The sequence below is a fragment of the Ceratotherium simum genome, chromosome 6 (genome assembly GCF_057802395.1).
Source record: "Ceratotherium simum simum isolate JZ-2026a chromosome 6, ASM5780239v1, whole genome shotgun sequence".
NCBI classification, from domain to species: Eukaryota; Metazoa; Chordata; class Mammalia; order Perissodactyla; family Rhinocerotidae; genus Ceratotherium; species Ceratotherium simum.
This window is the reverse complement of record NC_141905.1, coordinates 42926904-42998992: the sequence shown is the minus strand read 5'-3', so window position 1 is coordinate 42998992 and position 72089 is coordinate 42926904. Positions and strand designations below refer to the sequence as shown.

Here is a 72089-nt window from a genome sequence, read left to right as displayed (position 1 = left end):
GTAGATAAGTGGTTGTCAGGGGCCAGGGGATGGGGGAAATAGGGAGAGATTGGTAAAAGGGTACAAACTTTCAGCTGGAAGAAGAATAAGGTCTGAAGATCTAATATATAACATGGTGACTATAGTTGATAATGCATTGTATAATCAAAATTTGCTAGGAGTAGAATTCAAATGTTCATATATATATATATATATATATATATATATACACATACACACACATATAGTGCTGAATGTATTAATTAAATAGAGAGGGGAATTATTTTACAGTGCATACATAAATCAAATCATCACTATGTATACTTTAAATGTCTCACAATTTTGTCAATTATACCTTAATAAAACTGGAAAAAAGATTTCATGTAGATAGCAATAACATATGCAAAGATGCACAACATCACATGCATTAAAGAATTGCAAATTAAAACAGCAATGAGTACACTACACAGCTATGAGAACAGCTGAAAGCAAAAACACTGACAACATCAAATGCTGAGGAGGATGTGGAGCAACAGGAACTCTCATTTATTGCTGGTGGGAACGCAAAATGGTACAGTCACTTTGGAAGACAGTTTGGTAGTTTCTTACAAAACTAAACATACTCTTATCATATGATCCAGTAATTTCATTCCTTATAATTTATCCATATGAGCTGAAAACTTACATCCACACACACACACACAAAAGCTGTACAAGCATGTTTATAGCAGCTTTTTACACAATTGCCAAAATTTGGTAGCAACCAAGATGTCCTTGAATAGGTGAGTGGATAAACAAACTGTGGTATAGTCATACAATGGAATATTATTCAGTAAACAAATGAAAAAAGGTATCAAGCCATGAAAAGACACAGAGGTGCCTTCAAAGTATATTACTAAGTGAGAAGTCATTCTGAAAAAGCTACATACTGTAGGCTTACAGTTATATGCCATTCTGGAAATGGCATTGCTATGGAGACACTTGGTTGCCAGGAATTGGGGAGGGAGGAGAAAGGGATGAATATGTCCAGCACAGATGATTTTTAGGGCAGTAAAATGATTCGGTGTGCTGCATATGTCTTTATGGTACAAACCATTACACATTTGTCAAAACCTATGGAATACACAACAGTGTCTCACATTCTCTCAAGCATATATTGGAAAAATTCTGTGACAAGAAATCAAAGATACTGAATGCACAGTTTACTTAATACTCAGTTTTAGAACTTTTTTTTTCTTTCACAATGATACAGAAGAAGACCTAAGTTAAAACAAAAATTAGTATTATTTCTTTCTGTTAGTTTCTGACACTAGATATTTAAAGTAACTCATCCATACTGAAATATCTTTAAATATACTGTCAACTGTTTTTTCTCCTTATTTCAGTTTAATTTTCTTTTATGCTGATTGATTTAGGGAGGATAAACACTATAAGGAAATAAATGATACTATTTGGCTACTACTTGTAGTAGTTAAATAAATTACTACAAATAAAATACAATTCACCAAAATAATGTTAATACACGATGTTTTAAAAGATAAAATAATTTTTTAAGTACAGTATGTGTTAGTACTCATAACTAATGGATTAGTGACTTCCATTGGTACAGGCACTAAGCTTAAAGAGGCAAAGGGCGAACCCCAATTGCTAGTCAAAATTCACACCTAAGGATAGTGAAGACAAAGAGAGCGTGGAAATAGCATTTGAAGAAATTACATTTCAGTAATGAGAAGAAGGCTACCATGCCATCTTTAACTTAGAAGAGATGCAATTTTTCTTTTCTTTTAAAAAGAGACATGCTAGGTTGAGAGGATTTTTACAGGAAATCTCTAGCGTTTTCATATCCTACATGACCAAACTCAGGTAACAGCAAAGTAGAAGAGGAATGGTAAGGATAATAAAACAATTGTTTTTAAAGTCAGTGAATGAGGTCTTCCAGTTTTCAGTCCAGTGTGGCCCTTAAGCAATGTTTAAGTAGAGTTAGTCAGAGTGTGGTTTGACAAATTATTTCCTGCGGTGATATTTGTGGTAAGATAAGCCTTCTCTTAAAACTTGATGGCATAATGATAACCGCTCTAGTTTGGGTAAGTTAATTCTGAGTAATATTTTACATGTCTTTTCTTTCAATTTTTCCTTCCATTTTCCAAACTTAGGTTAAGTTGTATAACCAAGATGACTGAGATTCAGCTAAAAATAATGGAAGTATAACTAGAATATTTTTTAAGCAAAAGCATTTAGATACTGAAATGTACTTGAAGAAAGAAACTGTATTTAAGAATTTTGTTTTTTCAAATGCCTTAAAAAAGTTTTAAGAAAAATTTTGAAATTGGTTTCTAACGGTGGGAAAGTGAGTAACATTTATCCAGTGACAGGGAAAAATAGTTTTCTGAACATTTTCAAACTCATTTTCCAAACAATTTTAGTGTTTTTCTTTTTTTCATGGCTATAGTTATATTGTTTTGTTATCTCCAGGTAGAGGAAAGTCAAGGTATTCTAAAATCCAGAATTGCATCATCTTTGAAGATGAAAAATTCTTATGAAAGTAGAGTGTTTAAAGACATCTCTTAGTTATATGATCCTGAAGGTAGAAAACAATCAAAGTATTAAACATAATCTAATTTTTCAATAAAGCTGTTTTGGAAATGAACAGATTACCATATGCTCTATATTTTAGCAAATCATATATAAGAAACAACCTTCTTCCATAGAAAATCTACACCTTTGATGTGAACAATAAGAAAATTATATATATATAAGGTATATATATATTATATATACCTTATATATATCTTCATATCTCTTTTAACAAGTGTATTCATAAACTTGGAGGTACAGGATTGAAGTTTAAAGAGAGATGTTTCTCTGCTGCACCAGAAAATCTGTTGGTAAATTTTTCATATGTTGGTAAATCTTTAACATTAACTGATCAAAGTCAACTAGTGAATGATATCTTTTATCACGTTGGATAATTTCAGAAGGATTATTAACTCACTTAAATCTTAAATATTAGAACCTGAAAAAAGTAGTGTTTGAGGGAGACTCTAGTGGATGCCTACTTTAACTTCCGGTTAAACTTCTAGTTTAGTGTATCCCTATCAACAGGTCATCCGCCAGCTCAATTATCATAACAAGAAATTTACTACACTGTAAAAGCCCCATTTCATTTTTAGTTATTTCCAATTATAAATTTTCTTTTACACTGATTCAAAATCTGTGTCTTGCAGCTTTCACCTATTAGTCCTAATGTTACATTTCAGGATGAATTGAAGTCTTAACTCTCATTGTTAACTCAGTGCTCAAAATTTGACGACTGTTTCATCTTTAAGCTTCTCTAACCCTGAAGAATTATTATTTTTCCCCAAAGTTTTCTGTTTTGCCTGTCGTTTGTTCAAAATTTGGAAATAAATGTGAATTCATCATAAGAATCAGGTAAAAGATAACAATAGCAAAACAAAGATTTAAAAAGATACCTACAGTGGAGATTTGACAGAAGCACATGTAAATTCCAAAATTATAGATAAACATTAATTTCATAATCATGCTATTGGAAAGATACACTTAATATGATCTGCATTAAAAGTTTGGTATGTGTTTACAACATGATATAAATGTTAACAAAGCTAATTTCCTTTGAAGATAAGGAGAATAATGATAAACTAAGATGAACACCAAAATCAAAATTATGGTAATTGAAAGAAGTGGGATAATAATTTAAATTTGTCTAATTCTAAATTCCTAACAGTTATGGGTATAAGTGTAAGCCTTGAAGTCATGGTGAGAAGACCTGGAGTCTGTCCACAAGCAAGTCATTTTACTTCTCCAATTCCCACTTTCCTCTACTATAAATCTCAGAGTGCTGTAAAAATTAATTTATATAATGATGTGAAAATCTTAGTCACATAAAAGCTTATTGATGTTATCTTCTTATCTGAGTTCACAACTTTCCAAATGAACAATAAAAAATTATGCATAGGACTTAGATTAGCATGATTATGATGGCATTATTTATGTCATACAATCAACAATAACTTAATTCAGGAGAGTAATACGTTTTCTATATAGTTGATTTTGAATATATGTACGGAAGAGCAGAACCCTGCCTGGTCTTTTGCACTATCCTCTCACCTCCCAGAGCTGTATCAGACAATGTTCCACTGCCATTCATATGGTTTTCATGGCCAATTTTTTCAGAAGTGGGTGGCCAGGTCCTTATTCCTAGCCTGTCTTAGTCTGGAAGCTCTGCTGAAACCCGTCCACCATGGGTGACCCTGCTGGTATTTGAAATACCGGTGGCATAGCTTTCAGCATCACAGCCACACACAGCTGCCACAGTATGACAACCAACAGACAGACAGGTGGTGTAGCTCCCTGACCAAGAAATGAACAAGGGGCACACGGCCACCGTGGTGAGAGCACGGAATCTTAACCATTAGACCACCAGGACTAGCATTAATTAAATACAAAGCAGAATAATTTTGAATCAATAGATGTATACATATTCTATATCTGTTAGACACTTTAGAAATGAATACATTTAAAATTGATATTTTATTATTTTAAAATAGGAATTTTAAGTATTTTAAAATGAGAATAACAAATACTCTAAATTGACAGTTTAAATGTGCTAATATTTTATAAAGGTTTAAGAAATGAGTGAATTCTAATCCTTGGTATATTTCTCACATATTAGACTTTGTCTTTGTTTCTCTCTTTAATGACCTTTGAAAATGATTCAATGCTTCCTCTCTTAATTAACCATTACAAGAGTTTCTACTGCTGAGTAAGTTTTAGAGAGTTAGTTTCAAACAGCCTATGTGTGCAATGGACATTTGGGATAAATAGCAGTTACCTATTGATGTTCTCTCATTTCTCACTTGGGTTCTAAAAATGTTGAAGACTGAAGTGAGCCTACACTCCAAGAGTCCAAAACATCTTCAAAATCTTGAACCATTCAAGCTCTTCTAGCATTCTTGGAATTAGGCATTGACAGTTTCCTGTTTGAACCCCACGTCAACCACTAGTTAGCTATATTAGCTATGTCCTCAGGCATATCATTTAACCCGACTAATCTTCGGTTTGTCAAGTGTAGAAAGCTGATGATAACAGTTCCTGTTTCTTAGGGTGACTATGAGAAGTGATAATGTATTTAGGTGCCCAATAGAACATATGGAGCACATGAGACATTTGTTATTAACAGGTATCATTGTTACAGGAAGGTCTGATGGTTCAGTCTTGTGCTATCTGGATCTGATTCTGGAATAGGGCATAGGTTTACAATGGCAAGGATGAAGTGAGGATGTAGAAATGAATGGAGAAAATCTATCTTTCCAATCCTAGATTTGAATCATTTTCTACCTTTTTTCAATCTGTGCCATAAATTTGTATTTTTATGGATGCTTTTTGATCTTCTCCACATTTGTTTTTCCAGTTTCCTTGATTTTTTGGAGGTTTAATTCTCTAAAGAATTTTAAATAAGAATGGTAGCATATAGAATCTATTTTTTTTTTTTTAAATCCTAGTCTACACTGATATTTAAAAATTATAGTCTGGCAATCCTTGGGTAAACGCATATGCATGTCACATATTATTTATTGAATTAATAATTATTTCTTGTAAGTTCCACAAATTGTTTGGCCTTCAAGACCATCTCAATATAAAATGTTGATATTACTACATGAGCTATAGTAATAACTTCACTTTTTTCCTTGAATTCCTAATACAATATGACCCAGATGAAAGTGGTAACCAAATCTGATGCTTCTTTTTTCCCAATCTCATTACCACCATATTCCCCACAGGATCTCTTCTAGTACAATGACACTTAGATTCTGAAACCAATTTTGCAATAGCTTCACTTCTTGCTATTGTTCTGGCACAGAAACATATGATAGTAGCCTTTCAACACTCTTTCTTATTACCTCTTCCTTTCATGCACTAGGGCTCCTAAAGTTTCAGGCTTGCTACCTCCCTATTCCTGAATTCACAGGTATTTGGGATGGCCGACAGTTGACTCCTTTGACTGAGAAGTAAATTAGATATAGATTTAAAATCTTCAGAAAAAAAATAGTGCTATAGAAAGTGCATGAGAGATTTATATGCTTAGACTATTCTGCTTTAATTTTGAGAATTAGGAAAAGCCATTCTATCTCTTTGGACCTCCAGTTTTAATTTTTTAAAATTAGAAGTTAAAAAGGACTTCTTCAAGGGTTAATTCAATTCAGCACCTTTAACGACAACAGCAGCTAACAATTATCGAGAGTTTGCTATTTGCGGTGTGCCATACTGAGTGTTTGTCGTTCATGTTCCCATTGATGCCTCGTGAAGAAGCACTCTAAATCGCGTAATTTGCCCAAATTAGTATGTCGTGAAGCTTGGATTTGAAACTAGATCTGTTCAACTCCAAAGCAATTATCTAATGTGTTTATGACACTGTGCCATGCAGTGAAATTTGGAGGGTGAAATTCAGAGATGAAACAAAACCTATCTTTGGTCACTCCACACTCCCAGTTGAATGAAGTCCCTTCTGACTCTAAAATTTATTGTCTTGACAACTTTTGTCTCACAGTCAAGATGTGATATTTTAAAGTCGGAAGGAAAGTAGAAGTAATTTTTAAAAATTGTAAGAGAAAATAGGAGCTTTAGGAATTCTTTAGAAAATCAAATTCAGTTACAAAGAGAATACTTTATAGAAGCTTTCTAATAATGGGGCTAATCCATTGAATGGTTACCTTTTTTCATAATTATACCGCATAACATTTACTTGCCTCTGGTTTGCTCATAAAAATGCTGTAAACTACCACTCTGCTACCCATATTTTTCTTGCATATGCAAATTTATAAAGAAAAGTTAAGACATTACTTTGTTAATGAATCATATACTGCAGCAAAGCATTGAAAAACCAAATTTACTGAGCATTAAATACTTTGACTGTTCACAGATTTTTCGGAATATTTATTCAGAACAATTATCAAGACAAAAGTTGGTTATTTGCAAAAATTTGCTGTCTCTAAGGTCCATAGTGCATGAAGTTCACAAGCCTAAAGCTATTCAGATCTTATTAGTTCACTTAGTACTTAAACTGTGAGTTCGCAATGACCTCAGGTCCCAAAGAATTAAATACACTTCTAAAAACTCTAATGTATAGCTGTAAAAATCTCCTACCAAATTGATTTAAAATTCAACGTAATTCAAAATAATCTTTCCCCTTACTTAAATAGTTGTAGTTTCTAGAGTTTTGTACTCTGGTGAATAATCTGCCATACGAGCTTTAGTTATGACCAGAGAAGAAAAAAATTGTAAATATATCAACATTTCCAAAACAAAAATGTAAAAAAAAGTTATGTATAATTTATTTATATTTATTATAATTTATAATGTATAATTTATTATTATTACATTATTTCTAATAATAAAATAACAACCACAACAACTACAACAACAACAAAAGAAGTCACGTATAAGCACTGCAAATACACAACAAAACAGGAATACTTAAGTAAATATTGTACAACACGGCAGGATCTTATGTAGCCATTAAAAATGGTTTCAAATTATTTAAGGTAACACTGGCCAATAGAACTTTCTGCAGTGATGGAATGTTCTATATCTGTATTGTCCATTACAGTAGCCAATAGTCACACATACCTACTGAACCTTTGAAATATGTCTAGTGTGACTGATAGACTGAGTATTTAATTGTATATAATTTTAATTAATTTAAGTTTTAATTTAAGTATTTATATTTATTTTTCAAAATTTATGTAAAAATCATGTATCATGTTGGTACTTACAAAGGAAAAAATGGAGAAAACATTGACATTGACTTAGGAAAATTAAACTACATCTGTGCACCTGCAGTAAAATAGATTGGATATATTAGCACACATACACAGACATACACCACATACACACAAATGTTTGGGCTCTCTTCTCTTTCAATTGTACCACTTGTTTTTATTTGAAGTATTGGAAAGCAAATGGAAACCATTTTAGTTTTTATTATTTCAGGAATGGAAAATTATCATTTGAAAAACATTTAAATTACAGTAATTTTGAAAAGTGTATTGTTCCTGTTTATAACAAGATTATATTCATGCTGTTTTATTTCTTCTGTTTCAAATGATAACAAAATTAACTCAGATTAGTATTTATGTACACCTCATTTGACTCGTTAGCTATAATATGATAACATGTTAAATTAATCATGTCTCATAGTGATAACGACCATGTATAAAGTATTGTCTTCAGAAATGTTTAGATGATGTTACAGGACTTTCTAGCAGATTAGCTATGACAAGAAATGAAGACATTTGTGGAAAACCAAAATCCATTTCAGTTACCCTGATGATGAATTTGTTTATTTGATTATATTGTACTTCCAATTGTTTCTAATTCCCAATCCTTAGTGAAAGATTATTTCTTTAGAGAATAACCATCTCCTAGCACTGACAATAAACAAATACAATGAAATATGATAAAACAATTACAAAACAGAGTGGGATTTTTCCCTATATTACAATCTTTCTAGTGATGGAATAATGTCAGAGACTTGCTATGTTTGATGGTCTATGAATAATTGATAGCCTGGTCTGTGATTTGACAACGACATTTTTTTCCTTTGTATAAGACTCTCCCTTGATTGCAATGTTTTCCATCTCTGATGCTGCTTTGGGTATAACTTTTCAGTAATGCACATATTTGTAGGTTATGAATAAACTCATTGATAAACAGATGGGTTATAAAGAGTTGTTGCGAGTTATTTTTGACATTGTTTATAGAGAATTAAAGTTTTTGGCCCAAATCATTATTATGTTTTCCTAAAGCAAAAGATCTGTGACCAGGCTATTTCAAGGAGAAGTTGAATATAAAATAATCCACACAATTTCTATCTCCCGTTGTATGCAATCAGGGCCACAGAATGAAAAATTATATTCTTTGGAGAGAGCTAAGGATCCTCAGAATTTCCTAGCACTCATAGTTCTACAAAATATATACCAAACTCTGTACTTCTATTAACTTTGTGTACCGTATAAGGCTAAATAGTGTTCCTTAGCCAAAAGTATCTTACTTTAAAAAACTGAGGCAAAGGAAAAATCCCTGCCAAGTTATGTGAAGAAAAGTAGTTTTAAGTAATTACCGGGTGCATTTCTACATGCTCACTCCATGTGCATATAGTTTTCCTTGGCCCCAAGAAGCAAAATCCAACCAGCCACACTCAATGCCCTCAAGAAAAAGTGGCAAAGAAAGATGCTCAAAGCTCTTGAGGTTCAAAACAGAATTTTGAAGAACATAGCAATAGTTTTAAGGGAAAAAATGCATTTCAAATTCTGAACATCACGGGTTAAGGTTCTATCTTAATAATTAAGAAGAGAAGAATATCTGATCTGATCCTTCTGACCTTCTTCCCTCTCATGCACAAACATCTGAAATTGAATAAAAATTGTATAAGCCTAGGGGGACTGAAAAAAATAAAAAAGAATATCGAAGGAATCAAAGTGATAAATTAGGGCCCTGAGGTATCTCTTTGTGAAGGAAACCTTCAGACTGTCCACGTTCAAATTATGTCCTGGTGAGGGGATATAATACATCTTCTAGACAAGGTAGAGAATCTGACATGTGAGTAGAACCCTGCCCTGCTTCCCAAACAGCTTCATAGGCATTCACGGGGGAAATATATGGAAGTGAATTGTAGCTAAGCTGAGATTAACTGAGCCAGCCAACAAGATTTCTCCTATTTCCAGAATGGCCTGCTGAATTTTCTTACACCCCCAAGATGTTTACAGATGTGAGAAGAGACCAAAGTCAGAAGACCTGAACATATTGTAGAGCTGTGACAAAAGGGAGCTTGGGCGGTATGGATTAGGACTCAGATCTTTCAGAAGATATCATTAAGGGCATGGCAAGAAGCAGACTGGAGGATGTGCACATCCCAGCAGATAATGCCATTGCCAGATGCCAACAGATGATCTGACAATGCAGCTAATATTATGACAATACAGATGTCACCCAAGCAACAACGAATGAGGAGGAAGAGAAAATCCTTTAAGAAGTGCATTTAAACTTAACCTAAAATATTTTACCTGGAATCAACCTAGGTTAGTCACATTAGGCAGAATGGTCATAAAATACTAAGTTCAATACAGGAAAATTTGAGGATACATTTTTCTTTTGCATACTTGAATATAAAGCTTGAAAATTTCCTGAAGAAATCACGTTAGCTTTATTTTTACTAGAAGAGACCTTAGAAATTATCTAATTTAACCTTAATGTTTAACCAATCATGAGACCTGGAGAGGTTTAGTGACTCTCGCAGAGCCAGAACCGGGATCATTTCTCCTGCTTTCCAGTTCTTCCTGCTATATCTCACTGCCTCTCCATCACTATTAAGCTATCATTTATGAAGGTACTGTGTGTTTGATCAGTGAGCACCAATGGCGTGTCATTCTTGCCTTTAAGGGATATTCACAAATTGTTGTGTTAGGAGTAACTTTTGCCTCTGGGTTTACTGGAGGCAAATAAAGGCCGTTTTTATTATTAACAACTCAAAGCAAATCATTCCTTTAGAAATCACCTTTGAAAATTTTATTGCCAACTTGTTTACTATATATTAAAATTAGGTAGAAAAATCACTGCCTTCAACTCAAATTTACGTGGAGCTCTTCCGAATTTTATGTTTATCTTGTGTAGTATGACATTTTTATGAGGAGTATATTGCAATTAGAAAGACATTGTACACTACATATTTTTATTCTTTATTTTTAATATAGATGCTTCCTAAAGCATCTACTTCAAAGCTTGGCTCTGAAATGATTGCTACAGGGAAAAGGGAATAAAAGCCATTTTTCTCTCCTTCCAAAATTTTGTTACAATTTTATCTCATTCGTTATAAAAGTACAGAAATGGAAATATGCAAAATATCTTTTGAGTTCTGCTTTTTATTTTATGTTTGAACTTTATGTCGTTCTAATTTTGGTACTGTTGCTGAAGGTTTCCCTTTATGGAACTTTACATATTTGTCAGTTGAAAGGCTACTTTAAGACATTTTTTCCTACAATTCTGAGTAGTAAAGGAAAAAATTGTAAAAATTGTAAAAAAATACCAGGAAACAACTGTATGCAGTTTAAAATAGGCATATTTTAAATATCAAGATCTTAATTGGTTGAAAGTAAAAGATGCAAAAATATATACAATAAAAAAATAAAGCAAAACAAAGCTGATATGAGTAAATAGAGTTGATGGATTCTGGAGGCTAACTCTTTTTTTTTTTTTTTTTTTTTGTGAGGAAGATCAGCCCTGAACTAACATCTGTGCTAATCCTCCTCTTTTTGCTAAGGAAGACCGGCTCTGAGCTAACATCTATTGCCAATCCTCCTCCTTTTTTTCCCCAAAGCCCCAGTAGATAGTTGTATGTTATAGTTGCACATCCTTCTAGTTCAGTATGTGGGACGTGGCCTCAGCATGGCCAGAGAAGTGGTGCGTCGGTGCACGCCTGGGATCCGAACCCGGGCCGCCAGTAGCAGAGCGTGCACACTTAACCGCTAAGCCACGGGGCCGGCCCTGGAAGCTAACTCTTTACTATATAATGCTTTGGCCATAATGGCAACAGATATAGCAAAATACAAATCAAAATTTCATCATAAGTGGAGGGAAAAGATATCAGGACTTCAAGTAGTGTTTACAGATATCACTTTTTGTATTTGTCAATTGAAATTTAACATGAGTTTGGAGCATGTGTATGGATCACTTAAATTAATTCTTGATAGTTTTGAAATTTTTTTTTTTTTGTAAGGAAGATCAGCCCTGAGCTAACATCTGCCAATCCTCCTCTTTTTTTTTTTTTTTTTTGCTGCGGAAGATGGGCCCTGGGCTAACATCCGTGCCCATCTTCCTCCACTTTATATGGGATGCCACCACAGCATGGCTTGACATGCGGTGCCTCGGTGCGCACCCGGGATCCGAACTGGCGAACTCCAGGGTGCCGCAGCGGAGCGAGCACGCTTAACTGCTTGCGCCACCAGGCCGGCCCCCTGAAATGTTTTTATAAGAATAAGATTGGTGCAAATGCAGCCATGTGAAAGACAAGGAATAGGGGTTACATTTTTCTGCGTTTCTACGGCAACTATCTGAAAATTTAATTAATATGGATTTTAATTCACATTAAAAGCATGCTGCTAAAGATTTCTTAGCATTGAAATAAACACTTGTAGCTTATATGATGGTAGAATGGTTTAAAGGTTAGTTTGTAAACTACTTTTAAAATAAAGTTTGCTGAAACAAAATAAAACAGGGCAGAACAAAACAAAATTGCCACAGAGAAAACTCCAGGACAAGAATGTTACCACCCAAGAGGAGTCTTCTGCCCACCGCAAGACATGCCAGTAGTCAAGAGGCAAGGTAGTAGGAAACAAAGGACTTTTATTACAGCTTGCTAGCAAGAGGGAAGTTGGCTGACTAATGTCTGAAAAAAAAATATCTTACAGAACAAAGACTACAGGCCAGTTATATACAGGGCTGGTGTTCGGGTGGGAGAGGCATCTGGTCTCCGGGTAGGGGCATCCATCTGATCTCCAGGTGGAGGCAGACATCTGCTCTCTGGGCAGGGCATCTATCTGACCTCCAGGTTGGGGCAGACATCTGGTCTTAGTTCCTGATAGTCTTTGGTGTTACTGGATATGCATCAGAGACTGGAGAAAAGCCCTATACCCTGATCTTTCTGTTGTCCTTGATGATGGCTATCAGCATAGACTCTCTATTGAGGGGGTCATCACATTTCTAAGGAACTCAAGAGAACAAAGTTATCAACTTATAGCAGCTGGGGGGGGGCATAAAATCCACAGAGCATGTCTGGGCTAGTTAATCAGAGGTAATTCAAAGTTACAGTAGGGTTTCTTTTCTACAATATGGCTTCCCTTATGTCAACCTTGTGTTGAGCCAGTATCAGATGATTTTACTGGTGAATACTGCCAATCATTTAAGGAAGAAATAATACATAAAAAAGAGAGAATAGAGAAAAAGCGAACACATCTCAATTCACTTAATGAGACCAGCGTTGCCCTGATATTACAATCTGAAACGTACATTACAAGAAAGTAAAATCACAAGTCGGTAACTTTCATTAACATAGATGCAAATAAACATCTAAATTAAGCATTAGCAAATCAAAACACGGTATACACAAAGGAAAATACATCATTTTGTACATTTGAAATACAATCATATCATGATTCTGGAATTCAGTGTGGGAGTGTGAAACTGGATTAAGGTTTGAAAATTATTTAATGTAATTTACCACATTAATTGAATAAAGGAGAGAAACCCTAGGATCATCTCCATAGATTAATTTGATAAAATTCACCATCCTTTCATGATAAAAACTCACAACAAACTAGCAGTTGAAAAGAACTTCCTTAATCTGGAAAGGTATATTTGCAATAAAAAGTACAGCTAAAATCATTCTGAATAGTGAAATATTAAATACTTTCCCCTTAAGTTACAACATAAGGATGTCCAATATCTCCACTTCTCTTCAACAGTGTTGTGGAAGTGTTAATGCTAGAGCAACAATGCAAGGAAAAGAAATAAAAATTATAAAGTTTGGGAGGAAAAAATGAAAATTGCCATTATTTGCAGGTCAAATCATTGCATACATAAAATACATCAAAGAATTTATAAACAATCTATTAGAATGAGTAAGTCAATTTAGCAGTACTGATGGATGCAAGGTCAACATAAAAAAATGGTGTATTTCTCTATATTAGCATCAAGAAGTTAGAAAATAAAATTTAAAAATAATTTTTTTAAACATAGAATGCATAGGAATAAATTTGTCAAAATTTATGTAGTATCATGTCCATTGCTAGCACTGTTCTTCTGCCTGGATTATAGCAATAAATTTTGAAATGGTCTCTAGGCTTCTGCTCTCCCTTTTACAGATTTTCTCAAGAGAGAGGCCTGTGTGGCTCTTTTAAAAAGCTGTGTTAGCTTCCTATAGCTGCTATAAAAACTGAAAATTTGGTGGCTTTAAACACACACATTTATTCTCTTATAATTCTGGAGGTAAGAAGTACAGTATCAGTTCCACTGGGCCGACATCAAGGCGTCAGCATGACTGAACTCTCTCCAGAGGCTCTAGGGAGAATGTTTCTTTGCTTTTCCCAGACTGGAGATCTGCATTCCTTGGTTTATGGTCTCTTTCTTCATTTTTAAAGCCAGTCACATAGCATCTTACTTTAGTGGTCACATTGACTTCTTTTTCTGTGTCTAGTCTCTGCCTCTCTTGCCATAACCTGACTATTCTCTCTGCCTGGAAGAATTTCCTCATTTGATTCCTTCACTTTAGTTAGTTCTCTGCTCAAATGTCACATCAATAGAGAGGGCAACATGACTGCTATACCAGCCTTTGTGCCTTCTATCACCTTACATCACTTTAATTTCCTTCATAGAATCATCAGCGTGTCTGATGTTACACAAGACACACCACTTATCTGGTATTCCTACATGATATATACTTTACATCTGAGTTATCCAATAAGGTCTAGGACAGCAACCATTAATCAAATATATTGACATTTCTGCATGTCATACATGACATTTCTGACACATATGCATAGACACACTAAGCCTGATAAAGATTATAAAGAGGTTTGTATCAGTTCGGGTTCATTTTTGCCAGATAATGAGTTATGAGAAGACTTTTAGTTTTCAGAGATTTTTTTATTTCAGAAATTTGGATATGGGATTGTAGATTATATCACGTTATCTGTTTGTTTATTCTCTATCTGCCACTACTAAAATGTAAACGATGTCAGAGAAAGAGCTTCCTGTTTTGCTTGCTGTTATATCCTCAGAGCCTGGAACAATGCCGGGCACATGAGCATTCAGTAAATGTGTTGAATGAATGCATTGAAGAGTGGAAAGGATAATGCCCAAAATGGAACACCTGATCCTTCTCAAGTCATATAATTACAAAAATCAAATAAGCAAAAAATCTGAGAACTGTTTAGTTTCTTTATATGCATTTAATCGTAAATGGCTAAGGACTTATTTTTACTCACATTCAGCAATACAGACATCTTGAACAATCACAAGCACCCATACATATATGTAAAGAAAAGATTTTTAAAAACTGCAAATACTGAACATGCTTGAAGCCTGGAGAAATGCCATTACTTCACTCACATTGATTCACTAACAATAAGGAAATAAAATAGTCTTCTTGTAAGTATGAACTCCATAAGAAATATGCATTTAAAATACAGCATCTCTTTATGAGGAACTACAATTTTTGAAGAGAAGGTTATATCCTGTTTATGTGGGGGAAAAAAAAGAAGAAGGGCTGCATAATAAAGGAAGCCTATAATCTCTGTGTAACAAATACAAGAAACAGAGATCAATCTAATATACATATATACCTTAATGGCCTATTTGGCAATAGAAAATAGTAAAGACATAATATAAACATTTGTTTATAGCCCATTTGAAAGATACTTCTTGTTTTGTTTGTTTGTTTGTTGAGGAAGATTGGCCCTGAGTTAACATCTGTACCAATCTTCCTTTACTTTATATATGGGACGCCACCACAGCATGGCTTGACGAGTGATGTGTAAGTCTGCGCCCGGGATCTGAACCCGGGAACCCCAGGTGGCCAAAGTGGAGCACACGAACTTCACCACTACACCACTGGGCAAGCCCTGAAAGATTCTTCTTAAAAGAGAAATGTCCGTTTTCATGATACTGTCATCCTTGTGTTGAATGAGGTCTTATTCAAATCATACACTTCTTTTAGGTGGGACTTATATTTAAATCATTCTGGAAAAAAAATCTATTTGGAAGTCATTTTCTTAAATTGTACTAAAATTTATATACAATAAAATTCACTCTTTTTAGGTGTACTATTTGGTGAATTTTGAGTCATAATCAAGACATAAATCAATCACAGTCATAAATCAAGATTTATAATATTTTCATCACACCAAAACATTTCCATGTGTCCCTTTGTAATCAATCCCTCTCCTCTGCTCCCATTCTCAGGTCCTGGCAATGGCCAATCTGTTTTTATACCTACAATTTTGCCTTTTCAGGAATGCAAAATAAGGTATGTTATTTCTGACTTCTTTCTCTTAACATAATGCCCTTAAAAAACATCCATGTTGTTTCCCTTATGCTTTTTATTGCTGAATCGTGTTCCATTGTATGAATACACCACAATTGTTTACACATTCAACAGGTGATGGACATTTGAGTTTTTGCCAAATTTTGGCCACTACAAATGAAGATGTTATAAATATTCATGACAGGTCTTTGTGGTGACTTATGTTTTCATTTCTTTTGATAAATGCATAGGAATGGAAGTTCTGACTCATATGGTAAGTGTATATATAATTTTGTTAAAAAACAACAACAACAGCAAAAACCTGCCAAACTGATTGCTAAAGAAGCTATATCATTTTGCATTCTCACCACGAAGGTGTAAAATTTCTAGCTGGTCTGTGTGATCTCAACACATGGTATTGTCAGTATTTTAACTTGTAGCAATTCATGAATACTCTTCAGCAGTAAAAAGGAACTATTGATACAATGCAAGAAAGTGGGTGGATGAACGTCTAGGATATTACACTGAGAGAAGCCAGTATCAAAAGGTTACATTCTGTGTGATGTAGCATACTTTTATTTGACATTCCTGAAAAGATAAAACTATAGTGACAAAAAGACAGATCAGTGGTTGCCAGGAGCGGTGGATAGGAGTGTGACTATAAAAGAATAGCATGAGGGTGTTTTCACAGTAATGCACAGTTCTGCATCCTCAGTGTGGTGGAGGTGTCTATTTGTGTATAGACACACAAATCTATACATGTGTCAAAATTCATGGAACTGTGCATGAAAAGAAAAAAGGCAATGTTACCATATGGTGATATAAAAAGTGAAAAAACAATGAAAAAAGTTAAACTTTAAAATTGTTGCAATTTTAGTGAGGATGTAGGAATTTCATTGTGGATTTAATTTGTATTTCCCTGATGTTGAATAATGTTGAGTATATTTTCACATTCTTATTTGGCATTGGAACATTTTTTTTTGGTAAGTGCGAATTCAAATCTGTTGCCCCGTTGTTTTGATTAGGTAGTTTGCCTTATTATTAAGTTAAAAGTAGTTTTTATGTATTCTAGATAGTAGGACTTTATCAGCTACCTATTATGCAAATATTTCTCCTAGTCTATGGTTTGAGTTTATATTCTGTCAAAAATATGTTACAAAGAGCACAATTTTCTAATTTTGGTAAACCCGTTAGTCTTTTTTCATTTTTAGTTCATACTATTTTGTCCTATTAAAAAGCTTTATTTAACCCAAGGCCCCAAATACTGTCTTGATTTTTCTCCTAAAAGTGTTATCGTTTTAGTTCTTATATTTAGATCTATGATGTTTTTGAGTTATGTTTGTCTACAGTGTTGGATATTGTATATGGTATGTTTCATTTTTTACAGAGATGTTCAGTTTTTACGCCATGTTTTGTTGATAAGGCTATTCTTGCCCATTTAATTATCTTGACATCTTTTTTGAAAAATCGGTTGAATGCACACACATACACACACATGGATATTCTTCTAACTCTATTCTAATCTATTGATTTAATGTGTATCCTTAGGCCAATTCCACACTCTCTGATTAGCTGTAGCTAATAGTAGCTGTAGCTCTATAGTAAGTCTTAAAATTGGGTAATGTAAGTTCTCAAACTTTATACTTTTATTTCAAAGTGTTTTGATTCTCAACATATATTAAACCATTAGCTTGTTGAATTTCTTTGAGTCTATAAAGCAATTTGGGGAGAACTGCCACATTAATACTGAGTCTTCTGGTCCAGACATGTCACATCTCTGAGTTGATTTAGATATTGTTTTCTTAATTGTCTCAGAAATATTTGTCATTTTCTATGTATAAATTTTTCATATATTTTGTTAAATCTATCACTATGTATTTTATGTTTCTTAATCCTAAGGTAAAAGGTATTGTTATAACTTTATTGGGATATGATGTATTCGTAATAAATTTCACCCATTTTAAGTAAGTATATAATCTGATGAGATCTGTTAAATATTTGCAAATGTGCAACCATCAACACACTTAAGTTTTAGAATAGTTCCATACTCCAAAAATTTTCCCAAATGTCCCTTTGCAGTCAATTCCTATTCTGACTCCTTTTCCTAGGCAACAACTGATTTTCTTTCTGTTGCTATAATTTTGCTTTTGAGAATGGAATATTAACTTATTTCATGTTTTGTGTCTAGTTTTTTTTACTTGGTATGCTATTTTGAGATTCAGTCACGTTGTTTTTTGTATCACTGGTTTCTTCTATTTTATTGCTGCATAATATACCATAATGTGGAAATACTACATTTTATCCATTCAGTTCTTGATATTTATCCATTCAATTCTTAATACGAACTTTTCCCAATATTGTCTATTACAAATGTTGCTGCTGTGAACATTTGTGTACAAGTTTGTGTGGGCATACGCCTTCCTTTTCCTTGGAAATAGAATAACTTAGTCATGTGGGAAAGGAACGTTAATTTTAATAAATACAGCCAGATATTTTTTCTAATGTTTCTGCATCATTTTTCATCCCCATTAGCCATGTCTTAGTGTTCAACTTCCTTCATATCTTTGCCTACGTTTAGCATTTGCAATCTTTTTATTTTTAACTATTCTTGTGCATGCACTTTGGTATCTCATTTTGTTTTATTTTTGCTTTTACCTGATGTCAAATGATTTTGAGCATTTTTTGTGAAATTACTGTTCAAATCTTCCCCCTTTTTAAAAAATTGTATGGTTTGTCTTTGTATTATTGTTATGTAGTCTTTTTATATTAAGAATCCCATACCATTATTCTACATATATCCTTTGCAAATATTGGATTCTAATCTGTGGCATGTTTTTTCGGTTTCTTAATGGTGTCTTATAAAAAGCAGAAATTTAATTTTTTATTAATCTTTTTTATCAAAATTTTTCTTTTGTAATTAATACTCTTTGAAGCCTAAAAAATCTTTGCCTATCCCAAAGTTTTGAATATTTCCTTCTATGTTTTCTTCTAGAAGTTTTATGGTTTAGCTTTTACTTTTAAGTCCCATGATCCAATTTAAGAATTTTTGGTTATATTTTGAGGAAACTTTTGAAGTTGGTTTTTTTTCATATGAAAAGCCAGTTGTTCCAGGACCGCATGTTGAAAATATATTTTCCCTATTGAATTGTTTTGTTAGTTTTGCTGAAAATTAACTCAAAGTGTGTGTGTATGTGTTGTGTTTGTGTAGTCTACCTATTCTGTTCTCTTCATCTATATGGTTATCCTCATGCAAATACCACACTATATTGATTACTGCAGCTTTTCATATATTCTTGAAATTATGTGGTACTAGTCATTCCACTTTGTTCTTCATTTTCAAAACAGCTCAACTCTAGGTCTTTTGCAATTGCATACAAATTTTAAAACCAATTTCAATTTATTAAAAAATAACTACTAGGATCAATTTTAAAAAATCAACATCTTAAGAAAATTGAGTCTTCCAATCTATGAACATGATAAATCTTTTTTTAAGTCTTCTTGATTTTTCCTTTGCAATATTTTGTAGATATCAGTGTATAGCTCTCATATCTTTCAGTAAATGTACTGCTAATAAATTAATTATGTTTACTTAATATTTTTATAATTATTCATTGCTATTATGTAGAAATCCAATTTTTTTATATTGACATTGTATCCTTTAAACTTGCTAAATTTGCATATGGTTCAGGTTGCTCTTTTTAAAGATGTCTTATGATTTAACTACTTACACGTATTTTGTTTGTCTGCATATAAGACAGCATTTTTTCCTTCCCAATATTTATGTTTTTTTTTTTTTTTCCTTGCTTAACTTCACTAGTTAGGACCACAGTCCAATTTTAATTAGAGGTGGTGTGAATGGAAATTTTCGTTTTGTTCTCAATCATAGGATGAGAGCATTCCATCTCTCAATATTAAATATCAGCTAATCATGGGTTTTCTGTAAATGTACTTTATCGAGTTGAGGAAGTTATCTTCTATTCTTAGTTCACTGATAAATTTAACAAAGATGGATTTTTAATTTTGTTAAATTCTTTCTCTATACCTATGGAGATCATTATATATTTTCTTATCTACTTTGTTGATATGCACAATTACAATGTTTGCTTTTTAAATATTAAGCCATCCTTGATTTCCTTAAATAAGCCTACTTGGCAATGATGTGCTACTATTTTTATATCATTTTTAGATATTTCTGGATTCAAGTTGTTAATATTTTGTGAGGTTTTTTGAGTCTACATTTGTGAGGGATATTGTTCTGTAATTTTATTTAAATATTATATTGTTTTTCCTGATTTTGGTATCAGCATAAGGTTGGTCTTATAAAATGTTACATATTCCCTTCTCTTCCATTTGTGGAGGAGTTTGTATATAATTAGTATTTTTATTTCTTTAAATTTGGTAGTATTCACTAGTTAAGAATCCATTTAGGCCTGGATTTTTTTTTTTTTTTTACAAAACCTTCAGCTATGAATTTTATTTAATTTCAGCATATCTAATTCTTCTTTGGTTGCCATCTGTTAAGGAATTCAACCATATCATCAAATTTCTAGGATGTATTGGCATTAAATATTGATAATATTACCCCCTTTTTTTTCTTTTTATTTATTTATTTATTTTTTTATTTTTTTTATTTTTTTTTTTTAAATTTTTTGTTTATTGCAGTAACATTGGTTTATAACATTGTAAAAATTTCAGGTGTACATCATTGTACTTCTATTTCTGCATAGATTACATCATGTTCACCACCAAAATACTAATTACAACCCATCACCACACACATGTACCGAATTATCCCTTTCACCCTCCTCCCTCCCCCCTTCCCCTCTGGTAACCACCAATCCAATCTCTGTCCCTATGTGTTTGTTTATTGTTGTTATTATCTACTACTTAATGAAGGAAATCATACGGTATTTGACCTTCTCCCTCTGACTTATTTCACTTTGCATCATGCCCTCAATGTCCATCCATGTTGTCACAAATGGCTGGATTTCATCGTTTCTTATGGCTGAGTAGTATTCCATTGTGTATATATACCACAGCTTTTTATCCATTCGTCCCTTGATGGGCACTTAGGTTGCTTCCAAGTCTTGGCTATCGTGAATAAGGCTGCAATGAACACAGGGGTGCATGTACCTTTGCAAATTGGTGTTTTCAAGTTCTTTGGATAAATACCCAACAGTGGAATAGCTGGATCATATGGTAGTTCTATCGTTGATTTTTTGAGGAATCTCCATACTGTTTTCCATAGTGGCTGCACCAGTTTGCACTCCCACCAGCAGTGTAGGAGAGTTCCCTTCTCTCCACATCCTCTCCAACACATGTTGTTTCCTGTCTTGTTAATTATAGCCATTCTGACAGGCGTGAGGTGATATCTCATTGTAGTTTTGATTTGCATTTCCCTGATAGTTAGTGATTTTGAACATCTTTTCATGTGTCTGTTGGCCATCTGTATATCTTCTTTGGAGAAATGTCTGTTCAGGTCTTTTGCCCATTTTTTAATTGGGTTGGTAGTTTTTTTGTTGTTGAGATGCATGAGTTCTTTATATATTTTGGAATTTCTAGGATGTATTGGCATTAAATATTGATAATATTACCCCCTTTTTTTTTCTTTTTAATGTCTGTTGGTTTTGTGGGGTTTTCCTTCTTTCATTCCTCTAATTATTAAATTAATTTTTGTATTGTTTTTCATTAGTCAAGTGAGCTAGAAGATTATCAATTTTAATATATTTTCAACAACCACGTTTTACTTTGATTTATTTCCTATAATGTTTTCTTTCTGGCTTCTAATTCATTGATTCCTTCTGTCATTGTTATTTCCTTCCTTCTACTTACTTTGGGTTAAATTTGAGATTATTTTCTTTTCTAATAAAAGAGTATAATGTCCGAAATTTCCCTCTAAGAGCAGCTTTAGCTGCACCCCACAAATTTTGATATATTAGGATTTTATTTTCATTCAGTTCAAAATACTTTTTTAAATTCTCTTTTTCTCTTTTACACATGCATATTTCAAAGTATGGTTGTTATTTTTCAAACATATTAGACATTTTCTTGTTTTTTCTCTCATTCTTATTCCTACTTTAATTCCATTGTTTTCAGAAAACATACTATGTATGATTTTTTTTAATTTACTAAAATGTTATGGCTCATATTATGGTCTAACTTGGTGAATGTCTCACATGTACTTGAACAGAATGTGTAATCTTCTCATGTTAGTAAGTTCTATTAATGTCAATTAGGTCAATATATTTGACAGTGTTGTGCAAGTCTATATGTTTCCTGAGTTTTGTCTATACATTACCATACATTACTATAAATCTCTATATTACTAAAAGAGCTATGTTTAAGTATAATTGTGCATGTGTCTATTACTTTCTCTATTCTATCAGATTTTGCTTTATGTAATTTGAAGTTCTGTTATTAAGCATGTATGCATTTAGGGTTGTTATAGTTTGTTGATAAATTGAGCTTTTTATTATTTTTTAATTTAGCTTTTCATCTTTAGTAATATTCTTGATCAGAAGTCTACTATTAGTAATATTTCTTGATCAGAAGTCTACTTTTTCTGATATTAATTTTAGAAAATTCTCAGCTATTATCACTTCAGTGATTTCCTGCACCCCATTTTCCATCACTTCTCTTTCTGAGACTCAAAATACACATTTGTTAGATAACTTGATACTTTCCCACAGTTCTTGTATTTTCTATTTATTTTAATTCCTCTTTAATAATTTCAACATCACAGCCATCTTTATATCTGGTTTTGCTGACTATTTTATCTCTTGACAATGGGTCATTTTCATTCTTACTTTTTTGCATGTCTCATAATTATTGTATTGAATGTCAAGTATTTTTTGTAAAAAAAATAGAAACTAAAGTAACTAATTGGAAATATGTATGTTTATTCTTCTTTTGGGTCATTAGTATGTGGAATTGGCTAGTGTAGTCTGTAGTTGAGCTGAATTTGGATTTTGTAGTTTTTATATTTACCTTCAGTGTTTTAAATTAGTTTAGTAATAGATTAAAGCTATCTTGTGTTTACTGTGTAGCCTGAAGCCTTGGAGATAGTTTTTGAGTGCTTCTCTCCAACCTCAGCTTTCAGCATGCACTACATGCCTACATCGTAGAATGGATAGCTCTCTGTACTCTTGCCCCTAACCTAGTGATAAACTCTTATTGCATTTTACTCCATGTAAGGCTCCCAGTGATGGAGGTGAGGGAAGAAAGTGTGTCTCAGATCTTCTGCTTTAGCCTCAGTCTTAGGCAGACCCTGTGAACTTGAGCCTAAGGAGCAAGACCTTTGCAATATTTAGGTTTCCTACCGTTTCTCCCATGGCACACAAAGCCTCCTTTTTATTGGTAAGATTTCTTGAGCTTGAATGAATTTCCCAACCCTTCCTTAGTTGTAGCATGTCTCTGCTTGGTATCAGCATAGGATATTAGAAACAAACCTCCTGCTCTTTCTATGGTGGCAAATGGCTTTTCTACAGTGTCGGTGCAGGGTAGGAAAAATGGATATTCTACTCTTTTTTGATGACTTTTGCTTGGAAGTTTATGCAGTGGGGGGAGGGGGGTTATGTCTTTGTCCCTGTGGCAGACAATTTTGTTTTATATCAGAGCAGAGTTGTCAGTGGTGGTTGACCACTCTCTTTTACTTACATAGGGTCAGGGTTGTGGAAGGCCTTCTCCTATTCCTCTTTCAGATCTTATCAAGCTCTGACATCTAAACCACCAAGGTGGCTTCCTCAAGTCTCTGCTGTAAATATTTCTTATCAATATCCAGAGAAGGCCCATAGTAAAGAGATGTCAAAGGGTGTGTACTTCCCGCATGTCTGTCCACCCAGGAATTCTAAACTAAATGCAAGCCCATACTTGGCCCTTAAGAATTTGTTACATTTGAGTCATTTTCTTGTTAATCATTTTTATGACTCCCAACTCTTTTTCCTGTGATCTATCATATGTAAAATGGACCATGTGTCTGATTCATGTGTCCTATCTCTCCTTCAAGTGTTTTATAGCCATTTGTAATTCCGTCCACCTGCTTGCCTTAATCCGTCAGCTTTCAGATAGAGAGAAAAGATTATAATTTCTTTATGATTTATGGTATCTTTTGTTGTAAATATTAGTGATATTCTTTTGCAATCTTCTATATCCTAAGAGGAAACAGAACCTGTAGGAGTCAATTTTTCAAGGGAATATTGAATTAATATGCTTTATAAAACTACAGCCAATCTGTTAATCTTCTCTGAACTTTATAGTATGCCTATGAGTATACTACGGATTTTTTTAAGTTGCAAAAATATAAACATCGATCTTGCAGCTCAAAGATTATTTTAGGAAAAAAGATACTGCAACACCGTTATTTGAAGACTGCAAAGCATGGGGCATACTCTTATGGACGTAAGACTCTAGAATGGAAACACCTTAATGTGGGCTAAGTAAGATGATTGTATTTACCAGAGGGGTTGGAATTTGATCAGGACTGTGAATATTGTGTACCATTTGGACTGGTAGAAGCTATGGAGCAACAAATTTCCCAGTAAAGGTAACAGCATGACTAGTACAGCACAGTGCTACTGGGCAGACCAGAGTGCAGTAAACCAAGCTAAAAGCAACCCTCAACTTCAGTTTGAAATGTGGTCAAATATGGGACAGAACTTATACTAAACACTTTAACATCGTTATTTTTTATCTCCAGATCTCTCAAATTCTTTGTTTAATGACTTGTGCAGGCTCCATATCCTCATTGGATATAGTCCAAATAATATACCTTTTATTATGTAATTAAGGTTCCCAGAAATAGCATACTTCTGACTATGTTTATTTGGGGAGAATCTAATGGGGATCAGATGTAGGACAGCTATGAATTAAGTATTTATATAATGCGATCTCTTCACGAAATATATTTGATCTTGACCTCATTTAAAATATCTCCCAATGTTTTAAGGTATCCCTACTGCATTATACTCTTTCATAGAGCTTTATGTTTAGAGATAACAAGCAGTAAGGAAGTGTGGAAAAGGAGGGCATGTAGCATACTGGTTGAGAGTATGGAATTGGGAATGTCCCAGGGATTTATGTTCCAGATTCATCAATTACTGTTCAATTGACTGGACTAATGGCCATGAAAAATCAAAAATAACTCGGGACGGCTGAAACTCATCCATTCTTATTTCATCTAGGTGAAATGCACTCGTTTTCTAAACGTCAGGCTTGGATATTCCTCTATAAACAATGTTTTCCACTTTTCTGAGGAATTTAGAAATTATCTCCACGCTGTTCTTACTGGTAGGAAAGCGTACACTTTTCAGGACTTGCCAATTTTAGCAAAGTTCTGAAATGAAAGCAACAAAACACTTTTTTGGAGTCATCAGTTTGGCAGCCTAATATGTACGGCATGACTTACCTAACTAGAAGCCAGAGGTCTCTCTACATAGATTGCATAGGCTAATTACCAGTTACAGAGTGTGCTTCACACAAACAGCAACCCTACACACTTCTGATTGCCCCAGGATCTTCTGCAATGAATGTCATACATGCCATGTAGCCCATATTTTACAGAAAACAACCACAATCTCTGCCACCAATTTGACAATAATAAATTTAGCAGTGTTAATGAGTTATAATGGTAAACAAACAAAAAGTAAATTGAATTTATATAAAAAATATATGAGATATCATTGTTCTACTACACCACATTAATCCACAAATTTATCCCTTAAGAAGTTTGCAAGATTTTCTTCTCATTATTGCGAAGAGAATTGAGTGTGAAATGCCCACTTACCTATAGCCTCCAATTATTTCTAAACATTGAAAAAACAACAGTAATAAAATTGATATTCATAGATTTTCTCTAATCTGTATCCAATACAGTTATCTTCTGGGTCTTTTGCTACTGACAAGATTTGCTATTTCTTATTATTGGCCTTTGTAACAGTGCCTCTGTGGGCATTAATCATAACAAAACACAGTAACTGACAACTGGCATTGATATATTTTGTGTACTCACATCCTCTTTCCAAAATAGACTATACATTCACATCCTTTACTTTATTAGACCTTATAATTTCCTTATGAATGTGGATAAACATTATTATTATTATCACCAGTTTATGGCTATAAAATGGACGTTGGAGCTGTTAGGGTACATGTTGGCTTATTTCGGATATGGATGCTTTCCACTCTGGCACGCTCAGCCACTTTGCCTTCTTCAAGAAATCGGTATTGTAAAAGAATTTTAAAGACATTTAAATATATATTTCTGAATAGATTTATGCTAAATACTCTAAAATATTTTCCATAATTATGTAAAATTCCAGAGAGTGCTTCTTCTATGCGTCCCTACTCACCAGCCCTAAACCCAACATGGTTTCAGTTTGCAGCATCATCTCAGGGAAGCAAGTGTAAATCTTGCCTTCCTCAGCAGCATAACCTCCTCTTGTGCTTCTCAGGGGCCATCAGACAGCAGGCTGGACAAAAGAATCAATGAATCAAAACAAAACCAACACACCTCTGCAGTCTTGAGTTTTGCATCTGATGTATATAGATTAATTTAGATTGTTTCCAGCTTTCTCTGCTATGACAAGATCATTAAAGGCCTAAGCAGCCTCAGAGCAGTCTGAAAAAATAATTCGAGTAAAATAGCAAATGCCATTATTAACAAGTAGTACTGGGATCTATTTTTGTAGTCAGGCTCTTGTAGTTTTGTTATCATTGCTGATACTGAATAGTTTAGGAGAGAGATATGATGGGTACCTGCTTCCTTTAAAGCACCATCATCTGGAGCTCAATCTTTCTGCAAAAACTTGAGATCTATGCTTTTTATTAAGGATAAGTAAACATATATAGAATTTTCAAAAGGAGAGCTTTTAAATTAGAGGATACCCTGTTTTAACTTGAACAATGAGCCAGTATATAAAATAGAGTAGTTTCTTCAGAATAAATTATAAAAGTGGCTACTAATTAATTGGGGGCAATGTAATGACACACATTATATTTTCTCACTTTCTTGACAATATCTGGACAACTACAAAATCTAGATCTGGCAATATTATTTATGTTTCAAACACTACTTACAGAAAGAAAATTTTCCAGAAGTTGGTCTTGTTACAAGTGAAAATTTAAAGACATCCTTGCCTTAGTTGTTAGTAATGTGAGCAAGTTGTAAAAAGGGTAAAACTTCATTTGGTATTACGAAAAAGCATTTTTATATACTATGAACCCTTCAAAGATATTTTCCTTATTCTCTAGTTTCTGTGGGGTCTTCTTTGACTAGAGGCTAGTGTATCTTTGACAGAGAATACTATGTGTAAGATAAAGGTAAACGATGCCTCAGAAAACAAACAAAAACAAAATTTACACAATTAAAATTACTTCACATCTGAGTTAGCCATGGAATCTAGTTCTTTTCAAAGTACTCAGAGAGGCAGTAAGTTACGGTAGAAAAGATGAGATTATTGAGTCAAACATACCTGAGCTGAAAGTAGAATTCTCCAGAAGGAAGTTAATTAACTTCTCTGATTCTCAGTTTCCCACATTAAACAAGTATAATAATATCAATCTTGTGATATGCTTACAAGGAGTAGAATTAATAGAAGTATCATATCTGACACATATTGGGAACTCCACCAAGGTAGCTGTTTGGTACTATTTCTACTACCAAAATTTGTTCCACAGTTGTACTTCTAGCATAAAGGATTGGAAAGTATTATAAATATGAAAGCTTGAGACCTGATTTCTGAGAGAATTTGTGTGACTCTCTAGACCTCAACTTTTTCATTTTCAAAATGAATAGGTATAGGTAAAATAAAGTTTCTACAGCTATAATAATTACTCTGAGATTATGATTCTACTTTGGAATGATCATCTCTAAAAAGCTATAAATACACCATGGAATTCTGATAATTACCTTTGGACTACTCATCTCAAAAAAAAAAAGCCAAGGTGCCAGCCTGGTGGCACAGTGGTTAAGTTTGCTCGCTCTGCATCGGTGGCCTGGGGGTCGCAGGTTTGGAGTCTGCGCATGGACCGACACACTGCTTGTCAAGCCATGCTGTGGCACATCCCACATAAAGTGGAGGAAGATGGGCATGGATGTTTGCCCAGGGCCAATCTTCCTCAGCAAAAAGAGGAGGATTGGCAATGGATGTTAGCTCAGAGCTAATCTTCCTCACAAAAAAAGAAAGAAAGAAAGAAAGAAAAAGCCAGGAATTCTAGGTCACTGAGGTATGTATTAAAGTATGGAAACAGACATTTGAAACATGAGAAACAACAGAAACAGTAGGAACAGAGAGACAATAGAACAGTAGATGAAAAACGTAGAGGTCAACGTATAATCTGTAAAATATGGCACAAGAGCAATATTGCATTAAAATTAAAATGGGAATAGAAACTTAGATAATTTACCATCATAGTAACTTTTAAAATGAAAATATATCCATGGAGAATTTAACGTTAGTTTATGTATTTTGGCAGGAATTAGATTAGTTCTTATCCTCTGCAGACGTAGAAAATAGAATGAATAATTTTACAAGGTGGAAGAAAAGAAGTAGTCAAAGGTAATTTTGGAGCTCATGATACAATGCTTAAGAAGAATGAGCCTTTATCAAGCATGTTGGACAATTAGAGGTAATATGAAGGGCCTAAAATTTGGGGGAGTGGAGTGGAGGCCCCTGAAAACCAGAAAAGAACTTAGAAAACAAATGTGCCCTGTTTTAAATCCAGAGCCTCGTTTAACGCTCAGTGCTTGGAATAAGCCAAATGAATAGATGAGGAATGAAAAAATGCAGAAGCAGGGCAACAATAAACCTTTTCTTATCAGTATAATAAAATTTAAATTAAAATTTAAAAAAGTGAACAGGTAGATAAATAAATACTTAAACTTAGCATTATGTAACTTTAGTTTTCCAAAGGTAATTATCAGAATTCCATGGTTTATTTACAGCTTTTTAGAAATGGTCATTCCAAAGTGTGAATGCCTATTATGATTTCTCCTTCGCAACGCCACACTTTTCATTATGATAAATGCTCTAGAATTGAGTGCTATTCTATGCCAGTCATCGTAATGAGGCTTTTTATTTTTAGAGCTGGCTAGATATTTTCACCTGTGCAGTGGAGTTTCTCTATAAATATTAGAAAGGGATTTAGTAAAAGAAATGTTATTCTGAAATTAATGTAGGAAAGTATTCCCTTCTCATTAAACTGTGGGCTCATTCTCCTGCTCAAGGGATATCACTACAAGTATTTTTCCCAGAATGAAAGAGCCTGATGCTATAGATAGACAAAACATAAACAGTTTCTTGTACAAAATATCAAAAACATATTTCTAATGAAGATTAAATATTAGTATTATGTAATTTTGTATTTAATGGCCCATTTAAGATATACTTTCTTTCAATTTGTGTCCATTTTCATGAGTATCTGATACTAAACTTTTCTGAATAAATACATAATTTTTGCAAATCAATTCCCATTCAACAGCCGTAAAACAAATCTTTCTATAACTTTTTATCTTCCTTCACTGCTCAGAATATCACTGCTGTTGGAAGCACAATTTCACTCTGAGTCAAAAGAATAATTCATTATCTACATTCCACCTTTGGCTCTTCTGTGTTTTTTCCATCTCTTCTGGGTCTTAAACCCAAGAACACTTTACACCTCCCTGGCTACCTAACCATGTCCTAAGCATGGCTGCCCATGTAGACTATGTTCTCTGCTAATGGTCAGTATTTTTAAGCGTTACAGCTGTGCTGCAAAATTAAGGTGCTATTTCGGAAACAATTTATATCATAATCCAGTCTTGGAAATCTACAATATATATTAGCATATTAAAGACTCTGATAAATCTTAGAGCAAAAAAAGCTAATTAACTATTTAAAATCAAAGTTTCATGATCACAATTGACCCTTTTTAATATAATATCTAATTATTTCATGACTTAATATGGTTCTTTTCTAAAAGGTTTGAAATTTTCCACAGCCTTCTAAAGAGGTAATGCTTTATAATGAAGTAGATAACACTATGGCCCATAGGTCAAATCTGTTCTATTGCCTTTATTTGTAAATAAAATTTGTTAGAACACAGCCACAGCCATGTTCCTTCATATTTCCGTATTCTCTATGGCTTCCTCAGTGCTATAGTGATGGAGTTGAGTAGTTATAACTGAGACCTTATACCCACAGAACTGAAAATATTTACTGATTTGCCCTTTATAGAAAAAATTTGCTGGCCCCGCCTTAAACTACAGGATGAACTTATAATATCAATGTGTGAGACTCCGGAGCAAGACCACAGAGGAGATACTTCTTTTTCCTTCTTAGAAATTGTTTTTCAGTAGCACACCTCAGACCACACTAAGTGACAAGAGAAAATATTGTTGCTTTGGGCCAAGAGCTACTTCCAAATTTCCAAGGCAAATGCAAGATACAGTGCAGTCTTCAATACAGATATATCATTCAAAGTCAAAGAAAAGCTGCATTTGCAAGCATGAAAACATGCAACTTGTTTTTGTTGACTTTATATCCGGGATCACAAGATCAGCACATCCATGCATCTCTATTTCAATTTACTTGCTAAATCTATAATATAAAATAAGACTTCTGACAACTTGGAAGAAATTGATGAATCCCTAAGCAGAAAAAAATATTGTGATTCTAAAGGGATCAAGGTTTGGGGCACCTTGTTTTATTTATCAGGGGGCATTGCAATGTATATAGCTACCCCCAACAAGCCTATGCACCCTGTGTGTTGTTCATCAAAAGGAGAACAGAGACAATGGGCAGGGATGAATTAGTGCAGACACATCCCCGCTGATGAGGTTTGAGAAGTAACTTAATTCTCATAGATGAAGGAGAGCACATTTATAAAGAGAGAGCTAAATTATTAAGGCTCAATTCCACACATTTCAAAACAGTCTTTTAAAAATAATTGCTGTCATTAGTGTAGTAGTCTTTCAGAGAAATGACAAGGCTACTGATTTATACTCTTGCTTTTAAAATTCCATGACCCATTTCCCTAAGGTAAAAAGATTGCAGTGGCTTAAATCTCCAAAGAGAGAACCACATTTACATTATATATTACTTTAATATTTTTTCACTTTCTTAATTAATTTTTTGAGAAATAAAGTGCAAATTTGAGTTCATGTTAATGAAGTTAGTGATTAATTACTCTCTGTCTCATTTGGAGATTTTTATTGGCAAAAGTGAATGTTAGGCATATAAGAAGTCCCAGTAGTATATAGTTACTCTATACTCTATATATATAGATTTAATTCTCATATATTTATGAGATGAATTTTTATTAGTGTTTATGATAACAAGTGAAGTGTGCTTTTTCCTAAAATTTTGAGGTTATAAGCATCTATACTTATACAGGAAAATATTTTCAAAACTAAATTTTAGCCGGGCATTCAGTTTTTCCAAATTTATCACTTAAGCAAGTTACTATAAGGTTTTCCACAGCACCAAAAGAATGGCTAATTAATTGTATTGTTTATACGTGTATTTTACGTGCACCGTTATAAGATTCAACAAAGCTATTATAAATTCCTATTCCAGAAACATTTAGTCTTCCAGTTGAATTTTATTTTAATAAACACACTAGTAGGGTCACCAGATAAAGTACAGGAGATTCAATTAAATTTGAATTGAAAATAAACAACACACTAATATTTAGTATAAATATGCCCCAAATATTGCATGTGAAATGCGTATAATAAAAAAAAAAAGAGGGGAGAAAACATTGTTCATCTAAAATTCAACTTTATTTTGAGTTATAACAATATAAATTTATCTTAAGGTCCTGTAGGTTAGAAGTCCAAAATAGGTTAAAATCAAGGTGCCACCAAGGTTACGTTCATTTCTAGAGGCTCTAGGGGAAAATCTGTTTCCTTGCTTTTCCCAGCTTCTAGAAGCCATTCACATTCCTTGGTTCATGGCCTCCTTCCTCCATCTTAAAGCCAGCCAAACTGCAACTCTTCAACCTTTCTTCTGTTTTCACATCTTCCTCTGACAACAGCCACGAAAAGATTTCTGTTTTTAAGGACCCATGAGATTAGCTTGGGCACACATTTGTATTCCAAGAAAATTTCCCCATCCCTACATTCTTAACCGCATCTACAAAGTCCCTTTTGCCTTATAAGGTACCATATTCACAGGTCTTAGGATTCAGACTTGGACAATTTTTTATTAAGACTAACATGGTCTACTTTTAGGACTCATAACAAATTACCAGTTGTGTTAGATTCCCATTGCTGTTGTAAAAAATTACCAAATTTAGTGGCTTAAAGCAGCACAAATTTATTTTCTTGTCGTTCTGAAGGTCAGAAGTGTGAAATGAATATTATGGGGCTAAAATCAATGTGCTGGCATGGCTGCTTTCCTTCTGGAGACTTTAGGGGAAAAACCTTGCTTTTCCTTTTCCAGCTTCTAGAAGTTGCTCACATTCCTTGGCTTCTGGCCCTCTTCCCACAATCATATCACTCTAATGACCTCTAATTTTGTTGTCACATCTCCTCTAACTCTGCTGTCTCCCTCTTTCCCTTATAAGGACTTTTGTGATTGGACCCACCGGATAATCCAGGTTAATCTCTGCATCTCAAAGTCCTTACCTTAATCAGATCTGTAAAAGGGGCCAGGTAAGGTAACATATTCATAAGTTCTGGGGATTGGAGCATTTAGGAGCTATTATTCTGCCTACCACAGCCATCAAACCCGAATCAAAAGCTTTTCACAAAGTAGACTAAAAGGAAACAAAAAAAATCATTGGAATAGATCTTACGCATGTCACTATAAGACAAAATCTTCCAAATTATGATTTTTTTTGTTCAATGATGTCATTGTAGCAGTGAATTTTGCAAAGAAGAAAAATAACAACAACAAGAAATGAAGTATGTGAACTGTAGATAAGCAAACATAAATAAACTTTTTATCTTTATCTTGGGATGAATTTAAAGTTCACCTGCACATGATGTTCTTTCACTTAAATTGCACAAGTCACTGTATCAACGTGTCCATGGAGGATCTGAAAGGGATTTACTAGAACTATAACCTATTTGATCCAATTAAAATACATCTTTGTCTAAACTTCTGAAATTCAACTAGATAAATTTCTGACTTATAGCCTCCTTCTGACCTGTAGTAGAATGTTCTATAATCACAACATCATTCTCAGTTGGTAAGAAACAAGCTCATATATTTCACCATTGGAGAAACTGAAACACATTTAAGAGGGAAAATGGCTTATTTTGGTTATTGGCAGAGTCAGAAATATACCAGGGTGACATTTTATTGAGTTTATTGAAGTGAATGTTGCCTACAACATGCAGATGGTAGGTTCAAAACATTCTCATCTAAAGCGACAGGAATAGAGTTAAGAAATGCAAACGTAAACTCTCAGAATATATCGCTGTCTTGAGGCAGGTAGCCACAGCGGGCATCTTTCCCTGTGCTTCCTGTCAAAGATCAGATGATCTGGAGGCCAACAGCTATGCATTTGTAGATCTCTTATATATCAAATAAGTAAGTTTAGTATTGTATCATTTTTTCTGTTCCTTAACTAAAGTGTTTCTTTTCTAAAATAAATAAGGCAGGATGGGAATGGAGGGCAGGATCTAAGCTGTCACTGACATCCTGACCACAAGGCCACTGCCTCTCTGCTTCCTGCTCACACTGTCCAGCATAAAAATAAAGATACACTACCTATTGATGTCAAAAGATAATTTAGAGTAGTAGATAGACCAATGTAAGAGAGATTGGCTATATTCTCTAGCATTAAGATCAAAAAAGAGTTTTCATTGCCTCACATAATATGGAAGTTTCTGAATTTTCCAAATGACTTTTTTCATTTCAACTATTCCATATTTTCTTTTTCTTTCTTGACTATCATCTCCCTTTAGACACTAAAAAAGTCTCAAGCCTACTTCTTGTTAATTACTTAATTTACACCTCCTCTCCTGGTAGTCACATTTTCTAGACATTCTATGATGTTTCTCTACGTAATTTATATTAGATACAAAACCAGACTGAAATCTGTGTTTCCTTTTCTTATGTTAATCTTTCTTAGTTGATAACTTGATAATTTACAATTAAATTTATTTACTAACTTTATTGCTCCAAATAACAAAAAGTCTTTGTAAGATTTAACTCAATTCAATTTAAAGAATGTTGATTTAAATGCCATGTACAAGACATGATGCTTTTAACTAAGATGTTACCATTAGTGCAACTTGATTGAACACTTCCTATCTGCTCTAAAATATGAGAGGATGGAGAATACAGAAGAAAAATATAAATAGCCTTTGACTTCAAATATAAATGCAAATATATAATATATTCACATGTGAAACTTGAATTCCCTTCAAGGGTTTTGGTAATCCAAAAGCTGTGGAATTTGGGACATTCCAGGCATTTTGACTTATATCTCAAGAGGTAGGGAGGGTCCTGGCTGATATCTGAGTTATTGTAATAATTACTAAAATTTAGCATTTACTTTGAGCTAGTTTCTGTACTATTCATGTTTCCCATTAACTCATTTATTTCTGAAATGAGAATTTATATTTGATTACTCTTCCCTGCCCTTAGCCACATGTTTTCTTCCACGTCTGTCCCTCCTCCACAGATAGGGCAGGAATAGAGTCAAGTGCTAGGTCCTAATCTAAGTAGTTGATACGAAAATGAATAATCTTTGATGAAAAGGATAAGTTGAATGTGTCACAATTGATTGTGTGCAACGTCATACTTTAAATGGAAAAGGAAGGTATAGTTATTAAGGAATGTAATGGAAAAACACTTTTCCCTCACAGTTTCAAAGTTTTCACAACTATACCTGTGAATACGCTTACATTTAGGAATGCTGAAATATTCAGTCATTTCTTTCAATTCTACAATTCAAATTTATGGTTACCTCCATCCAGCTTGATGAGAAATCAAAAAATCGGTCAAACGTATCATGCCTAAATAAAGCCTATTTCCTTCATCTAAAGAAACCTTTTCTCCAACCTACAGAGCTGCTTCTCCCTTCCATCTTTGTGTATATGTTTGCATGTGGGGGGGTGTGTTTATCTGATCTAAAGTGTAACGTAAGTTATGCTGCTCACTTCTGTGCCAAATACAGATGTCAGAATCTCCCAGAACCAACAGTTATTGGGATTTCCTTTTACTGAATCCGTTAAAACAAGATCTCCTGAGTTTTCAAATAGTTTGCGCCTGTGTTTTGTTGTATGTTGATTCAGGAAACAAACAAAAAAAATCTAATGAGAGGAGCTGAGAAGCCTATAAAACTGGCCATTCAGATAGAGAAAAATTTTTTGGAAAAAATTACTTAGGAATAATCTCGAATTTACATATTTGTATCACTAGAATTGGAAGACAGTGTTCAGTGAACTGGTCTTTTTACTCAGTAATGTGTCACTTGGCTCATCACTGTCCCCACAGATAAAATGCACTGAAAAAGAGAGACAGTTTGCTTGTTCTGTCCTGTGCATCCCCAACCCTTGATCCAGTGACTCAACAAACACACGGTGTTTGTTGATGTTATATTTTATTTCTCATTAAAGGTTCAAAACAAGCAAGCAAACAAACAAAACAAAACGATAACACTTTCTATAACATTTTATCCAAGGAAAAAAAACCATACTTTATCCAAAAACAAAACTAGAACACTTTCTATATAACACTTTATCCAAGAATGTCTGTAATATGTTGGTCTAACCTGGATCATGCTTTAGTTATTAAATCAAGTGCAGTAAAGATAATAGGGCCAGCCAAGATTTTTGTATATCAAACACCTTGCACACCTGCCTGGAACACAGTAAGTGCTCAATGTGTGTTCAATGTATAGAGACAAATAATGAAAGAGGCAAATGCTGGAGAATTTCAAGGCTACAAATATAGTCAAAAGAGAGATAACAGGGATATGAAATATAGTCGTTCTTCAGGATTATTTTCTAGGACCCCTGTGGATACCAAAAGCTGCAGATACTCGAGTTCCTTGTACTATAAAATGGTGTAGTATTTGCATATAACCTATGCCCACCCTTCTGTACATTTTAAATCATCTCTAGATTATTTATACCACTTAGTACAATGTAAATGCTATGTAAATAGTTGCTATAGTGTATTGTTTAGGGAATAATGACAAGAAAAAAAAGTCTGTATGTGTTCAGTACAGAGGCAACCATCATAGGCTTTTTGATCCGTGGTCGGTTGAATCTGCGAATATGGAGGGCAGACTGTATAGCCCCGGAAAAAATTATGTGCTCACTTTGGTAGCACATATATTAAAAACATTAAGGTAAAGGATGGGCATATAGTGATAAAATAAGTGACAGTGGTTTATTAAACACTGTTTTATGCCAGCAACAGTGCTTTGCACACATTATCTCCTTAATTCCTCCCAACTACCCTATGAGCATATGCTTTCATCCATGGTTCAGAGAAAACTGAGCCATAACACAGTTATGAATTTGCGCCACCTCACACAGGTTGCCAGTACACAAGTTACAGTAACGACGGTTAGCTGAATCAGAATAGGAACAAAAGCAAAAAATAAGATGGACTGAAAATTACAAAAAACTTGCCTTCACTTCATTCAGTTACAGTTTTTGTAGATAACTAAGAAAATTGCCTGAGGTCTCTTGTTAAAATGTATGGACTTGGCTAAAGTTCTTCTGGATTAGACCATAATCTTGGGATGAAAATATACGAAAACAATAAATATATATTGAATATAGAATTTTTCTTTTCATTGGTTGAAACAGAAATAAAATGACTTCTGTTCTAAGAAATTTTCAGAACGTCCAAATATGATGAGCAGCATCTTTTTAAATATTAGAGAACATTTCAACACATAACTGTTTTTTGTTTTTATTTCTGTGAAAAATACCATTGGAATTCTGTTAGGGATTGAATTAAATTTACAGATGGTTTTGGGTAGTGTTGACTTTTTAACAATATTAATTATTCTGATTCATGAACATGAGTTGTCTTTCCATTTGTTTGTGTCTTCTTCAATTTCTTTCATCAATGTATTGTTTTCATTGTGCAGATCTTTCACTTCCTTGGTTAAATTTATTCCTAAGTATTTTATTGTTTCTGCTATTATTGTGAATGTAATTGTTTTCTTTATTTCTTTTTCAGATATTTAGTTGTTAGTGTATAGAAGTGCAACTGATTTCTGTATGTTGATTTTATATCCTGCAACTTTACTGAATTTGTTGATATGTTCCAACAGTTTTATGGTTGAGTCTTTAGGATTTTCTATATATAAGATCATATCACCTGCAAATAAAGACAATTTTACTACTTCCTTTCAAATTTGCATGCCTTTTATTTCTTTTTCTTGCCTGATTGCTCTAGCTAGGACTTCCAGTACTATGTTGAATAAGAGTGGTGAGAGTGGAAACCTGTGTCTTGTTCCTGATCTTAGGGGAAATGCTTTCAACCTTACACAGTTGAGTATGATTAGCTGTGGATTTGTCACACATGGCTTTTATTATGTATATTCCTTCTATACCAAAATTTTGACGGTTTTTATCATGCAAGAATGATGTATTTCATGAAATGCCTTTTCAGCATTTATTGAGATGATTGTATAATTTTTGTCTTTCATTTTATGAATGTGATGTATCACATTTATTGATTTGTGCATGTTGGACTATCCTTGCATCCCAGTAATAAATCCCACTTTATCATGGTGTATAATCCTTTTAATGTGCTGTTGAATTCAGTTTGCTAATATTTTGCTGAGAATTCTTATCTCTGTATTCATCAGGGATATTAACATGTAGTTTTCTTTTCTCATAGTGTCCTTATCTGGCTTTGGTGTCAGGCTAACATGGGCCTTGTAAAATGAGTTTAGGAGTGCTCCCTCCTCTTCTATTTTGTGAAAGAGTTTGAGAACTATTAGCATTAACTATTCTTTAAATGTTTGGTAGAATTCAAGAGTGAAAACATCTTGTCCTGGGCTTTTCATTGTTGGGAGGTTCTTGGTTACTGACTCAATCTCCTTACTCATTATAGCAGTCCCCCCTTATCTGTGGTTTTGCTTTCTGGGGTTTTAATTACCCATGGTCAACTGTAGTCCAAAAACATTAAATGAAAAATTCCAGAAATAAACGATTCATAATTTTAAATTGTGCACCATTATGAGTAGTGTGATAAAATCTTGCCATGTCCCACTCCATCCAACTTAGGATGTGACTCACACCTTGTCCAATGTATCCATGTTGTATATGCTACCCACCCATTAGCCTGTTAGTTAGGAGAAAACATAGTAAATATAGCGCTCTGTATCATCTACAGTTTGAGGCATCCACAAGGGGTCTTAAAACATATCCCCCACGGATTAGGGGGGGACTACTCTATTGGTCTGTTCACATTTTCTACTTCTTCATAATTCAGTCTTGGTAAGTTTTATGTTTCTAGGAACATATCCATTTCTTTTAGGTCATCCAATTTGTTAGCATATAATTGTTCATAGTGGTTCCTATGATCCTTTGTATTTGTGTGATATCAGTTGTGATGTCTCCTCTTTCATTTCTGATTTTATTTATTTGAGACTTCTCTCTTTTTCTTAGTTGGTCTAGCTAAAGTTTTATTAATTTCGTTTATCTTTTCAAAAACCAGCTGTTAGTTTCATTGATCTTTTCTGTTGTTTTTCTGTTCTCTCTTTCATTTATTTCTGCTCTGATCTTTGTGGATTGGTAATTTTCTGTGGTGGTATGCTCTGATTCTCTTCTCTTTATCTTTTGTGAATCTACTATTGTTATTTTGCTTTGTAATTACCATGAGGCTTACATAAAACATCTTATAGATATAATAGTCTATTTTATGCTGATAGCAACTTAACTTTGATCACATACAAAAACTTTACCCTTTTACTTCCCCCTTTTTATGTTTTTAATGTGTAAAATTTATCTTTTTATATTGTATATTAATTAAAAAATTATAGTTAACAAATTATAGTAGCTATAGTTATTTTAATACTCTTTTCCTTTAACCTTTACACTATAGGTAAGTGGTTAACACACCATCGTATTACAGAATTAGAGTTTTCTAAATCTGACTTTATGGTTACTTTTATCAAGTATGCTGTACATTTTTGTATGTTTTCATGTTACTAATCAGAGTCTTTTCATTTCAATTTGAAGAACTCCTTTCTTCACTTCTTGTAAGGCAGTTTTAGTGGTGATGAACTCTCTTAGTTTTTGTTTGTCAGGGAAAGTCATTATTTTTCCTCCATTTCTGAAGGATAATTTTGCCAGATAGACCATTCTTGGCTGACAATTTTTTTTCTTTCAGTACTTTGAAAATAAAATCCCACTCTCTACTAGCCTGTAAGTTTTCTGCTGAGAAATCTGTTGATAGCCTAATGAGAGTTCCTTTGTAGTTTTCAGTCTTTTTTTCTTTGGCTGTTTTTAGGATTTTCTCTTTGTCTTTAATTTTAGACAGTTTCATTAAAATGTGTCTTGGAGAAGATCATTTTGGATTGAAATAATGGGGTGATCTATTGGCTTCATAAATTTGAATGTCCAAATCTCTCCCCAAGTTTGGGAAGTTCTCAGCCATCATTTCTTTAAATAAGCTTTCTGCCCCTCCTCCCTCTCTTCTCCTTCTGAAACTCCAATGATCCTGACTTTAGTTCTTTATGGTGATCCATAGATCATGTAGTCTTTCTTTGCTCTTTTTCATTCTTTTTACTTTGTTCTCCTCTTACTGGGTTACTTCAAAGTTCCTATATTCTAATTCATTGATTCTTTCTTCTCCTTGGTCTATTCTGATGTTGATGCTTTCTGTTTCATTCTTCATTTCATTCATTGAATTCTTCAGCTTCAGAATATCTGTTTGGTTCTCTTTTATGATTTCTATCTCTTTGTTAAAGGTCTCATTTTGCTTTTGAATTGTTTTCCAGATTTCATTGAATTGTCTTTCTGTGTTTTCTTATACCTTATTGAGTTTCCTCAACAGCTATTTTGAATTTTTTATTGGATAGATTGCAAATCTCCATGTCTTTGGGTTCAGTTACAGGAGGATTATTGTGATCTTTTTTGGATATCATATTTCCTTTATTCTTCAAGTTCTTTGCAGTTTTGTGTTGGTGTTTTCACATTTGAAGTAGCAGTCACCTCCTCCAATTTTTACCACTTGCCTTCAGGTGAGAAATAGTTTTTGTTGGTCCTGCTATATATTCTGAGACTTTCTCCAACCTTTTAAGGATACACCTGCTCCATACTTTTTGCTCCCTTTTGTGGCATGATTCTTAAGCTTGTATTTCTTCTCCTGATCTTATAATGCACCAGGCTGACTGCTGGTATCTTCTCTTTTGTTTTCTCAAAGGTTGTGCTATAGCGCAAGATTATGGCTTCTCTCTTGCCTGCAGATGCTGGCCTGTTTTTGTGCATGCTTCCTGTGTACCTGAGCTCACTCTTGCCGCTGCCCTCAGAGTGACACACAAGGAGCTGCTCGCAGAGTGGAAGGAGGTGTAAGCTTGGCTCTTGGGGCATTGTGATTGTCCACAGGCCTGTTGGGGAGATCCTGGGGTGAGGTTTGCCCAGAGGCTCATGGGTGGGCTGCCTGCTAGAGTCCAGAATGCAGTCACCAGGAACCACATTCTTTAATGCCGTCTGATATTCTTACTAGCCTCTTTCCCTATCTCTTTCCTCTCCCATCATGGAGCTCCTGCTTTAATACTGTGGGTGTTGTAGGAGAGAAATGAATTTCTTTAGCAGCCTCCTGCACAACTGGGGAAGCCAGGCACTCACTCATAGCTCTCTCTTTTTCCCATAGGAGAGATCGCTGGCCTCCTCTAGCTCAAAGTTGTGTCCCTTGGCGGAGAGATGATGCTGGCAAAGTTCCTTTTCCCTGTTCACTGTGTCCAATCTCGTATTTTTGGTTTTTTGCTCCAACAGAGTACTGGAAATTATCCTCTGGAAAACTGGGCTTATACTAAGGCTCTCTTGTCTGTGCATATCTGCCCAAGACATTGTTTTCCAGATGCTCCCTGACTGTAGTCAGAAGGGGTTGGAGCTGGTTCACAGGCTTCTGCCAATTCCACAGCCCATACCAAAGTCTATCCCCCTTTTACCCAATGCAAAAGCAGGTGAGACCCCTTCTGGGTCCCTGGGGGTATGGTGTTGGGTCCCACAACCCCCCAGAGGCACTTTTGTTTTGGATGGACACCAAATTTTAGTTGTAAAGGGGGGACAAAAACAAGTGGCATCTTATGCCATAATGAAGTTGATGTCATTCCTCTTACATCAAATGTTCTTATTTAGAAAGAAAGAGAAAATGTCCTTTTGAATAGTTTTGAGTGGGGCTCTGAAAATAGCATGTCTAAGAAGTCTTCTGTTTTTAGGAAGATAACAACAATGGATAGTGGGGAAAAAAAATGAAGTAACAGCAAGTATTCCTTGTACCTTAAACACAAATACTATATCAAAGTCAATAGAGAATTAAACTTTCGCTCACATCTATACATTGTAAAATTTACATATTTTTGCTCTTTTAGATGCTTTTAGTTTTCTAATTTTTCTTCACTCAGAAAAATTTATTTTGACTTTTAAAAATAATTCTATATATTTTATATATAATTCTAGTTTTCTTTATCCTAAAAATGTACTGATGAATGCATACATCTGTGTATGTGTGTTTTTCACAAATGAACCAAACTTGTCAATGGTTTTTATCATCTGCCTATCACAGAAGCAAATATCTCATTAAATTCAGATCTTATTATTATATCCACCCACCAGTTTCCCAGTGATCTTCCAGACTCTGTTTTGGCTGCCCACCACAAACACACTTCTTAGAAAATAACAACAACAGCAACCTTTTCTATGGGATTTATTTTATGCTAACCATTATTTTAAGTGCCTAAGTATCACCATATAAAATTGATACTGTTGTTTTCCCCATTTTACAGATGGCACAATGAGGCAAAGAGAGATTAAATAACTTGCCCAAAGTCATACAATTTATAGTTGGCAGAACTGATATCCAATCATGGCAGTCTGCCTCCAGAGCCCATGTTTTTTAACCCCTGAAACTTGGTCATTCATTTTAGTTATTGAACCAGCAGTTATCAGTTTAGTTCATGATATTTATTTTTATTAAAATTGTGGGGCTGGCCCAGTGGCACAGTGGTTGGGTTTGGCATGCTCTGCTTCAGTGGCCCAGAGTTCACAGGTTCAGATCCCAGAGGCGGACCTACACCACTTGTCAAACTATGCTGTGGTGGCAACCCACATACAAAATAGATGAAGCTTGGCACAGATATTAGCTCAGGGCCAATCTTCCTCACACGCACACAAAAAAATGTGCTTCTTTCGAATCCATAGTCTATTCTCTCAGAAAAACTTTTGTTTAGCTAAATAAACGCATGAAGTACAAACAAACTTTAATATTATTATTTTGTTTCTGAAAAATTTCCTTCCTGATATTATTTTGTCTTCTTTCATTTCAAATGCAAAGTTTATCCTGTTATCAATTGCCATGGAAGTTTCTTTAAAAAGATATTGTTCTGGGCTGGCCCGGTGGCTTAGCGGTTAAGCGCGCGCGCTCTGCTACTGGCGGCCCGGGTTCGGATCCTGAGTGTGCACAGATGCCCTGCTTCTCCGGCCATGCTGAGGCCGCGTCCCACATACAGCAACTGGGGGGATGTGCAACTATGATGTACAACTATCTACTGGGGGGCTTTGGGGAGAAAAAGGAGGAGGATTGGCAATAGATGTTAGCTCAGAGCTGGTCTTCCTCAGCAAAAAGAGGAGGATTAGCACGGATGTTAGCTCAGGGCTGATCTCCCTCACACACACACACAAAAAAAGATATTGTTCTTAGATGCAACTCATACAATGCAAATACATCATATTTAGTGTTATATGTGGTTGTAGCTTTCCTGATGTTTGTCTTTCTAATTAAACAGATAATTGGAAAGCTTTTTCTAAAATAATATTGAAAATTTCATAATGTTCTTAACAAGAAACTGATTAAGAAATTAAGATCAGAAGGAAACGTCCTGTGGGTTTAATCCATATCAATGTTGTATATTACCTTTGAATTTTTATCCTGAAGCACAAACTAAGAAACTTAGAATATTTTTCTTTCTGTTAAGTCTCCACACTATATCCCTTTAAAGGAATGTCTTAGGAAGCAATTATTGTATAGTTTGTGCCGTAGGGCATCACAATTCCTTAACAAGTGTTAAATACCAAAAGATAACTTTTCTCCATTGCCACCAAACACTCACTTTTTAACTTTCTATGTCATATTCACTTATGAGTTCTTGCTAAAGTGAACAGCAGAGAAAATTTTGTCCATACTTCTTGTATCATATTTTAAGCTTTTAGTCTTTATTGCTTCTTTCACTATTGTGTCCTTGACCCACCTCATAAGGTTTCTAAGAAATTTTTTAAGCTAATAACTGTTAACCATTGTTTAAGGGTTTCATAGCTCCCATATTATTTTATGAACACTACTGAGGCTGGGAGGAATCGAGTGCATAAAGACTATCAGCAGAGCTGAACAGATTCACTTAAGGCACCTTTATTGACAATGGTTGACCTCTTCAGTCGCCGTTGTTATAGAGAGACAGATTCCTTTGATTGACAGGCAAGCATCCATTGAACATCTTTATTTATTTATTTTTTTGTGAGGAAGATTAGCCCTGAGCTAACGTCCATTGCCAATCCTCCTCTTTTTGCTGAGGAAGATTGGCCCTGGGCTAACATCCGTGCCCATCTTCCTCTACTTTATATGGGACGCCGCCGCAGCATGGCTTGACAAGTTGTCCATTGGTCTGTGTCCAGGTTCCAAACCTGTGAAGCCGGGGCTGTCAAAGCAGAGCTCACGAACTTAATCCCTATACCACCAGGCTGGCCCCTGAACATCTTTTATATAAAAAAATTATGAAAGTGGGGTGAGACAAGGAAACATATAAGAAGAAAATGTCTGAACATGCTCCACCATTCACTCGATATATGTTCTTTACAAAGTTTTAGACTTTTTCTAAACTCGCCTTCTATTCAAGATTGCATAATATCTGCCTTACAGGACTATGAGTATATTTTACATTCTCTCTCTTTCCTCTAGCAGGCACCCAATAAATGTTTATGAAATGAATAAATGTAATATATTGCACAATTACTGAGAAATCCATCATTCAGTTTCTCTCTGTCATTCTCCAAAACAAAGATTCAGGGTAACATCAAAGAAGGAACTGTGTTTGTGAATACTTAGGGAGATTTTTAATTGTCTTCTTTTAAATGAGTGAAACTATCTTCAAAATGCCATTTTTACATCTTTACCTATATATTTCTCTATTCCTCTGCCTCTTCTCTATACTTGTTTTTCCATTTCCTCAATATAAGAATTCCTGTAGCGGTTTTACTGCAGTGATGATTATGGGAATGAGTGGAAAACTTTTCTTACTGTCTGGTCTTCACTGTGAAGGGAATCCGATATCCAAAGAATTAGTCACGAATATGTCCAGACTTTACAGTATTTTACTCCTAAGTCGGAACAATTTCTAAAACGTAAAAGTCTTACACTCTCCAAATTATCTCAGACAGTGGCCACATACAGTTTTCATGGATGTAGTAAAGCCATGATGACATTTGAAACTATTGTCCACTCTGAAAAACATTGGCTTGTCTTTATCTCTATGATAAAGTAAATATCCTCCAGCCACAATTAGGTTTGGAGGAAACAAATCCCAAATGTGGGTCTTGCTTAAGATCCTTTCCTGAAAACCCTAAAATTTGTGTTGAAAATTAAAACAATAAATCACACAAGGACAGGAAGCAATGTGAAACAAGCACTTTTAGACTCTAGACATGAATTGAGTATTTGGAACTCTTTGTTTTAAATCTAAATCTTTGTTCTAAATCTAGAAATTTACCAAAACAATTCTGGAGCTAAACTATCAGAGAGACAAAAATCTGAAATGATTTGTATTTTAATCCCATGGTTGGTTAGTTTATTTTTTTTCCTCCCAATGCCATGGTCCTAGCCTAACTAAATGAACATGTAATTCTAATGTTAATTGTATCAAATACAGAGATCATATTCTATCCTAGAGATAAACAAATCACAAAACTCCTCTAAACTAAATAACTCCAAGACAATGTTTCAAGAAACTTCTCTTCTCATTTCTGCATGATTTCTCCTGAGACCTTTTTAGTTCCTGTGTGAAGAGCATCAGTAAAGTCATTGATAGCTTCTCACATAAGAGCAAATATTGCTTTGACTCCTCAGCAAGTTTTGAATTAATCTTTTAATCTCTCTTTCCTCTGTCTTTCCTTCTATCTTTCTTTTCCTTCCTTTCTTCTTTTTCCTCCTTCCCTGGTTTACTCATCTTTTTTTCTCCCCTTTCTTTCCTCAGAGGTAGCATAAAATTTTGGATGAATTTTGGATTTTTTAAAGGAAATAGCCACGATTTCAAGCCCAGGCTCTACTATTTTTCTACCTCTGAAAACTTGAGCACATTATTTATTCTATTCAAGCCTCAATTATCTCACCTATAAAGTAGAGCTAATAAAGCTTACATAAATAGAATGATTAATATGATGAACTTAGAAAATAAATATAAAGTACTTGACATATCTAAAGCTTCATAAATGTAAGACATTATTTTTAAAAACGATTTCTCTTTTGCTTTCTATGCCGTTCCCTTCCTTCTTTTCTTCCTGACTTAAACACAGCATGCTAGGCACTTGCTAAGTTCTGTGGACGCAAAGTGAAAGAAAACTCATTTTTCCACTCAAATAGCTCACAATCTATTAGAGAAGACAAGATAACAACAACAATAACAAAAACAAGTATGGATGAGGCCAATTAAAAGTGGCCAGTTCTTTTAAAGAGTTTTAGACAAAAGATTTGTTGGAGACAAAAGATTCTGTGGGCTATATACAGTTTAGGACAAAAGTATGCTCTTGCTATATAATGACAGTCTCCATATCTGTTTCTTCCCCAACACCATAATAGCTAACATTTTCTGAGTACTTGCTCTGTATTATACCTATGTGGAACTGCTTCATGAGCAAACTGATTAGTCAAAGTTCTTGGAATTGCTTGAGTTTCAAGATATTCTTTGTATACCTCCTCTACTTTGTGATAAAATATTTTGTTTCTTGGACATTCTGGATAAATTGGATATGCTGTTAACCTCAGTTGAGTCCAATTCAATAATGTTGCTATCTTGCATTGCAGAATTGCGGGGAAGTATAATGCTCCTGAAGGCAACTTTTAACCACTGTTGAGTAGGAGTCGGTGGATACATGCTCCAGCCTCCAAATTCTAGGTAGGTACTGGGGACAACTCTGAGATGTGTCCAACTAAGCTTCTCAGAGGTCCCAAGCAGGACTGAGCTTAGAGTGGTAACCACTCATTAACACATGTAATTGGCCTTTTTCCCTTCTCTGTATCACTTTCTCTTATCCATCCCTTGATCATCTCCCAAATAAAATGGTTTTACCCAAGTCCTTTTCTTAGGGTCTGATTATAGGGAAATTCAATATCAGACATTTTCCAACAGTATTTAGTAATAGAAGTCACTCAGTAATTTGTACTGTCATCATCATCACCATTGTTAATAAATTAATGATACAGGCTGAAGTTCACCACAATGCTTATTAAATAATTTGATATCACTCCTCATAACTGTTAATTTATTTATTAATATGTAAGAGGTACAGTTTCTAAAGTCTTTAAGGTATTAACTCATTTAATCCTCACTACTACAATATAAAGAAGCTATTTTCATTTCCCATTTTATACATAAGGAAACTGAGGAGGGCAGGCCTTAATTAACTTGGTAAACCTAAAGAGCTAGTAAGAGATAGAATTAGGTTTCAAACCCAGACAGCCTGTTTCCAGTGCTGTCACACTTAACCACTGCAGATAAACTGACTCAGTTATCATCGTTTTCATCATCATCATGAAGACAAAACAGAGGGTTTTTTGATTTGTTTGTTTGGTTTTAGTATTTTGCCTTCATTTGGAAGAGTATAGCCTACAATTTAGGAGAAAAATATCCAAGTCATTTTGATCAATCTTTTGCATAAAGATTGTGATACACATTCTGATCAATTCTTTTTCTTAGAATTAACTACAGGGTTATTATCCTAATATGTAATAGCACCACCTGATATCAGGAAGGAATCCAATAGGTTATTAGAAAGATTTTCCTAACTGAAACTGACATAATTACTGGAGAAAATCGCAAAAGTAGCTTTGCTATCTGCAGCCTTAGTAACTTTAAAACTTGAATATAGAATATTTGTTTTTATTGTTTAGAATGTCCTCTCTGGCCAGTTCTTACTCACCTTCACTTCTGTAGAAGTCGTCTTCTCTAGGAAGCCATCCTTGGCCTCTGCAATTGAGACTAGTTGTTTTCCTCTCAATTTCTGTGGTATATTATTTTTGCCTCTCTTGTCACTTATCTCATGGAATTTTGTTCTTTTTTTTTTTTTCACCTGCCTCATTAGTACCTTAAGGCAGGGATTGAACTTGTTCAGAATTGGATCCACGATCACTGGCAAAATTAAATGACAAAGCTTTTAATATTTAACTGAATAAACAAGTGAATGGTCATAAATTTTTGAAAAAAGTTTGAACAGTCTCATTAGTTCACTTTCATGAAGATAACAGGAAGGAGATATATCTCAGGTTACTTTAGTTGAAAGAAAAGTAAACAAACCAAGGTAAGGATGAAACAGAACCAGGGCAACTGCAGATTAAAGGTTAGGAAGGACAAGGGAAGAGGGATTCTACTCCAGAGCTTACGGTGATTTATGTCCTGGTCATCACAACAATCTCAGTTTACACCTGCTTTCTTGGTATAATTCTTAACAGGGCCCAGTAAATTTACAAAAGTGTCCCAATGTAGATGATAAATTTTGTGATCAATTTGCCACAGAAAATTCTAGATGTAGCCTTGGAAGAAGGAAAAATTATTGCTGGGAAAACAAATATTACAAGATGGGAGATGGTTCTATGGGACATTTTTTAATTGGGACTTTGGATCATTTGATAGCTGCAGCAACAGGAACCTCCCTGATTTAACTGGTACATTTTTTCGTTCATCCAACCAAAAGCTAAAAGGCAAAAAGATCTGAATCAACACTTTTGAGACAATTTTGCTGCCATCCTAAAAGTTAAGGGCAACCACTCAGTTCAAAAGACTTCTCTCTTTCAAGGGAAAAACCATAGGGCCCTGAAAGGGTAACATAACAAAGAAGGGGATTTAGGTATATACTGAAACATAAAACTCTCCCTGGAACCACTCCATGGAAGCCATAGAAATCAAGAAATCTAGGGTCACCTTAAATTGAATAAAGAATTATAAATGCTTAAGAACATATCTTGGAATAATCATTAGCCCATTTTAAAACAATCTTCAGTCTTATTTAACACTGATTTGCTTAAATGGAAATACATTTAGAGTTTCATGGCAAAGTTATCATCTGGGTTCATGACTAGGATCCAGCATTTTAGTTTAAAATCCCTCATAATTGATTCACAATGTCAAAATTATTCTCAATGGTGAATAACATTATTACAATACCCTGGTGATTTTTTTTTTGGTGGATTAATTACTCATAAGCCTGGGAATTCAAAAAGGGAAATTTGTTTATTGATTGACTGATTGATTGTTGGGTTGATGTATGATAACATGTGTATACTAGAATATGTACCAGAAGGAACTGCAATTGCCCTAGAGTTGTTGGCAACTCAGTCCAGACAGTCCTTGTTTTCTGAAAAGCCAATTTACAAAATTCCCATTGGCCATGATGATGATTAGCCACTCTATGAAAGCACTAGCTCAGGGTCTCTTTGCACAGTTTAGTCTCCTAGTACATTTCAAACATATTTGACCTCTCAGAGCAAGGGAATAAAACAAAGAGAGCCTCCAGTTAACTTAGTTTCTACCATTCAGTTAGGGAAAGGGTTCACGTTTTCAAATATTCTCTGGGTGAGGCTCCTTATTGATCAGCATCAGACCAAGTCACCTTGGGAAGGCTGTCATAGAATTCCATGGGTGTTCTGTCTGCTTCGTTATAGCAATAACAAAATGTAATGGGTAGAAGTAAGACATTAGTTGATACTCAAAGGCTTAAACTCCAGAGGTGACCTCACAGATCTATAAAGAAGCAACCCTCTTCCTCCTCAACTGGCTTTCTATGTGCAGGACCAGATAGGGAGGCTCCCTGTTGGGTCAGCTATGAGACTTCTGATCTATTCAAAAGAGAAGATTTTAAAAAATAATCAGCTCAATAAGCATAAAAAGCCAGGTGAGACTGAGAGCAAAACACACTGATCTCATACATAGAAACTGATATGTTCAAAGGGATTTAGTATTCCCAAATTTGAATCTAGGGCAAATAATTCATTTTAATGCTAGTAATTCAAAAACTGTTCATCTATTATTATAACTTAAAAAACAAACTTACTCTAGGATTCTGGATAATCCTGTTCTCTACATAGCCTTTGGCAGTGCACGTGGAATAATTACAGAGTAGCATTTGAGGAGACGACGTAGAACTAATTTTGGGAGTTATCTTGTTGTTACTACAACCCTGGGCAGACTGTTTATAGGGAAAATGTTTTCACACCTACAATGAGAGTATGAGATTGCCCACCCACACTCTCAGATATCCCTGATTAATGGGATGTGTCGTTTATTTTACTAATCTTGAGTACAACTCTGAATATTCATTTTTCCCTAGAGACAATCACTAGTTTACCATTTAAATTTCCACTAAATCACACTGAGGAAAAGCAATGGCTATTGTTATTTATAACCATTTAGCACACTTTCTTGCATCAATTTCAATTTACTTTAATTAGACTACAATAAAGGTACTTATACAATAAAGATAACTTTAGAAAGAAATATGTCTTATTAAAAAATTATCTGAGAAAAACATCTGCTTATAACGTACTGGGGAGAAAGGCAACATACACATTCTAAGAAGTAAATAGTTATCTGGCTATAATCTAGGCTATTGACTAAGTATAAATGCCAAGTAGGTTTTGCAGACAGGAAATGCAATTGATTATGAGAAGGAAAACAGATCAGTCCTGCCCTCTGATATGACAAGGTTAGGAAGACTTCCAAGGCTTGTGAGATTGATTTTGGACTTTGAAGAATAAGTAATCTTACTAGAGGCAGAGAGGTACTCACTCCAGATTGAAGAATCTTGAATTTTCACAGGCAAGGTAAATATTGTTAACTGCTATAACAGAAAAACTCAACAATACCAATGGCTTAACACAATAAACTTTTATTTGTCACTCATGTAAAGTCTAAATGCAGGTTAAATATCCCTCCCCCATCTTGTGGTTATGCCATCTGGAACATGTGTCCTCCATGTTCACCACATTGGGAAAGAGAAATATGGAGAAAGTGCATCAGTTTTACCTACCTTATGCCTCTGGACTTGAACTTCACAAGTGTTTCTCATATTTTTTTCTCTCTTCTTAGGTGGGATAGGATGGTTAGAATGGACTGGAGTTGGATATTTTCCTTCTCCCACATGGAAGAAGGCTGGAATTGGGTACTTCATTTCCCAAGGTAAGTTGGGTTCTGATAATATCCCCGCAGGTTAGGCTCTGGTTAACTACTTTCCCCTGAGGACAGGGGAAAACTGACTTTCATCTATTTCAAAATGGTCCCTTTTACCCTCCGCCTGATGGAAGCCAGAAGGGATTTTTCTCTGATATTTACTGTGGAAATCCGGTCGAGCTGCTGAAGGTAAATCTCACAATATTGTGCTCGCCACCCCCGAACCTGACTAGATTCCCTGGAGTTTTTAACTCCACAGTTTTAACCTCACAGTGTCTGCACTGAGGCTCCAGCAATTCATCAATTACAGCTCAGGTTTTCTACCCCTGCACCCATTCTCATGGTGGTTTCTGCCTGTGAGTCCCTGCTCTGGTAAGCCAAGAGTCCCTGTATTCACCTATCTTTCCAATCTTGGGGCGGCGGTTTGCCCTGTGTCCTCCCCTCTCTTATGGATCCAAAATGTTATTGATTTTTCAGTCTATTCAATTTTTCACTTGTTAGGACAGAGTAGCAACTTCCAGGCTCATTATATTTGACACTGGAAACTCAATCCATACCAGTTGTTAACTATCTTGGTCTAGAATTTATATGCCATTTTTGCTCACAGTCTGCTGTCCAGAGCTGGTCACATGGCTTCAACCCAAATGAGAGCGAAGTTAGGAAATCAGGAAACTATATGGACATCTCAGAAGCACTGTTCTTCTCTATTATATATAGTTACATGTAAGATAAGTTTCATGTTCTTGTTGGAGTTCTATAAGAGATTAATAGATGATGGACTTAGAAAAATATTTTGAAATTGTGAAGAGTACTGAACATCAACATGAGAACTGATTTTATCTTCTAAGCAACTGAAAGCCATTAATGATTCTGAGCTCCAAATGTTATAATCTAGAAGGCATTATAAATCAAGAAATTTGTGTGTATGTATATGTCAGTGAGGAGTGAAAGGAAAACATCAAATATGGTGTTGGTTGTTCACTAAACAAGATGATTTTTCCAGGTATTTCATTCAAAAGTAAAAAAAACAAATGAATATCTTGTTTAATATTGCTATTATAATGCATGGGCAGGTTCTAAAACAAGAGCTGATACCCTCAAGCTGGTCCTGCTCTGTGGGGCAAGTCGTGATTACATATGTAAGTTATATTAGTCAGCCTGAGCTGCCATAGCAAAATACTGTAGACTGAGTGGCTTAACTGACAGAATTTTTTTCTCACAGTTCTGGAGGTTGCAGTCCAATATAAGATCACCAGCATGGTCAGGTTCTGGTAAAGCCTCTCTTCCTGGCTTGCAGAAGGCCACCTTTTCACTGTGTCCTCATATGAAAGAGAAAGAGACCAAACTTGGCCCCTGGTTTCTCTTATAAAACCACTAATCCTGTGAGGAGGGCCACACCCTCATAACCTCACCTAAACCTAATTGCCTCCCAAAGGCCCCATTTCTGAATGGCATCACATTGGGGGTTAGGGCTTCAATGTATAAATTTTGGGTGGACACAATTCAGTCCATAGCATAAGTTAACTAAAGGTGAAAATTGGCCTTGACACTGGGAAAGGTGTTATTGATTCTCATCTTTGTCCCACGTGGGAGGACATCCCACTTCCCCTCCATTTGTCAAATTATTAATCATACTTTGAAACTCATATGAGACTTCAGCTTCTAAGTTAATCCTTCTTTAATTACTGGGGTCTATAACTGATTTTTCCTATCTATGAGACTTTTTGTTTCTATTATTGTAGTTAGTATCAACATCACACATAATTGTCCTCTAATTGGCTCATTAACAGGGTTGTAAATGAATTTACACTTAGAGGAATAATTACTGATGCATTTTATGTAGTGTAATTATTTCCTTGTTAATATTATATTGTATAACACATGAGCAGAATATGAAGTAAATCAGCTCAACACTGTGTGTTCTTCATGTTGCCAGCACCTAGACTGGGGATTATTTATCATAACCCTCACTATGGCCAAGAGCACACCATGTGACCTGTCTGTGCTTACCCTCTGCCCTAGCCTCATCTCCTGCCCTACTCATTTCTCTCTGCTTCAGTTCCTAGTGGTTTGTCAGTTTTTGTTAGTTATAGTTTCCATGGGGTTTGGCTGCACTGTGACTACTGTCTTTTGATGTGTAAGATAGTCATATAAATGAAAAGGCCTGAGTGGCTATCTGTTCCTTACAACTAAAAGAGGGAACTAAAATGGCCTCAAAACTCTATTAAAGTGATAGAATAGTAAAATATCTATTAATAGTAGAATATCTATTAAACAGATGGATAGAATGGATAGATAGATGTAACGTATTGTACATTTTGTAGTAACTGACTGCTCTCCTAGACATTGTCCTGTTATTTTTAAAAATAGCATAAATAGGTATTTATATACTTGATATTATTATGGAATCCCTGGCCCTCCTGGAAACCTAAATCCCTGATTTTAGAGTTTCTCTCTTTACTCAGAAGAAGAAAATATATTCAGGAGAAAACGTAGCAACTCTACACAAGTATCAACTTTTCTGAGGAGGAAGAAAAAGAAATAAGAAAAAACTTGGATAATTCTAGCCTTGGAAAAGAGGGAGAAAAAAGTGCTCTTGGGAAACAAACTTTGGCCTTAGATAAGAGAATACAAAATAGATAATTTAAGTTAATTGTTTGGTTGAGAGAGTGCGAGGGAGATACGGGGATCATGCAAGTGAGGCTGTCCTGGAGCAAGATGAAATGAGGTAAGGGCCAGTATATTGTGGGTTGGTTTGGGGTAAACTAACTTTCTAATGTTTTACCCTTAATTGGTCTATCAAAAGGTAACCAAATGTACAATATTTTTATGACTCTGTACTAGATCTAGCGTGATTGGTGGGAAGTTGACTGCCAATTTTAGTAACAACACTCATATTTTGAAGGGAGTGATCATATTGTCATCTCTTTTTATATAGTAGGACTCAGTAAGTAAGTTTTGGTTAATGAAAACCTGTAGATACGTCTCTCCTCTGGATCACTGTGTTCTTCCTTGAGATTAACAGAGCAACACAGCTGTGTGGTGAACAATAGAGGAAATCCCTTTTCTCACTTTGCTGCCATTCACAGAGATAAGCATTCAAAGTCAATCCACAGGGTTGTCAGGGGAAGGTAAGGCCCATCTTACACTAGACCTTATACATTAGCCTTTGTATCGTACACTAGGCACCAAGAGGAAATAACCTGATTTATTTGGGGATGAAGAAATTCCCCCACAATAAAAACATACAGTATGATATATTCAGAATAGTATATAATCCTCACTATGGCCAAGAGCACACCATGTGACCTGTCTGTGCTTACCCTCTGCCCTAGCCTCATCTCCTGCCCTACTCATTTCTCTCTGCTTCAGTTCCTAGTGGTTTGTCAGTTTTTGTTAGTTATAGTTTCCATGGGGTTTGGTTGCACTGTGGCTACTGTCTTTTGATGTGTAAGATAGTCATATAAATGAAAAGGCCTGAGTGGCTATCTGTTCCTTACAACTAAAAGAGGGAACTAAAATGGCCTCAAATGCTTTCTGCTAAATTAATTATTGCATTTAAAAAAAAGAATCCTTTGTGTTTGTGATCTTTATTATAAGCTTCTGAAGAGCAGCATTTACTTCTTATTTACTTTTTATCATTTTGGGAGCTACCAATGTTTTGTGTACATTAAATGCTGAATAAGTGAATGAAGGCAGAAAATTAAGCAGTTTACCAAGTCAGCAGGTATCTGCCTCTGCCCTTTCCCCACTAAATGTTCAAGAGATCACAAAAGTCACTAGAAATTTCTCTGGTCCCAAGATTTAACTTCAGGCCATAAATCTCCTGGGGCCTCTTTTTTAATAATAAATTTGTCCTCAATCTCTCTGGTCACCATTTGTTGACCTTTTATTAAATGTTGTCTGAAGTCCACTGGGAAGCTATAAAAGTTTGGAAGATAGAGTTCTTTTTTATACCATGGACTAGAAAGAGACCAGCTTGAAGACATGTGACCTCTGTGAACAGGTGACTAGAGTCTGGGATCATACCATTCAATGTGGATTCAGAGGAGAGAACTGAACTGGACACTCAGACAAAAATGAAAACATAAACAGAACCTTGAAGGTGAAGTTCAGAAACTACTAAGAGAGTATATCAAAGACCATGAAGAGTTCCAAATGGAAGCCTAGAATAGTGAAGTGAAAAACTAGCATTCCTGAATATAACAAGTGTCACTATACATCAGTGGTTCCCATACAGAGGTGGTGAACCAAAATTCCCCGGAGGCCATTTTCAAATTCAAATGTCTGGTCATCCCTACTAAGGGCAGATCAGAACCTGCCTGCTAGCTATAACAATTGGGATATATCCTGTTCTGTTTCTACGTACTCATTATTCTCCTGTGGGCTACATCTTCTGTTTCCTTGCATATCTATTAATCATATTTTATGTTGAATATTATGGAGGATACATTGTAGAAAGTCTTCCTTTGAATAGTGTTGACTTTTATTCTTGCAGGTAATTAATTAAATTATTGACTGATATTTTAAATATTGGAGGCTTAGATTTATACATTGCTAGGATGCACCTGTTTCAATTTAGCTTTTCCCTTAGTTCAAGATTTATATCTAATGGGCATCTCTTCTGGACTTGTGGTAGAAAGCCTAGAGTCTTTACCTTGTCCTTTTTTTTTTTTTTTTGAGGAAGACTGGCCCTGAGCTAACATCTATTGCCAATCTTCCTCCTTTTTTTCTCCCCAAAGCCCCAGTACATAGTTGTATGTCATAGTTGTACATCCTTCTGGTTGCTCTCTGTGGTATGCCACCTCAGCGTGGCTTGATAAGCAATGCGTAAGTCTGCACTCAGGATCCGAATCAGCAAACCCCAGGCCGCTGAAGTAGGGCACGCGAACTTAACTTCTATGCTGCCCAGCCAGCCCCTACCTTGTCTTTAATTGGACTCAAATTCCATACTCCTGTCTCCATTAAAATAGGGTGAAGATGAGACATCTTCTCAGCTCATTTAATCTTCCAGCACCATTATCCACTAGAAAAATGCAAAGCAAAACCACATTGGGATACCACTTCACTAGATGTGTAATTAACTAGTTAATTAATTAAAATATTATAAAAATGGAATATAAATGTTGGTGAGGATGTGGAGAAATGGGTATCTTCCTACTGTTAATGGTAAAATTATTGAGCAACCATGGAAAATATTTTCAAGCTTCCTTTCTTAGTCCATTTGGGCTGCTATAACAAAACTACCATAAACTGGGTGGCTTATAAACAACAAACATCTATTTCTTGCAGTTCTAGAGCTTGGAAAGTGCAAGATCAAGGCAGTGGCAGATTCAGTGTCTGGTGAGAGCCAGACATCAAATGGCAGAGGGGCAAGGGAGCTCTCTTGGTGCTCTTTTATAAGGACATTAGTCTCATTCTTGATGGCTCAGTTCTTAGGACCCACTCACTTCCCAATGGCTCTAATTCTTATACCATCTCCTTAGTGGTCAAGTTTCAACATATGAATTTTAAGGGAACACAAACATTCAGACCGTAGCAGTTCCTCAAAAATTAAACATGGACTTAGCATATGGCCCAGCAATTCTACTCCTAGGTATATACTGAAAAGAATTAAAAACAGGTATTCAAACAAATTCTTGTGTACCAATGTTCATTGCAGCACTGTCCACCATAGCCAAAAGGTAGAAACAACCCAAATGTCCATCATCAGACCAATGGACAATCACAGTCATATGTCACTTAACGACAGGGATATGTTCTGAGAAATGCATCATTAGGTGATTTCATTGTTGTACAAGCATCATAGAGCGTACTTACACAAACTTAGATAGTATAGACTACTACACACCAAGACTATATGGGGCTAGTCTTATGGGGCCACTGTCATATATGCAGTCTGTCATTGACGGAATGTCCTTATGCAGTGCACAACTGTAAATTGTGGTATATAAATATAATGGAATATTATACCCATAGAAAAGGATGAAGTACTGTCGCATACTGCAGCATGTATAATCCTTGTAAACATTAAGCAAAGTGAAATAAACCAGACAAAAAAGTTCACATTTTATATGATTTTATTTATTTGAAATATCCAGAATAAATAAATCCATAGAGACAGAAGGGAGATTGGTGATTACAAGGGGCTGGGAGAAAAGGGAAATGGTTAGTAATTGCTTAATAGGTACAGAGTTTTATTTTAAAGTGATGAAAATGTTTTGGATATACATAGAGGTTTTGGTTACCCCACTTGGCGAGTGTACTAAATGCTACTTAATTGCTCACTTTAAAATGGTTAATTTTATGTTGTGTGAATTTAACCTAAATTTTAAAAACTACAAAAACAGAAAACCAGAAAGCATGAAGAGTACCACCATACAAAAGATCCTTCCCTTTGAGTTCCACATCTTGCTATGCAGCAAAAATTCATTTTTTAAAAATTTTTCCAGTAAGAAAAGTGATAAATTCAAGACCAATCAAATAGTAATGCCAAGAGAATGAATAAGATGATACTTTATTGTGTGTATACAGCGTTCCTGGTTCTTTTTTCTTCTGTTCTCATCATATGTTGACAAGTGTTTTATAAGATCCATATTTCAAGAATATTTTTGAAAATTCATTAATTTTCTAATACTATCTCAGGCACAGTAGAATGGGGGAAATGAGGTACAAAGATTAATAAGATAAATTTCCTGCCTTTAAGATGCACACAATATAATAAGCAAGTTGGAAATAAACTCTTACCATCATTATACAAGGTAGAAAAATTAAAATGTCAAAATAGAGGTGTATATATTTGCCATATTTGAGTTCACAGGAGGGAGAACATATTTCCAGCTGGTAAAACCAGGAAGGAATTCCAAAAGAGGGTTAATCTTGACCCTTGAGGATAGATAAGAATTTCGCATGCAAGGATTGAGAAAGATATTCTAAGCAGAGAAAACTTCAACAAGAAAACCAGACACGGAAGGAAATACAGAATGCATTTTAAAAAACAGTTCATTCAGGAGTTGTGTAGTATGGGAAAAGTAAATGTTAAGTTTGCAAGTCAAAATGTGAGCTCAATGAAGACAGGGGCTGCATCTGTCTCATTTGTAATTTATCACAATAAACAAACAAAATTCCCCAGAGATCCCAAGCAATCAATACACAAATATAATTGAAAGAACAAATAAGTAAATTAAGATATGATAAAGGATGTGAAAAAGTTCTGTGACCTGCAAAGTACTCTATAATTAAAGACAATTTAGAGCTGGGACACAAATACTTTGAAGATTACTGCAATGGAGCCCACTGGAAATCATTCCTAATAGAAATATCATGTGAAGAGATTTACTCCATTAACTTCAATAACCCTGCACAAAAAAAGTAAGTGGATTACATTGAATTAAACAAAATCAGATCCAGTGTCAAGATGGTGGCATAGGCAGACTCTGAACTCACCTCCCCCCACGAACACAACAAATTTACAAGTACTCTTGGAACAATTACCCTGAGAGAAAACTGAAAGCTAGATGAAAAAAAAAACTCCCACAACAAGGGACAATGCTGACTTAGGTGGAAGAGGTGGAAATTCCTTTCTGGAGAGAAAAATGCCACCTTCCAGCCATGGCACTTCATGGCCAGCTGGGAGGAATCCTATAGTATGAAGCCTTCCCTGGTGGAGTGGAGGATCTGAGCCAGGGAACTTTACCACAAGAAGCAGCTTTTGAACTCAGCACAACCAAGACAAGCGTCATAATATCTGGCTTTGCTGATTATTAACAACAACAGGGAATATACCCAGAAAAGCTATCAGACATAAGGGGGAAAAAAAGCCTGCTCTTAAAGAGCGCACATACAAATTCACCCATTTCAGAAAGAAAATTAACATAACCAGAAAGGTGCACAGTCCTTTGGTGAAAAGAGACTCACTTGATAGGCTCTGGGCACATCTCACTGCAAGGTGAGACCTCTGCAGGCTGGGGCCACCTTCCAAGGGACTGAGACATTGGTGGCAGCCATTATTGTAATCTAGTTCAGTAGTGCTGACACAGACCACAGATGCTGGCAGATGCCATTGGAGTTCTTCCCCTGGCCTGTTAGCCCAGAGTGTGCCCCACCCACTAGAGCATCTATTTAATCTAGCTCAGCCAAAGCAGGCAGCCCACCATAGGGACTGGCCCCACCCAACAGCAACCCTGGGACCACTTGTGGGCCTACATAGGCAGGGTGCCTGGACTCTCTGCAGGCAGGTGAGTGGGTCTGCTTCTGCAGGGCAGGGCATGTGCAAGGGGTAGGCCTGTGTTTGTGGAGTGTGTGGGGACTCTGTAGTGGGGTGACTGGGTCTTGCAGCAGACTTGTGCTTCTCAAACAGCCACATAGAGGATCAGCACTATCCTCCAAAGCCTGAAACAATCAGGTGCTCCCATGCCTGGGTCCAGCCTGACTCAGCTGCAATCCTGAAAGAGCTGACAATAGCCTTGCAGGCCAGAGGCCTACAACAATTATAAGCCCCTGAGCTTAGCAACAGGCCACACTGGGGACCTATTCATTAACATAAAAACTGCAACAGGAATATGCTATTAGATCTTGCAGCCAACTGTGCTAGGGCTCCCCATGCCTGATAAAGTGACTGAAGGGACCATAGCAGCCACACGCAGCTGAGCATTACGACCAGCCAGCCAGGGGGACAGCCTAGCCTCCCCAGGAACCTGCAGCAAAAGCAACCCTGCCACAACAGAAGAATACACATAGCCCACACAGGCTGGAGCGTTTGGATCTGGTGACTAGAGGAAAGCACACTATTGGGCCTCATAAGGCCTCTCCTACATAAGGCCACCTCTCCAAGATCAGGAGATGTAGCTGACCTACCTAATACACAGATATAAGCACAGAGAAAGAGGCAAAATGAGGAGACAAAGGAATATGTTCCAAGTAAGGGAAGAGGACAAAATCACAGAAAAAGAACTAAATGAAACAGAGATAAACAATCTACCTGACAAAGAGTACAAACTAATAGTCATAAGGATGCTCACTGATCTTGGGAGAGGAATGGATGAACTCAGTGAGAACGTCAACAAAGAATTGGAAAATATAAAAAAGAATGAATCAGAAATGAAAAATACAACACTGGAAATGAAAAATTCACTACATAGCTCAATAGCAGAGTAGATGATACAGAAGAATAGATCAGTGAGCTGGACAAAAGACTGGAGCAAATCACCCAAGCTAAACAGATAAAAGAAAAAGGAATTAAAAAGAATGAGGACAGTCTAAGGGACCTCTGGGACAACATCAAGTGCACTAACATCTGTGTTATAGGTGTCCCAGAAAGAGAAGAGAGAGACAAAGGAGTAGAGAATCCATTTGAAGAAATAATAACTGAAAGCTTTCCTAACCTAGGGAAGGAAATAGACATCAAGGTACAGGAAGCACAGAGAGCACCAAACAACATAAAGCCAAAGAGACCCACATCAAGACACATTATAATTAAAATGTTGAGAATTAAAGATAAAGAGAGAATCCTAAAAGCTGCAAGAGAAAGGCAATAAGTTACATACAAAGGAAAACCCGTAAGGCTATCAGCTGACTTCACAGCAGAAGCCTTACAGGCTAGAAGGGAGTGGTATGATGTATTTAAAGTGCTGAAAGGAAAAAAATCTACAGCCAAGAATACTCTACCCAGCAAGGTGATCATTCAGAGTGGAAGGAGAGATAAAGAGTTTCCCAGACAAGCAAAAATTAAAGGAGTTTATCACCAAGAAACCAACCTTACAAGAAATGCTAAAGGGACTTATTTAAGTGGAAAAGAGAAGACCACGAATAGGAATAAGAAAATTATCAAATAAAAACAATAAAATCACTGGTAAAGGCCAATATACAGTAAAGGTAGCAGAACAACTACCTATGAAGCTTATATGCAGGTCAAAAGACAAAAGTACTAAAATTATATAATTCCATGATAAGAGTGTAATGGATACACACACACACAAAAGAGATTAGATTTGGTATCAAAAACATAAAAAATAGGAGGAGGGGAGTAAAACAGTAGAGCTTTTATCAAGAGATCAAATTAAAGAGACCATCAACTTAATATAGATGGCTATAAGTGTAGGTTATTATTTATGAAGCTCATGGTAATCACAAACCAGAAACCTATAATAAATACACAAAAAACTAAGAGAAAGGAGCCCAAGCAGTACTAAAGAAAGCCATCTAACCATAACGGATGAGAGCAAGACAACAAGAAAGGAACAGAGAAGAATTACTAAAACATCCAGAAAAAAGTAAGAAAATGGCAATAAGTACATTCTTATCAATAGCTACTTTAAATGTCAATGGACTAAATGTTCCAATCAAAAGGCATACAGCTGCCGATTGGATAAAAAAAAAAAACAAGACCTATATATATGCTGCATTCCAGAGAAACACTTTAGACCTAAAAACACTCACAAACTGAAAGTGAAGGGATAGGAAAAGTTACTCCATGCAAATGGCAAAGAAAAGAAAGCTGGGGTAGCAATACTTATCTCAGACAAAATAGACTTTAAAATGAAACCTGTAACAAGAGACAGAGAAGGGCACTACATAATGATAAAGTGAACAATTCAACAAAAGGATATAACACTTGTAATATCTATTCACCCAACATAGGCACACCTAAATATATAAAGCAATTACTAACAAACATAAAAGGAGAAATAGACAGTAACACAATAATAGTAGGGGTCTTGGACACTCCACTTACACCAACAGGTAGATCATCCAAACAGAATATCAATGAGGAAACATTAATCTTAAATGACACATTAGACCAGATGGATTTAGTAGATATATACAGAACATTCCATCCAAAAACCACAGAAGACACATTCTTTTCAAATGCACATAGAACGTTCTCCAGGATAGATCACATATTAGGCCACAAAACAAGTCTCAATAAATTTAAGAAGATTGAAATAATACCAAGCATCTTTTCTGACCACAAAAGTATGAAATTAGAAATCAACTACAGAAAGAAAATCTGAAAAGGCACAAATACAAGAAGATTAAATAAAATACTACTGAACAACAACTGGGTCAATATAGAAATCAAAGGAGAAATCAAAAAATACCTGGAGACAAATGAAAATGAAAATACAACATGCTAAAATTTATGGGATACAGCAAACACAGTTCTAAGAGGGAAGTTTACAGCAATAAAGGCCTACCTCAACAAACAAGGAAAATCTCAAATAAACAATCTAACAGTGCACCTAAAGGAAGTGGAAAAAGAAGAACAAACAAAGCCCAAAATCAAGAGAAGGAAGGAAATAATAAAAATCAGAGCAGAAATAAATGAAATAGAGACTTAAAAAAAAAAAAGGAAAAAATCAATGAAACTAAGATCTGGTTCTTTGAAAACATAGACAAAATTGACAAACCTTTAGCTAGACTCACAAATAAAAAATGAGACAAGGCTTAAATAAAATCTGAAATGAAAGAGGAGAAATTACAATGTAATTTCAGAAATAAAAAAGATTATAAGAGAATACTATGAAAAGCTATATGCCAACAAATTGGATAGTCTATAAGAAATTTATAAGTTCTTAGAATCATACAACCTTCCAAAACTGAATCAAGAAGAAATAGAGAATTTGAACAGACCAATCACTAGAAAGGAGATCGAAGCAGTAATCAAAAACCTCCCCTAAAATAAAAGTCTATGACCAGACAGCTTCCCTGGTGAATTCCACCAAACATTCAAAGAAGACTTAATACCTATCCTTCTCAAATTCTTCCCAAAAATTGAAGAGGAGGGGAAGCTTCCTAACTCATTCTATGAAGCCAACAATACCCTGACACCAAAACCAGACAAGGACAACACAAAAAAAAGAAAATTACAGGCCAATATCACTGATGAACATCAACGCAAAAATCCTCAACAAAATACTAGCAAATCGAATACAACAGTACATTAAAAAAATTATACAACATGATCAAGTGGGATTTATTCGAGGGATGCAGGGATGGTTCAAAATCCACAAATCAATCAACATGATACACCACATTAACAAAATGAAGAATAAAAAAATCACATGATCATTTCAATAGATGCAGAGAAAGCATTTGACAAGATACAGCATCTATTTGTGATAAAAACTCTGAATAAAATGGGTTTAGAAGGAAAGCACCTAAACATAATAAAGGCCATATATATGACAAACCCACAGCTAATATCGTTCTCAATGAAGAAAAACTGAAAGCTATCCCTCTAAGAATAGGAACCAGATAAGAATGCCCACTTTCACCACTCCTATTTAACATGGTATTGGAAGTCCTATCCAGAGCAATCAGGTAAGAAAAAGAAATAAAAGGGATCCAAATTGGAAAGGAAGAAGTGAAACTGTCACTATTTGCAGATGACATGATTTTATATATAGAAAACCCTAAAGAATCCACCAAAAGACTTTTATAAATAATAAATGAATATGGTAAAGTTGCAGGATACAAAATCAACATGTGAAAATCAGTTGCATTCCTATACACTAACAATGAAGTAGCAGAAAGAGAAATTAAGAATATAATCCCATTTACAGTGACAGCAAAAAGAATAAAATTCCTAGGAATAAATTTAACCAAAGAGGGGAAAGACCTGTACACTGAAAACTATAAAACATTGTTGAAAGTAATTGAAGAAGACATAAAGAAATGGAAAGATATTTAATGCTCTTGGATTGGAAGAATTAACATAGTTAAAAGGTCCATACTTCCCAAAGCAATCTACTGATTCAGTGCAATCCCTCACAAAGCTCCAATGACATTTTTCACAGAAATAGAAAAAAGAATCCTAACATTTATATGGTACAAGAAAAGACCCCAAATAGCCAAAGCAATCCTGAGAAAAAAGAACAAAGCTGGAGGCATCACACTCTCTGATTTCAAAATATGCTACAAAGTTATAGTAATCAAAACAGCATGATACTTGCACAAAAACAGACACACAGATAAATAGAACAGAACTGGAGCCCAGAAATAAACCCACACATCTATGGACAGCTAATTTTTGACAAAGGAGCCAAGAATATACAATGGAGAAAGGAAAGTCTCTTCAATAAATGGTGTTGGGAAAACTGGACAGCCACATGCACAAGAATGAAAGTGGACCATTATTTTAGAGCATACACAAAAATTAACTCAAAATGGATTAAAGACTTGAATGTAAGACCTGAAACCATAAAACTTCTAGAAGAAAACATAGGCAGTATGCTCTTTGACATCAGTCTTAACAGCTTATTTTCAAGTACCATGTCTGACTGGTCAAGAGAAACAATAGAAAAAATAAACAAATTGGACTACATCAAACTAAAAAGATTCTGCACAGCATAGGAAACCATCAACAAAACAGCAAGACAACCTAACAATCGCGAGAAGATATTTGCAAACCATATATCTGATAAGGGGTTAATATCCAAAATATATAAAGAACTCATACATCTCAACAACAAAAAAACTAAGAATTAAAAAATGGGCAAAAGATCTGAACAGACGTTTCTCCAAGGAAGATATACAGATGGCCAATAGGCACATGAAAAGATGTTTGACATAGCTAATTATCAGGGAAATGTAAATCAAAACCATAATGAGATATCACCTCACACCCATCAGAATGGCTATAATTAACAAGACAGGAAATAACAAGTGTTGAAGAAGATGTGGAGAAAAGGGAATTCTCATACACTGCTGGTGGGAGTGCAAACTGATGCAGCCACTATGGAAAACAGTATGGAGATCCTCAAAAAATGAAGAATAGATCTTCCATATGAACCAGCTATTCCACTGCTGGGTATTTATCCAAAGAACATGAAAACACCAATGCGAAAAGATACATGCACCCCTGTGTTCATTGAAGCATTATTCACAATAGCCAAGACTTGAAAGCAACCTAGATGCCCATCAAGGAACGAATCGATAAAGAAGATGTGGTATATATGCACAGTGGAATACTACTCAGCGATGAAGAAGGATAAAATCTTGCCATGTGTGACAACATGGATGGACCTGGAGGGTATTATCCTAAGCAAAATAAGTCAGAGGGAGAAAGTCAAATAGCATATGTTCTTACTCATAAATAGAAGATAACAACAACAACAAACAAACACATTGAGACAGAGATTGGATTGGTGGTTACCAGAGTGGAAGGAGGGAGGTAACAGGGCAAAAGGAGTGATTAGACACAATTGTACTGTGATGGATTGTAGTTAGTCTTTGGGTGGCGAACATGATGTAATCTACATGGAAATCGAAATATAATGATGTATATCTAGAATTTATATAATGTTATAAACCAATGTTACTGCAATAAAAAAATAAATAAAAGCAAAGTGCCAAAATATGCGTGATATAAAACCCTCTCTTTATATAACTGGGTATTAAATAGACATCATAGTTCATATCAGTGAATATTTCTGTATATGTTTACATGTACATAAAAATATTCTAGAAAACTTCACAGAAGTGAATAACTTTGGTTACCTCAAGAGAGTAGCAGATAAAAAGATGGGGGAATGGGAAATAAATTTTTTTTTTGTTTCACACTCATTTTGATTAAAATTTTCACATCTATCACTTTTATTATAAACACTGTTAAAAATAAATCCTTTAAAAGAGGTAGATAGAATTTCAAAGATATTTTCAAAATACACATTAACCAATGTATTTCTACTCAGGTTTTTGTCTTTATGTTATAGTTCCCAATTAAAAAAAAATGTTTGAACGGTCATGAAACTCCACATTTACCTTTTATTAATAAAAAAGTGTCCCTAAGGAATAGGTCAAAAGCAAGAGAATTATGAAACTAATTTCTAATTTGCCTGATTCAAACAGCAACATGGCAATCTCATGAGATTTTCTTAAACAGAAAAAACAAAGAAAGAGCAGCATGGTATCGCAAGAAAAGAGCACAGCTAAAAGGCAAAGGTTTAGGATCATGTAAATTACATAATCTCTCTGTGCTTAGATTTCTTAGTCTAGGTAACCGAGACGATAATTATGCCAACATAGTCATCCTGGTGACACAAAGTTTTAGTGATCATTAGATGGGATAATGTAAGTCTAATTGGTTTGGAAAAAGGAAAGCATATTAGATCCATAAATTGTTGTCAGTATTAGCACCATTGTCTTGCACATAAGTTAAATCTCTTATCATTTCCTTTCCAAACCTTGATTACAGGAGTTATAGTCCCATAGGAACTTTTTAGAGCTTAAGATTTATCAAGACTTTTTGTATCCCTTATATTTGGAAAGAAAATTATGTAACATATGATTCCCTTACTCCATCAATACTGAAGAGCCTAGGCTATTCCCTATGCAGCATCCTCTAAAAGTCCCCTTCACTGCCTCACGTGACAGGCTTTTAATCAACTCATTCAAAAATAAAGACTAACTTTTTTAACTGCTCTCATTGCTCAGACGTTATTTTCATCAGAGTCAGCATACATTTTGCTCTTTATTCATTTCATCCCGTTTACTCTTAGCTGTTGGTCCATGTAGCTATTATTTTTCAGAATTTATGTCTTGAAATAAATAATTGCTCCAATAGGACCCTCCTCATACCTATAAAAAAGGCATACTAGTTCTTTAAAATATGGTCACCATATTTTCCCCAGAATTCTATTTGGCTACATAAAGTTTATTGCCCATAAGATATATTCTAACTAGCACATGAACTGTGAACACTGCAGGATAACTCTTTTTCATCTATTCTGGCTAACTGGTATATTAATATTTAGTAACAACCAGAATCTAAAATATTAGGGAGTTAGGAGAAAAGCATTTGACCCCAATAAGCTATTGTCCACTCCTATTTAGGTTTGAAGTAGGGAAAAAATTGTGGAGTTATATGCCTGCTAGATTTCTTTAAGGCCATTACCATTGTCACAAAGGACCCTTGATAAACATTATAGGTTCAAGAACCATAATGAATTCACCAATTCAGCTACAGAAGAGACCACCCCTAGGACAGCTCACCATCCCTAGACTCCCCATCAAAAACTGTTCCCATGAAGAAAGATCATAAGCTTATTCCACAGTGGAGAAACAATGCTATGAATGTTATTTTTGGAAAACATGGACATCAGGGAAAAGATACCAGGAGAGGTGTTGAAGAGGCTTCTTTGAACCTATTTCTCTGATTCTAGCATTGACTCAGTTCCAACATTTTTGGCTTCTCACTGTGAGGAGGCAAGCTAATAGGAAAAAGTTTCTTTCAACTCCATTAGTCCTCTCCCATGTCAACCTCTCCATTTTCAGTGTTCTTCTAGTTTACAGTTCACTACAAAAGCTCAAAAATAATCGTAAATGCTTTGTGAATTCTTCCTGCAGAGGTGTTGATTTATTTATGTTCAAATTTTTTCCAGTATATTATCCCGCAAATTTTCTGTTTTGAGTTATTGTATAAGATCTTCTTTCACTGCTTTTAATTCTAACTTTAAAATAAGACGTGCATTTCTAACTATTAAGTAGCTTCATATTTTTTCTCAAGAGGATCTTGCTCTTTAAATATATTTGGGCACTCTTTCATCCATTTTGTTAGCTTTAGTCTGTATCTCTGGAGCCGAGCTTATGCTATCCCTATTAATCTAATGCCATGAGGTCCTAACAGTTATCTAGTAATTCCAGAAGGCCATGGACTAGTAAAGCCTTGGGTAGCTGGGAAGTTCGTTTATCTTCCTACTACTATTTTTCCTTAAATAGAGTTCAATTTCTGACCTGAGGGGTGTGAAAATTAGCTGAATGTAGAAGCAATGGACTCTGCAAAATACTTGGAGTATAGTTAAGCACAGCATGTAAGTTATTAACTCCAGATTTAGTTCTTTCTTTTTTGCCACCTTTCAAGAATAAAAATATTATACTTCATGTACTGTTATACGGATATCTAGATATAGGTCTAGCTATACGTAGGTCTGTTATATGGATATCTGTACCTATATCTATTATCTGTCTGTCTGTCTATCCATCTATCCATCATCCATCATTTTCCTGCAGTCAACATTTTAATAGATTTTTTTCTCCCCAGGCATGCTGCTGGCTTGCAGACTGCTCTCTGACTTCTGAAACTCTACATCACTTCCAGAAATGGAAACCCTCCTTGTCAATCACAGAAGGTAGTTATAAAAAACAAGGGCAAAGCCATGTTAAATTGCTAGCCAGGAAAAGATCAAAATTCGAAATTCAAAACATGGTTTCTATGCATATCACCTTTGCACCATCATAGTCAAAATATTAAATCGAACCATCGTAAGCTGGGGACCATCCATACCTTCTAAAGCCACGATGCAGACCCCTCACACTCTGAGAAATGCTGATCTAGTTTAATTCTCTCCATTAAAGAGCTAGGATTACAGTGGTGTCACTACTTGTTTGTGCCATGAGGAGCCAATGAAAATTATGGCTGGCCCTAGGGTCTCCTGTCTGTCACTCTCAGACCAGAGTGAGTATCGCCTCCTTCAAGGTCCTGAGACACCGTGAGACTCCCCACCCTGTCAATACCGTCCGCATTTCCAGTCGATTTAACTAGCACTAGGTGCCGTCTGGCTGGGAAGTCATTACCATCCCTACTGTCCTGCAGAATCCTGCTCCTCTGCAAGCTGTTGCCTGGTCACAGATCCTGCTGGAGGGAAGAAGTTGATTTCCAGATGGCAATCACTTAGCGAGGGGAGATACAAACAGTGGTAGGAGGCATTAAAGCATTCACACCTGACCTTTATGTCCCACACTAAATAAACAGAATTATTTATAATGGCTGAGATTGCAATGTCCTGCATTTCAGAGAGGAATGGCTATTGGAAGAAAGAAGCCAAAGTTCCTAGACAGAGGTATGTGGGTGGGGCTGATCGGATAGAGTCCCTTGGTCAAATGCCCCATTTCAGTAGCCTCAGTAGACAAGAGTATGGCCCACACGGTCTGAGTTCAAGTCCCAGCTACACCACTTGCCATCTGTGTATGTGACCAGGGGGCATAACTTAACCTCACTGCACTTCAATTTCCTTGTCATGAAACTTACCTCAAAGAATGTGAAGATTAAATGGAGGAGAGACATACAAAGCACCTTCACACAGTAAATGTTCAGTTAATTAGCTATTATGGTGCTTCAACAGTCTCCAGTCACACACTGAATGGATGTTTCCTGTCTTGGAATTAAAAGAAGGAAATAGCAAAATAACAAATGTTGACTGTTGACTGTTGCTGTCAAGAGGGTCACGTTGAAATCTGATGATGGTGAGTCCTAATACAGTTGGGGAAAGTGGGGTAGTTGCCTGCCCATAAAAGCCTCTCTTGGCTGGAGGTCTGGCTGGACCTCCTCCATCTTTGCTGTGGGGCTCTTTTCTTTTTCTTTTTAAATTCATTTAAACTGAAAAACAAAACAAAACAAAAGCAGTTCACCCATTTCTCCTACTCTCCAACTCCCGCCTCTGGCAATGACCAATCTGTACTCTGTATCTATGAGGTTGGAGTTTTTAATTAATTGATTAATTTTAGATTCCACATATAAGAGAGATCATATAGTATTTATCTTTCTCTGTCTGACTTATTTCGCTTAGCATAATGCCCCTGGGGTCCATCCATGTTGTCACAAATGACAAGATTTTTTATAGCTGAATAATATTCCGTTGTATATATATCCACAATTTCTTTATCCATTCATCCATCAATGGACATTTAGGTTGTTTCCGTATCTTAGCTATTGTAAATAATGTTGCAAAGAACATAGGGGTTCAGATCTTTTTGAGTTAGTGTTTTCCTTTTCTTCATATAAATACTCAGAAATGGAATTGCTAGATATGTTAGTTCTGTTTTTAATTATTTTTTATTATTTTATTGAGGTCATAATAGTTTATAACATTGTGAAATTTTAGTTGTATGTTATTATTTGTCAGTCACCATATATATGTGCTCCTTTACCCTTTTGCCCACCCCCAATCCCCTTCCCCTCTGGTAACCAGTAATCTGTTCTCTTTGTCTGTGTGTTTGTTTATCTTCCACATATGAGTGAAATCACGTGGTGTTTGTCTTTGTCTGGCTTATTTTGCTTGACTTAATGCCCTCAAGCTCCATCCATGTTGTTGCAAATGGGACAATTTTCTCTCTTTTTATGGCTGAGTAGTGTTCCACTGTGTATATATACATACCACATCTTCTTTATCCATTCGTCAGTTGGTGGGCACTTGGGTTGCTTCCATTTTCTTGGCTATTGTGAATAACACTGCAGTGAACGTAGGGGTGCATAAGTCTCTTTGAATTGTTGATTTCAAGTTCTTTGGATAAATACCCAGTAGTGGGATAGCTGGGTCATATGATATTTCTATTTTTAATTTTTTGAGAAATCTCTGTACTATTTTCCATAGTGGCTGCACTATGGAAAACTGCACCAGTTTTCATTCCCAGCAGTAGTAAATGAGGTTTCCCTTTTCTCCACATCCCCTCCAACATTTTTTATTTTTTATCTTGGTAATTATAGCCATTCTAACAGGTGTAAGGTGATATCACATTGTAGTTTTGATTTGTGTGTCCCTAGTGACTATTGATGTTGAACATCTTTTCATTGTGCCTATTAGCCATCTGTATATCTTATTTGGAAAAATGTCTGTTCATATGCTCTGCTCATTTTTTGATTGGTTTGTTTGTTTTTTTGTTGCTGAGATGTATGAGTTCTTTATATATTTTGGAGATTAACCCCTGTTGGATCTATGATTTGCAAATATATTCTCCCAGTTGGTGGGTTGTCATTTCGTTTTGTTCCTGTTTTCCTTTGCCTTGCAGAAGCTCTTTACTATGATGCAGTCCCATTTGTTTATTTTTTCTTTTGTTTCCTTTGCCTGAGTAGAGAGGGTAATGAAAAAGATGCATCTAAGACTGCTGCCAAAGAGTGTACTGCCAATGTTTTCTTCTAGGAGTTTTATGGTCTCATGTCTTCAAGTCTTTAATCCATTTTGAATTAATTTTTGTGTACAGCAAAAGAAAATGGTCTCATTTCATTCTTTTGCATGTGGATGTCCAGTTTTCCCAACATCATTTATTGAAGAGACTTGCCTTTCTCCATTGTATGTTCTTGGCTCCTTTGTCAAAGATTAGCTGTCCATAGATGTGTGGGTTTATTTCTGGGCTTTCAATTCTGTTCCATTGATCTGTGTGTCTGTTTTTGTACCAGTACCATGCTGTTTTGATTACTATAGATTTGTAGTATATTTTCAAATCAGGGAATGTGATGCCTCCAGCTTTGTTCTTTTTTCTCAGGATTCCTTTAGCTATTCAGGATCTTTTGTTGCCCCATATGAATTTTAGTATTCTTTGTTCTATTTCCATGAACAATGTCTTGGTATTCTGATTGGGATTGTATTGAATCTGTAGATTGCTTTAGGTAGTATGGACATTTTAACTATGTTTATTCTTCCCATTCATGTGCATGGACTATCATGCCATTTCTTTATGTCAGCATCGATTTCTTTCAATAATGTCTTATAGTTTTCAGTATGTAGGTCTTTCACCTCCTTGGTGAAATTTGTTCCTAGACATTTTATTCTTTTTGTTGCAATTGTAAATAGGATTATATTCTTGAGTTCTCTTTCTGTTAGTTCGTTATTGGGATGTAGATATGTGACTGATTTTTGTAAGTTGATTTTGTACCCTGTCACTTTGCTATAGTTGTTGATTATTTCTAATAGTTTTCTGATGGTCTTTAGGGTTTTCTATATATAGAATCATGTCATCTACAAACAGCGAGAGTTTCACTTCCTTGCCAATTTGGATACCTTTTATTTCTTTTTCTTGCCTAATTGCTCTGACCAAAACTTCCAGTACTATGTTAAATAAGAGTGGTGAGAGTGGGCACCCTTGTCTTGTTCCTGTTCTCAGAGGGATGGCTTTCACTTTTTCACCATTGGGTATGATGTTGGCTGTGGATTTGTTATATATGGCCTTTATTATGTTGAGATACTTTCCTTCTATACCCATTTTATTCAGAGATTTTGTCATAAATGGATGTTGGATCTTGTCAAATGCTTTCTCTGCATCTATTGAGATGATCATGTGATTCTTATTCCTCATTTTGATACACTCATGTCATGTATCACATTGATTGATACCATTGTTGAACAATCTCTGCATCCCTGGTATAAATTCAACTTGATCATGGTGTATGATCCTTTTAATGTATTGCTGTATTCGGTTTGCCAATATTTTGTTGAGGATTTTTGCATCAATGTTCATCAGTGATATTGGCCTATAATTTTCCTTCTTCGTGTTGTTGTTGTCTGGCTTTGAGATCAGGGTGGTTTTGGCCTCTTAGAATGAGTTAGGTAGTGTTCTGTCTTAATTTTTTGGAAGAGTTTGAGAAGGATAGGTATTAAATCTTCTTCGAATATTTGGTAGAATGGTCCAGAGAAGCCATCTGGTCCCAGACTTTTATTTTTTGGGAGGTTTTTGATTACTGTTTCATTCTCTT

At 35.1% G+C, this 72089-nt stretch overlaps 1 long non-coding RNA gene across 2 annotated transcripts; it reads left to right on the top strand.

The window, feature by feature from the left end:
- The first annotated feature begins 16006 nt into the window (after positions 1-16006).
- Positions 16007-68458, top strand: LOC147916853 (uncharacterized). 2 transcript variants are annotated; one of them, XR_015552569.1, is made up of 4 exons: positions 16007-16072; positions 46267-46357; positions 50543-50632; positions 67665-68458. It is a non-coding gene; the product is annotated as an uncharacterized LOC147916853 (long non-coding RNA). The 2 variants fall into 2 exon arrangements; XR_015552570.1 differs by lacking the exon at positions 16007-16072 and adding an exon at positions 40450-40543.
- The last annotated feature ends 3631 nt before the right edge of the window (positions 68459-72089 follow it).